The sequence below is a fragment of the Arvicanthis niloticus genome, unplaced genomic scaffold (genome assembly GCF_011762505.2).
Source record: "Arvicanthis niloticus isolate mArvNil1 unplaced genomic scaffold, mArvNil1.pat.X pat_scaffold_78_arrow_ctg1, whole genome shotgun sequence".
Taxonomy (NCBI): domain Eukaryota; kingdom Metazoa; phylum Chordata; class Mammalia; order Rodentia; family Muridae; genus Arvicanthis; species Arvicanthis niloticus.
This window is the reverse complement of record NW_023046387.1, coordinates 1-72,089: the sequence shown is the minus strand read 5'-3', so window position 1 is coordinate 72,089 and position 72,089 is coordinate 1. Positions and strand designations below refer to the sequence as shown.

The window sequence follows — 72,089 nt, the reverse complement described above, 5'->3', positions numbered from 1 at the left end:
CCACTGTCTTTGGGAAGTTCATGCAGAACTAATCTTGAACTTGGTACTTCATTCAGATGCTCCACAAGAAGCATTGACTCTGTGAATATTCTTGAGAGGATATTTCCATCAAACCTACTCCCACTAGTATCCTGACAATGACAAAGGTAATGGGATGCTGGACCTCTATTGCAGGAATTTCCAACTTTGAAGGTCAGTATGAAGTGAATCTGGTTTATTTTTTTAATTCTTTCTAAAAATTGGATATTTTGTTTGCATTTCAAATGTTTTCTATTTCTAGGCCTCCCCTTAGAAACCCCCCTATCCCATCCCACTCTCCCTGCCTCTATGAGGGTGCTCCATGAACCATCCGCTCCTCCCGTCTTCCCCCCAGCCATGGTATACCCCTACACTGGACACTGAACACCCCCCCTGAGTTACATTCCAGGCCTGTAACTTCATTCATCTGCGACAACAGCTACAAGACAAGGGGCAAATGAGACTCAGTAGTCAGTTTGGCTGCTACAAGGTTGGTCCTTGAGAATGGTTTACAGAATGCTTTCAAGACTAGGGATGTCTATCTGAAAGAGAAAGAAAAAAGGCCTTAGTCCACACTGCATACTCAGGAAAGTTTAGTAGATGAAAGAAGATGTCCAGCTATTTTTCGCCTACACAAATGGCAGTAGTGAGAGCCAGGTTAATCTGCCTGGCTGGTAGCATTCATCAAGAGTCAAGCACTGTGCTGAGGACCTACAAGTAAGTAAGCCCCAGGCTCCTTGCACAGAATGGACAGATGGACAAAAGACTTATATCATGTGATGGTGACTGTTTTTCTGTGTGTTTACAGGGGTCCCCTCTGTGTCAGCATGAGCTTAGAAAGAGTTGACCAACAGTGAGTAATTGAATCCCTTTTCTCAATACTTCTCAAGTTGCTGATTAAAAGCCATGGTTTGACAGCATCAGGTTGGGGAGGCAGGGGATTGTTTTCTTTACACATGAAGTTTCTGACTCACTGTTAGTCTCAGAAATCAGATCTGTTCCAGCGGAACTTCTCAAGACTGAAGCATCCACTGGAAGAAATACTTCCTCAATACACTCTGAAGTCTACTGTGGTTAAAGATCAACATCAACCATCGCTCGATCCCCCTTCCGAGCTTTGCACAGGCATGCCCTCCACTAGAGGCATGTGACCTCTGCTTCAGGCTCCATCCTGGCACAATAGTTTGAAGCTTCATCCCAACACTGTTCAGCTGACTTTTAAATGGTGTTTCCTTCCTCCACCTCTGCCCCTAAGAGGACCTACTTAATTGGGCATTTCATTATTAGGCATTCCATGCCTAATCTGCATGGTTATCTGGCATGAGAGGTGACAGATCTCCTCCAAACTTGACAATCTGTGATTCTAGGGCATAATCTTGAACCCACAAGAGTACTGCATGGGTGCCTGGTGACCTAAGAAAACTAGCATGCCATCTTCAGGCACCTGTACCTAAATAAAGGTCTCCAGTAACTTCTGTCTCTGGTTTGGGGTAATCTCTTTCAATGAGAAACCACACAAGTCTGGAAGGACAAAGATCGAATGTAGGGACTGGAGAGAAGTCTCTTCATTAAGAGCATTTGTCCATCCACAATAGTACCCAGAGGGCAGTTAACAATCCTATTACTCTGGCTCTAGGTGGAAGGAAATGCCCTCTTCTGGCCTTGGGAGGAATTGCATGTGTGTGGTGCACAGACATCCAGCAGAGAAAGCTACATATAAATAAAAGAAAATAAACAACAACCCTCCAAAACCAAGCAAAACCCTAAAAGCTCTGAATGTGTAGCCACACTAATATTAGATAAGAATAAAGCCAAGTCTCCACATGTCTGGGTTTTCTCAACATGAATATTTGGGACGTCTCAATCTGGGAAATCATTTCAAGTTTACAGTTATTACGGAGGCTGTATTTCAAGGAAATGAGAGGCAGATGGCTCTGGATTTCCTGGTTTCTTGTATACACCCAGAATGAATACTCCTTTCCTAAGAGGCTTTAGAACAATACAGTTGTGACTCTCATTAATTTGGTCTGCATGAGTAGTTCAGAAACATGTGAATTCCTGCACCATATTTTAGGGGTTTCTAAGTATATGACCTAAAGGATAGAGTATGGATACATTTTTCATTATTAAGTGGGTATCCACAGAGTAGGTCATGACATCCATGCCCCCTAAAAAGTACTGTGTAGAACTGGCTGGCTGGGAATTCACCATGTAGGCCATGGTGCCTGGAGCTCATAGAGATCCATCTCTGTCTGTGAATTCTGGGCCTACAGGAGTGTGACAACACACAGCGGTCAAAAAGTGAAGACTTGGAAACTGATTTTTTAATTCACAAAAATGCAGCCATTTCACTTAATAGGGGCTTAAAGGAATCTCTAATCAGCTAGATCAGTATAGTCAGTGTATATTGCCACAGCAAAATACCAAAATAATGACCAGAACAAAAGAAAGAAAAATAAATATCAAAACTACAAACCAATGGAACAAAAAGCCTAAACCCCAAACCAAACCAAACAAACCCAAACCAAAATCAATCAATCAATCAATCAAACAAACAAACAATCAAGATGAGCAGAGTTCTCTTGCTGCAGTTGCGCAGCACTGAACTAAACCATGTGGACAGCCCTGAAGACAGGGTGTAAAGGCAGTTTTAGAGGTAATAGCCTATCAGGACAATGCTTCTTAGGCTTTTTTGGGGCTTTTTAGGTGCAGCCTTCCCAAAGCTAAGGATTAAAGGTATTATAGGCTTTTGAGCAAAGACTTTTAACTTTAGTTAACTCATCTCCTCTAAAGATTATCAGATGGCAGATCAAAACAAGTATTAATTTTAACTCTTGAACTTTTTCTCCTGAATTCTGAGCCACTATGGATGTGCTTCTGCCTTCTCTGAAGTCCTGCCTGGTGCAAGCTCGGCAAGAGGGGTATCCAGCACACCTCTGTGTACAAACAGAATTCTCTTGCCTATCTGGACCCTCATGTTACCTCTGCTCAAGTAATTCTACTCCTAAGAAGACGCACTTCTTGATGTACACCAATAATTTTGTAATGTAATATATAATATAATGTACACAATATAATATAGACTATAATTTCTACCATCCTAAGGGTTCTTGATGCTTTGTTGTGGATACTCATAGCTATCCTCCTGCTTTTTCTGACACATCCAGCACACAGCAGCACTGACCTGGATATGCTATTGCTTCCTTGGCTGTGGAATGGCTGTTGAGCCTAATGCTCTTAAAGCTTTGTTCATTCCCAAGTAGGCACTTTTTACATTAATTGCAAATAGTGAGTTTCTTAAGTTCTTAGCTTGAACTATGATACAAGTTCTTACTGTTCCCACACAGGCATGTCTAATAATGTCTTGGTCCTGACCTATAACATTGAGAAATGAATAATGGCAGTTAAACAGTTGCAGCAGTAGAATTCTCTGAAATGCTATTTCACAGAAAGTTTTACAGCTACACTTTTCAGATGATCCCTCTGAAACTCTAATATGTCATCATTTACCAAGGGCGTTTTAAGAGTGGAGCAGGAATCCTAAGTTCTGTCTGTGACACTGGGTTTAACTTAATTGTGGATGATGCACTTCATATCCTGGACACATCCTTCATGACACACACAATGGACAGCATGTATCTAGAAGAGTCCACAGTACCTCATGCTCCATAAGTTTAGGAGCACCCATCTTGAAAGAGAGAATTAGTAAAAGCAATATACAGCAAGCCAGTAGCCAACATCAAACTAAATGGAGAGAAACTGGAAGCAATCCCACTAAGATCAGGGACTAGGCAAGGCTGCCCACTCTCACCTTACCTATTCAATATAGTACTGGAAGTCTTAGCTAGAGCAATTAGACAACAAAAGGAAGTCAAAGTGATACAAATAGGAAAGGAAGAAGTCAAAATTTCACTATTTGCGGATGACATGATAGTATACTTAAGTGAACCTAAAACTTCCACCAGAGAACTACTAAACCTGATAAACAACTTTAGCAATGTGGCTGGATATAAAATCAACTCAAACAAATCAGTAGCCTTCCTCTACTCAAAGGATAAACAGGCAGAGAAAGAAATCAGGGAAATGACACCCTTCACAATAGCCACGAATAAAATAAATTATCTTGGAGTGAATCTAACAAAGCAAGTGAAAGATCTGTATGACAAGAACTTCAAGTCTCTCAAGAAAGAAATTGAAGAACATCTCAGAAGATGGAAAGATCTCCCATGCTCCTGGATTGGCAAGATTAATTTAGTAAAAATGGCTATCCTGCCAAAAGCAATCTACAGATTCAATGCAATACCCATCAAAATTCCAAATCAATTCTTCATAGATATAGAAAAAGCAATTTACAAATTCATTTGGAATAACAAAAAACCTAGGATACCAAGAACTATTCTCAACAATAAAAGAACCTCTGGGGGAATCACCATTCCGGACCTCAAACTGTACTACAGAGCAGTAGTGATAAAAACTGCTTGGTATTGGTACAGAGACAGAAAGGACGATCAATGGAACAGAATTGAAGACCCAGAAATGAACCCGCATACCTATGGTCACTTGATATTTGACAAGGGAGCTAAATTCATCCAGTGGAAAAAGGACAGCATTTTCAACAAGTGGTGCTGGCTCAACTGGAGGTCAACATGTAGAAGAATGCAAATTAATCCATTCTTATCTCCTTGCACAAAGCTCAACTCCAAGTGGATAAAGGACCTTCACATAAAGCCAGGTACACTGAAAATATTAGAAGAGAAGTTGGGGAAGACCCTCGAATACCTAGGCACAGGGGAAAAGTTCCTGAACAGAACACCAATGGCTTATGCTCTAAGATCAAGAATCGACAAATGGGACCTCATCAAATTGCAAAGCTTCTGTAAGGCAAAGGACACTGTCAACAAGACAAAACGGCAACCAACAGATTGGGAAAAGATCATTACCAATCCTACATCTGATAGGGGGCTAATATCTAATATTTACAAAGAACTCAAGAAATTAGATGCCAAACAACAAAATAACCCCATTAAAAATGGGGTACAGAGCTAAACAAAGAATTCTCAACTGAGGAAACTCAAATGGCCGAGAAGCACCTTAAGAAATGCTCAACATCCTTAGTCATCAGGGAAATGCAAATCAAAACAACACTGAGATACCACCTCACACCAGTCAGAATGGCTAAGATCAAAAACTCAGGTGATAGTAGATGCTGGCGAGGATGTGAAGAAAGAGGAACACTCCTGCATTGTTGGTGGGGTTGCAAGCTGGTACAACCACTTTGGAAGTCAGTCTGGCGGTTCCTCAGAAAATTGGACATAGCACTACCTGAGGACCCAGCTATACCACTTCCTGGGTATATACCCAGAAAATGCCTCAACAAATAACAAAGACATACTGCTCCACTATGTTCATAGCAGCCCTTATTTATAATAGCCAGAAGCTAGAAAGAACCCAGATGCCCTTCAACAGAGGAATGGATACAAAAAATGTGGTACATTTACACAATGGAATATTACTTCAGCTATTAAAAATAATGAATTCGAGAAATTCTTAGGTAAATGGATGGAATCTAGAAAATATCATCCTGAGTGAGGTAACCCAATTACAAAAGAACACACATGGTATTTACTCACTGATAAGCGGTAGATTAGCCCAAAAGTTTGAAACAACAAAGATTCAACTACCAGAAGACACTGAAGCTCATGAAGAAGAAAGAACAAGTGAGGATGCCTAGGTCTTTCTTAGAAGGTAGTAACTAAATAACCAAGGGAGCAAATATGGAGACACAGTGTGGGTCAGAATCATAAGGGGGGGTTGTAGGGAGACCATTGTGTCTGGGTATTCATTCCATAGGCAGTCACCAAAAATAGACGCTGATAGGGATGTCAGGATGGGAAAGCTGACAGCAGCCTGATAAGGCTGTCTCCTTAGAGGTCTCTCAGAGTCGGACATACCCAGAGACAGATACCCACAGCTATCCATTAATCTGATCAAAGTTCCCAATGGAGGAGTTAGAGAGTAAATTGAGGGAACCGTGAACCATACGGGCTGGTGGCCCTGTGAGGAGAGCAAGAATACCAACCAGCCAGAGCTCCCCAGGGTCTAAACCACCAGCCCAGGTACACATAGGGAGAGACACATGACTCCAGCTGTATATGTAGGGGAGGATGGCCCTGTTGGGCATAGGTGGGAGACAAGATCATTGGTACCCTGAAGGCTGAGCACTGAGGGGGGAGAATCTGAGGGTGGGGAGGGAGGCTGGGGGTAGGTGGGTAACACCTTCATAGAGGCAGGAGGAGGGGGGATGGGATAAGGGGTTCCTGGGTGGTGGGGGAAATATGGTAAGGGGATAAAATTTGAAATGTAAATATTATATCCAATAAAAGAGGGGAAAAATAGAAAAGCGGTTAGAACCAACATTCTTAATAAAATGTCAGCCCTCTTTAAAAAAAAAAACTATCTCGATACTAAAATTTGTTTTGAGAATTGTATATTGCAGAATGATCAGCCTTGGTGTATCTACTCAACAAGCAAGCTGGGCAGACCTGCTCAAACCTCTGAGGTCCGTGAATTCCATCTGGAGGCAGCGAAGACACAGCATCAGAGGATTGTCAACTTGCTCTCCCCCCCCCACTCCTCTTCTAATATCTCAACGCCCATAATCAGCTTGAAGAAGCTAATGATGAGTCAGCGCCCCTATTCCCTGGGCATGGGGACTAAGGTGGCAAATGTTGGGCTGTCTCCCTAGGGAAAAGTAGTGGTTTTGTCGGAATAGAGAGGATTAGCTAGGGTTTATTGCATAGCCATAACCTATTAGTAGAAATCTGTATAATTAATATCAAGATGAAGATATAAATTCTTAAATGGCACCAATTTACTTTGTTTACAAATTTTAAGGTTTTCACTGGCATGAGCTTCTTAGTGATATAAGAGTGAGATGAATATTGTTACTCTCATAGGCATTGTACCAGTATAACACACTTAGGAATACAAAGCTTAGACCCAGTCCTTCTTTAACTTTTTTAACTGATTTGAGATGGTCAGCCTGTGAGTTAAGGGACTATAGCAAATTCATGACTTGGAGTTTATTATAAGGGTGTTCTCTATGTTTTATTTAGAAATAGCTGAGTGGAGTTAACAGGCAACAGTCCAGATTACCTTACATGGATAGCTGGTTTTCAAAACATCAGAAATCCTTAGAATTGACATGACAAACATTTCAGTATTAATGTTCATTTTCATTAGAGACCTGTCTGCTCCGGACAGCTTCCTATGTTAAATTCTAAGAAGAAATTGAGCATCCTTGGAGTTACTCCAGTTGTGGTGAGACAGCCACTAGGCAAGAATTGCCACTTTCCTTCTACAGACAAATTACTGTCCAGAAAAGGACACACTTGCAGAATAGTCGACTGATTATATCTGCCTAGACAGAGTAATCAGCCCTTAATAATTCTGCAGCACTAAGGTCTGTCAGATGATCCTGGGCCAGAAGGCAGAAGAACAGATGCTCCAACGTTTTGAAGTAGAGCGAGTGTCCAGGTGTTCAGAGGTCTCTATAAATTGGCTAAGTTTTAGAAGCTATGCTTTGTGCTTCCCACAATTATAGTCAACTCAGTCATTCTGGATTTCTGATGGGGTTGAAAACTTATAGCTATTTACTTTGAGAGAAAAGATCTGAGTGTATGGTCATCAGCTGACATTCATCCTAAAGCCAAGGAAAAAGCCAGGTTCAGAACTAAGTGTTTTAGTTAGGATAGATGACAGAGGTGCTGGTTAGTCAACAAAAGGATGGACTGGGTATTAGGACTATCTTGTACCTCACTGGTACAAATAGGCATAATTATGCTCTAATTGTATTTTGAGAGAAAAGTTTCCTTTTAACAGGAAGGGTGATGTGTAGGAGGAGCTAAGGTGGGAGGAGTACTGAGAGGAAGAAAAGGAGTAAGAAGAGGAGAAGAAGAAGGAGAGTAGAAGCTAGGTGATGAAAGAGAGATAGAGGGGGGAGACAGGGAAGCAGATGTTCATGTATCTCCACCAGTCAAAGATAGTTGATATATCTAGGTTGGGTAGTGGGTTACACCTCTGATTGAACAATACCAAACTTATAAAGCCTATGATTAACATTTCTTAAAAAAATGTATAAATGCAAAATGAAAAGGGGGCATGGGATAGGGGTTTTCTAAGGGGGGGGAATGGGGAAACAGGATGGTATCTGAAGTGTAAATGAAAGATCTAATAAAAAAAAAAAAGAAAGAAAGAGAGCATTACCTCCTCTGTTATACACTGTTAGCACACCACATAACCCCCAACTTAGACCATTTGTAGACATCCTTGTGGTTCAGATTAACCACATACTATCTATCATTATTCTCTCCAGTGGGATTCATGACTGCATGGTAAATAATTTGCAGTGTCCTTAGGTTCTTTTTTTCCACCAAGATTCAGCAAATGTTGATTAATCTGAGAAGCTGAATTTGTCTTTCACATTGATATTTTGGCCATCTGAGGCTCATACATGAATCTCATCAGCTGCAGGTACAACACTGGTTGAAAGCTCAGGTCATTCTCCCTGAAGGTCATGTTTGTTGTTGTTGTCCAGTTGTACTGTCACCTGATTCATAAGTGAATCCAATATATGATTCCTTTATTCTTAGCTGGATCTCATCAGAATTTCTGGGTCTGGGAGGTAACATCTTTGCCCTGAATGTAGTTCATCATGCTGCCTCTTGGATACTTTTGAAATGGCGCCTTCTGTGCACATGCCTTTAAGCTGGCTTCACATTTTCTAACAATACTCAACATAGTTCTTGAGTGTCAGGGAGTTACCTGAAAATTTCCAACCATGTAATTGTTACTTCCCACGGGGTTTAACATTGTGTGGTAATTCATAGAATACACTTCATTGACCTAAGGGATGCTTTTTGATAATTTATTGCTCTCTTCTGGCATAATATATAAAGCATTTGATATCTGCTCTGTGAAGAAGAATTAAGTCTAGAGCAGGCTATTCCTGTAATATGTTGACCACTGTGTGATTCTTTCAGCCAACTCTTTCATGCCTGTGTGCTAATTCAAGATTCAACAAATCCATGGGGATTATCTTCTGTCCAAAGAGGTCAAATGTACTCAAAAGTACATAGATACACACACACACATACACACACACACATGTATTCAGACCTACAGATAGACATATCCATATTCACACAGTAAATGGTTACAGCAAAGCTCCAACATGCAGGCTCTAAGTATTCCACACATATACACATACATAAGTAACACAATTGGTAAAGAGTAGAAACAATGTTCCAACCCGCTCTAACACAACTTTCACATGTACACACATGGTCGATGGATGGAAGAGACAATTCTCCAGCCACACCACACCATGCTTTATTCTTTCCTCCATTGTTTATATGTCCCAGCAAATTCTTTCAAGCTGTATACAATTACAATGTGATTGTGTTTTAGTTTCCTACCAGTAAATGATTATGATAAAAACAATGTGTTAATACATCATTAGCATTAAAGGAAATAACATTACGTATTAAGGTAAAAAACAAATTATTTTTAAAAACCTACTTACATTCATAACCAAGCAACTTATTATAGATTAACAAAGTATAAGCAAAGAAGGCAAATTTCTCAGCTAGTTTCTCTTACTGAAAGGCAGCAATTTGTTGTAATAAAAAAGAAGTAATTATTTTATTATTTATTTTAAAGTAATCTTGTAAAATTCTTAAAAGTATCACAAATGTAAACATTTATATAAAAATCAGTCATATCTACCTTAAATCCTCAAAATGTGTATCTACTCCTTAGCAATTCTTTATAAGTCCTATCAGGAAGCTGAGGGCAAAATAAGGGTATACAAAATCAATTAGCCCCCTTCCACCCTCAGTGAGAGTCCTGTAAGCCAGTGCTACCATGGTTTTGTTCTCTGAACAAAAAAGGTCCATATCTTTAAGTATGCCTTTGATCTTCATGGTGTTCTCTAAAGTTTTCATATCAGAGTCAGTAGTACCAAACATGGCTACAGACCTTCACTAAAATCTTTATTCTCCCAAAGGTTTTCTAAGGGTGGTGATCATTGTCAACAATCTACATATTTTTCAGGGTGGTGACTGAATCATGATGTGCTCCACCAGCAATGCCTGAAAGAAATCAAGCATTAATATTGTGAATGCCAGAGACACTGTCAGGTGGGGGACAGGAAGCACCCATAATGTTTTCAAATAACTCATAGATTCAGAGGGTTGTGAGGGCAAGAAGCAGAGCAGTACTTCATAACAGCACAATGTCCAATGTCATCTTAATGGCCATGCCACACCAAGGCCTACCCCTGTGGCTGTGGTAACCCATGGGCTGCATTCCATAAGTTTTAAGTTATTTGTCATTCCTCCTGCATGGCTCTTGGCCAGTCACTTCACTCAAGCTGTGAAACTGGGGAATCTCCAGTTGTTTGCCTTTGGAAGAGCAAACCACTAATACAACAGAGAGAGGAACTGTCCTCATCTCTAAACTACATTATCTTCAGCAACACTTGTGAATAATATGGGGTCTACTTCAACACAGATTGGAAGAGGTAGTATGATGCTATTGGTGTTTACTCTGTCAGGGTAGCATCATGATAGCATCACAGTATACCATGCTGGATTATCCACAACATATGGAGAGCTGAGAACCAGGCAAATGTTAAGAAACTCTAAAAGGACAAAGATATAGGGGACCCACTTGGTTTTACCCTTCCTCCCAGCCTGAGCTCTTAAGTTCTTTTGGAGGACACTCAAGTAATGCTGCAGTTTTACTGCCAATAGGTGACCAACTCCTTCTGCTTCAGCAGGTACTGCACTCTTTCCTCCAGTCTGTTATGCTCTTGTTCAGTAGATAATTGTGACTTGATGGAGGATTATAAGCATATGTGTTTGTGTTACAGTGTGATTGCACAGATACATGTACACTTGTGAACATACACAACTATATGTATGAACACAGAAAAGCACAGTGCATTACAATCATGTGTTCAGTTTCCCATTAATGCTAATGCAAGTGGCTATAACCTGCACTACTGTAGAAAAGAAAGTTAACTTTTGTCAGATGGAAAAAGATCACAATGGGAGGAAGAGATAGAGAACTCTGACAAAGTGCACAGTCAAGTGGACTCATGGGAGTCCTTTCCTTGCAACAAGGCACACTTAGCAAGTTCTCCAGGCTGTATAGGAAAGGCTTAGTTCCCCAGCAAGGACCAGCCCCTTGCTATCACACACTGCTTCCCTCTTGCTTTAAGAGAAACAGTTTTCTCCAAAAGGAGCTCTCTTAACCACAGAGCAATGAGGTCAGGAAACTAGAAAATCTTCACAAACAGGAGGCAAAGTAAAATTTTAATCCCTGTAAGGTGATTTTATCAGGGATTTGATTGGCTAACAGAAGGCTGATGATCTCATGGCCAAATGATGTATGATTTCATACCAAAATATATTTCATGGAAGGGCTGGACCACATTGTACATTTTAATTCTTTGATTGAAGAACATTGAGATAATCTCAATTTGGGGCTGCTCTAAGGAATGCTGCTAAAATCCAAATATCCCCTAGTTTCTCTGTGGACACCCACTTCTCATTCTGGAATCACTAGGTCACCTGGAAACTGCAGTTCAACTTTCTGAAGAATGGTACATGACTTCTGGCAGGGCTCTACCATGCACTGCCAACAGCAATATCTGAAGGGTCCTCATCTCCCCCAAATTTCCATGAAGTCAATTTTAACACAGTGTGAACAAGTTTGGGATAAAAGAAGGTACTGAGTGCTGCTGACACAGAGCTTTAGTGTATCAGGAGCCTAAGTGGGCTGCACTGCACTGAGACAGACCTGTTCTCACACCTCACCATGGCTATGTGAATTCCGCTTGTGTTGGAAGCACCTGCGAACACACGGCTACTCTAATCTCTCAAAGAACAAAATCCAGGCCAAGTTCTAAAGACAGGATAACTGATTCAGTGTTTGGCAAAGGTGGAAAGAAAATGCTAGCTGGCATTGAGGATTAGAAGAAAACAGGCTGTAGGGGAGAAACAGTGAACCTCTGACCATCCAGTGAGCTGTTACCATTTACCCAGGACAGAGAAGGGACACAACTTCCAAGCTACCCTTTCTGCCTCCCCAGGACCTTGATTTGCCACAGCAGCCTCCTCCTAACCTTTGTGTACCCCATTCCTTTGGTTTCCTCCAAATGATTGTATTGTAAATGAACATTTTTTGCCTCTACAAACTCCTGAGAACTTTTATATTTACAATCACAGGTTTTGTTTGTTCCAGGGTGGACATGTAAAAAGTTGGGTGGCTTCATGCAATGTTTGATACAGAGTGGTAAAAACCTGAGTGGCCATAGTACTTTCTCACCTAAGGTGGGTACAATCATTGTTAAAGATGTTCCTTCCATGAGCAAGTGAACATAAACATGTGCAGAAAACCACAAACATGTGTATGAGAAAATACATAGAAACACAGACAGACAGACAGACAGACAGACAGACAGACAGACAGAGAGACACATACTGACACATTCAAACATACAGAAGCAACCACAGCCACAAAAGCTCATACAGGCATCCGAAACCTACACATATACTCAACATGAGGACACAGATGCTCACCCATACCTGGGAAAGAATATATATGTGAATGCATGTGTGCTTATACACACATACAATATTGTATGAAGACCTTCACACATGGCCATATGTGCACACACAGATACACACATTCACAAAAACACATAGAGAGGGGCTCCCATCTGTACTCATATACCCACATGAACACCACTGGTAATGCACTAAGATCAAGAATTGAAAAATGAGACCTCATAAAATTGCAAAACTTCTGTAAGCCAAAGGAGACTGTTAATAGGGAAAAAAATTGCAACCAACAGATTGGGAAAACATCTTTACTAACTCTGCATTTGAAAGAGGGCTAATAATACAAAGAACTCAAGAAGATGGAATTGAGAATCAAATAACCATATTAATAAATGGGATACAGAGTTAAAGAAAGAATTCTCAACTGTGGAATACCAGGTGGCTGAGAAGCCCCTAAAGAAATGTTCAACATCCACTACTGGGCATATACACAAAAGATGCTCCAACATATAAGAAAGACACAGGCTCTACTATGTTCATAGTAGCCTTATTTATAAAAGCCAGAATCTGGAAAGAACCCAGATTCCTTTCAATAGATGAATGGATACAGAAAATGTGGTACATTTACACAATGGAGTACTACTCAGCTATTAAAAACAATGACTTCATGAAATTCTTAGGCAAATGGATGGAACTCGAAAATGTCATCCTGAGAGATGTAACCCAATCACAAAGAATCACATGTGGTATTCACTCACTGATCAATGGATATTATCCCCAAAGCTGGAAATACCCAAGATTTAATTTGTATACAAGATGAAGTTCAAGAAGAAGGAAGACCAAAATGTGGATACTTTGGTCCTTCTTAGAAAAGGGGACAAAATACCCATGGGAGGAGATACAGAGAAAAACTGTGGAACAGAGACTGAAGAAAAGGCCATCCAGAGACTGCCCCACCTGGAGATTCATCCCACATACAGTTACCAAACCTAGACACTATTATTGATGCTAAGATAGGGGATATAACTGTGAACAACACACTGCCTCCTGCAGACTTTCTCTGCTGAACTAACTCTATACTTAGCTACAAAAGGAAGGTCTTAGGTCTCCACCACATCTGGCTAGACTGTAGCTTCGCCTCCAGTTTAATGGAGCAGGGACCTTGAATGAGTCCTATTGTTTCTGACCATCCACTTAAGTGGAACTTAGGTCCTTTCTGATTATGGGCAGTGTGCTCTTTTCTGCATGGCTGATGGTCAATGTGATCTTGCTGGTGCTGCAGGTGCACTAAAGGTCTTGGTCCTATGGTTCTTCACCCCTGCATCACTCATACTTGTGCTCTAAGTGTGACTGTGTGGCATGGCAGTAAACAAGATGCTGGGCAAGTGTCAGTCAGTCCAGAGGTGCTGGCTGCCTAGCAGCAAACCCAAAGTCTACAGGAACTGCTGCCTGACCCAGGCAATCATTTATGTGAAGCCTCCTCCTTCATGCTCTTTTTGTGCTGGTCTAGACATGGTAGGTGCTGGCTATGGTACTGGAGTGCCAGCTGTCTTGAACACATCTCTTCTTCCACTCAAGCCACATTACCCTGTGCTTGGGGAAGTGCTGGCAGTGCTGGTTATGGATGCCTTCTGCTTGGATTTCTTCTGGCTCCAGTTTGCTGGCTTTGGCAAGTTCATGCAGAACTATCCGGGAACTTGGTGCTTCATCCAGATGGTCCACAAGGATTAATGGGATGCTTATTTGGATTAAGACTATATTTTCATCAAATCTACCCTCATTAGTATCCTGAAAGAGAAAAAGAGAATGGGACACTAGGGATCTATTCCAGGACTTACCAGCTGGGCACATAGCACCACTACAGAAGCCCACAAACATGACAAAGGTGATGACACACAGGGGTCATAAGAGCATCCTGCTCCTTTTGTAGAGTACTTCCTAGGGTCTTATCATACCCATACACCCACAGGATTGTCATAACCAGAGTCACAGGCAAGAAATAAAGAAAGACTTTCTATAATTCAATGAAAACAAAGATGCAGCATACACAAACATTTGGGACACAAGAAAAGCAGTGTTAAGGGTAAAAATCACAGTGCAGAGTGCTTTAATAAGGAATCTGAGGTTATCTTAGCCCAGCAACTTAACAACACACCTGAGGTCTCTAGGACAAAAAGAGGCAAACCTATCTAAGAGGAGTAGACAGCAGGGAATACTCAAACTCTGGGCTGAAAACAACCAAATAGAAACAAAGAGCTAGATACAAAGTGTCAACAAGAGCAAGAGCTGGTTCTTTGAGAAAATCAACAGGATAGATTAACCCTTAGCCAAACTAAGTGAAGGGCACTGAGACAGTACCCAAATTAACAAAATCTGAAATGAAAATGAAGACATAACAACAAAAACAGGAAATTTAAAATTCATTATGTCTTAGTAGAAAAGCTTATACTCAACAAATCTGGAAAATCTAGATGAAATGGATGATTTTATACACAGATACCACATACCCAAATCAAATCAAGATAAGGTAAACTATCTAAACAATCCCATGTCCCCTATAGGAGTAGAAAGAATAATTAAAATCCTCCCAATGAAAAATTCCCAGCACAAATGAGGTCATTGGTTCTCTAATCTGGAATGAGTCTGCACAAATCATCTTTGAGACTTTGAAGACAGGTGATTTTGGTTCTAACCATAGCACTTTAGGATACTTCCAAACCTTTTCATCTATAGGCACATGAAACAAAAGTTACTGCAAAGGGTGTGGAACCACACATTGTAGGCCCATGGAATCACAGTGTACTAGACTTGTCCAAGCTATTGGACCCTGTATAGTCAGGCTGGTCTACTTGTTTAAGAGCTGTGGTGGCTACCAGGATTCTAGTGAAAGAAGCAGAGAAGTTAACTCTGGGTTAGCATCTTATACTTACATTCACCCCATGCAGTTGAGACTCTTCTCAAAGGAACACCAAAACCCCAGCTGTTTAATGCATGTGTGAAACAGTAGCAGGTCCTATTTCTGAACCATCCTGGAGTCTGGTTTAAAAACCCCGCTGGCATCAATCTTGCCAGATGATGACCCACAGATGCTCATCAGTAACTGTAAGAGGAAACAAACATGATGAAAGAGATCGGTTTAGAACTACCCCCAGATTTCATGTAAGAGTTTGATGCATCACTCAGGATGGGTGGGAAATCTTCATTAAACATGGAACCAGGTACACAGGGGCTTCAGCATTTATTACAACAGAAACGATTTGGACCTAAGACTTATAGACCAAATATATGGTGAAAAAGAAGACCTGTTATCAAGTATCAGGACGCCACTATGCTTTAGTTACTGCATATGTGGATGTTATGATCTATAGGAAAGAGGGCTTATCACAGCTGGTGGGAAGGACATTAATAACAAAGAGGGATTCTTGGCTCTCCTCCAAACTATTTGCCTTCCTTTATGAGTTTCTTGCTTTCAATGCTGAGGACATAGACTTAATGACTCCTTCAGGGCCAGAGGTAACATGGAAGGGTGCTGTGTGAAGATCTATGACCTATGTACCAAGCAGCAATAGGTACGATGCATGAAGCATCAGGGACAGGTTGCCCTCATTACTAATAAACAAAGACAAGCCCATGGAACCATCCTCCACCTTATCTAGGCACTCTCCTATGTCTTATCCAGTTGTTCTGCGATAATTTACAAGACTTTTGTGGAGTTAGCCTCTTTCAAGAAACTGCATGATTGGCAAGCAACCCCTCCTACTCAATTACCAACTGCAGTTCATTAAGATAGATAAGCTAAACACACATTACACACCTACAGGCCATTATGCTAGAGGGGTTTTATTTGGGTGCCTACTTGACAGGAGCACAGAGCTTTGAGTTATATAGTCAGAGACTGTAGCTCATTTGCTTTGTAGGGTTCATATGATGTCACAGGTAGGAAGCAATTTGTTTTAGTGCCCACCAGAATTGCAAAATGAGTGGTTCTCATTGTCTTATTTTTTTTTTTTGGGGGGGGGCCAGGGCAGGGGGTTTGTATTTTTCTTTCCCTTTTCCCTGCATTGCAAAATGGTCTCTTAACCCAGTCTAGACCTTGGTTCACAGTGACAGAGCCTGAGTAGCAGCTTGTCAGTCCTGTTTCATGTCAGTGTTTCTAGGGTTCTTTCCTGGAGCTTCTATTCAGGAGCTGACTGGATGAACAGGGATGTGTGAAGAAAGGCTTCTCTCTGGCTGAGGGTTAGTGGGAGAGACGTTCGGCTTCAAGAAAAAAAATTTCTCCAACTCTCTCAACCTAGTCTGCAGAAGACTCTGCTCACTAAGCATTTTTAGTCCCTAAGGGATGGATAGCTCAGTCCTGGGTCTCACTTGAAACTTTAGCTTTTTTACATCCAATGGATCCTCCAGCATTGAGGTCTCCTTACTGTTTCCTGCTCACTTATGATTTCTGGTGTGTCTTGGGGAGGGGGATATGCATGTCTGTGCCAATATGTATATTGATGGGTGCGCTGAGAGGCCAGTTAATTACATGTGGTTTTGCAGTCTTTCTGCAACCTAAGCCCAGGTCTCTGACTGAATCTGAAACTTCCTGCTTTGGTTAAGCTATCTGACAAGCATCTTTGAATCATCTGTCACCTCTCAGCAGAGCTCCTGGTATTATTTGGTCTCAAGTCTCTGCTACAAGGGTAAGCTACTCATAGAGAGGAAGAACATGGTAGCTCTCTCCACATTTTTACAGATTTTATTGTTTTCGGTTTGCTGTTATTGTTGTAAAAAACCACTTTATTCACATGAACGAAGCCAATGCTGTCTGTTCCAGGTTCAGACACACAACTTGGCACACTGTGCTTTCTCATGAATTTCTTGTCATTAGGCTTAAATCCCTAGGGAGAGGGAGGAGGGTGTTGGTGACCCAGGATGGGTCTTATCATACAAATGTAGGCTCCACGTAAAGCACAGGTGAGTTTTCCCACCCAATAATACTTATTAAACAAACAGAACCCATATTGCCAAAACTTAAAAGTGAATAATTTCATTTTTAGCCCAGCCCACTCTTCCCAAACCTTACCATTTGACCTCAGATTCCCCTTTCCAGCCCTTCCGTCATTCATTACAACTTCCTATCCCTGGGTTGTTTGGCCCACCCATTTGCGGAACAACCAGGAAGCAAACATGGTACTCATGGAACCAGAACAGGATATGGGGCACAAAGGGGTGCTCAACAACAGCTGCACATATGAGACAAAAGTTGTCTCCAAGGATTTGATGGTCCTATTTACATGACCCTTTGGAACCTGAACACCAGCCTCTCATTCTCAAAAGGGAGTATGAGGCTCTTAGAGAGAAGAGGGCAAGAGTCCAGGAACCCCAGTGGCACATAGGATGGTTCCCTAGTCTGGTGGGAAAGCAGTGGGTTTGGTTGACTGACCACTGAGGCCATCTCACCTGGGTTCTTATAACTGGCCATCTGTTAGTCTTCAGAATCCAGTGGTCCCAGATACCAAGCTTCTTCCAGAATCTCCAAGTCTGGGTCCCTCCATGACCCAGGGACTTTCACACAGCACTCTTCCTCTCAATGCCTACCATATGGTGGCAGCAAGAGGAGCATCTGCATCTCCAACACTCAGGTCATGGGGACAGGTGCCCCGGCTGGAAGTGACCTTCCTGGCTGTTTCTGCAAGGGCCTCTCCCTCTGCTCTACCTCCCAGGCTGCCAATGCTATCCTATCACTCTAGGCAGAGGAGCTCCTGCTCCTGTGATCACCACCCCTTCCAGCTTTATGGAATGAAGAGGTGTCTAAGGATGTCACTTCCGGAATTATCTAGGACCCAGATCATCCCTCCTGCTCTATGGTGCCTCACTCAGAGAGGCTCTGGTCCAGCCTTCTCCCAGGACAGAAAGAAAGGCACCCCATTTATTGTTTTGTAATTAGAGTCTTTTATAATAAAAAGTTTTAAAATATACTTATTATAAAAATACAAAGTTAGACTTCTTTGCCTATCCTGTACTGAGATAACACCCTGGAAATTCATGGTGTGTCTTATTGGCTTCACCATGAGGATTCATGAAATCCTACAGTGCATCCCTCTGCTGACATTGTTTTGCTGAGTATTTCATGGACATGACTTTGCTTCAGGACACTTCCCCCTCACAGTTTTGTAGATTGCTGCATTTCAGAGAAATCATTGCATGCTAATTCCCTAGCTTGCTTTGAACGTCATTAGGGGTGTTTTAATATCACATGCACTGTAATGTGTTGTAAAGTTCATGGATAATAAACATGACTAACTGTCTTTTTAATGGTGCTACCAGGGTCTTCTGAGAGGGAGCCAAGGTAGGTTTAGAGAGCAGAATATGTTTCTACTTGAAGCTTCCTGGAGGATGTTCTTAAAACCCTCTTTCTTAGTATCTTGAATTGTGTGGACCAGCCTATCTGTATAGAGCTTATTAATTCTTGTAGGATCAGCAAGTATCTGCATGGGAAAAGTTCCTGAAACAGAAATAAGTACAGGCCTGACCAGCAGAGCCTGGGTTTGTCTAAGAGCCTACTACACAGCTTAGGTCCAACTTCCTTCTCAAGTGTCAGGAAATGTGCTGAAACATAGCAATCTTTGGATTGATGTGTGTGTCTCTTTGTGTCTGTGTGTGTCTATGTGTGTGTGTCTCTGTGTGTGTGTGTGTGTGTGTGCTTTTGTCCATGTGTTTGTTAGCAGTTTTATGTTGTGTATTTCTGTATTGGTAGGTCTTGTTTTAGGTGTTTGTAGTATGGTTACTTGTACATACAAGTGTGTATTTAGGTATGTCTCTGTGTGTGCATGTGTGTGTGTGCATGTACGAAGGCATGAACTGGTTTGTTTCTGAACATATGTGTACATATTCATATGTATCTATACATATATACACTTGGTCAGCAAACATCTTAAATGATAATACAGTCCAGCTTTAATGAGAAAGTACTCTATCAGTTCACTTTGCATCACAGAAACATCAAATACAGTAGCAGGTCATCATGCCTCTCCACCTAACTCAATAGAACTAAAGGAGACAGATAATGGTGTAAAGTCAGATATTCAACAGTTGGTAGAGAAAAACTATTCATCACTATTGAAACTGGTTGTAGAGCAAATCTATTTATCTATATTGAAATCATTTGTAGGAAAATAAAAGACTGTGGTACATGGAGGTGAGTAGGAGGCTGCCGTGTCAAATCCATGAGCCTGAGAGTCAACAAGGCTGGCTAAGGGTCCGTGACCCATCTCTGCTCTTCTCTATTAGCTGTGGTATCACGTCTTTCTTCATTAATATCCCTTTTACAGTTCAATGCTTTCCCTTGGGAAGATTTGTATACTGCGCACTCTTGCTGATTATAGTATCTCTTCAGTGAGCATGGATTCTGGGAGATGGATTCTCTGGGGATTCAGAGATGAAGAGGTTCACAAGAGGAACCCAGGCAGCTTCCTGCACTCTAGATATAATAACAGCCTTCACTTGAATGGTTGCTAGGCTCCCTAGAAGACCTCTGTACAGTGTTCTATTCAGACATTGTTATGCAGTTATTTTTCAATATAATATATATGGACTATTGGAGAAATGTGGTGTTTTATTTTAGCTCCAGAACAGTGTGTAGTTCACAATTAACTTGTAAGCTGTTTATTAAATCTGAGAAAAAATTTTAGGCCCAGATGCTCTGTGGCACTGCTTCTTTGGGGATACAAGGAAAGACCTTAGCTCAAAGGTCATACTGGATTGTCCTGCTGAATAAGCCTGGTGTTTGCTGGATAGCTGACATGACAGGTCCTCACCAGGCCTTTATGTCTTGCTCCCCTATGTCTGAAATACTCCAACAGAAACTCAAACAGGGCACAGAATAGGTCAAGGTATCCCGCAGACACAATTCTTCACCAGGAGCACTGATTGTGCAAAGTAAGTGAACCACCATTGCATCTCATCCCTATAACCATGGAAATCTTGGGCTGAATTTCTTCCTTTCTTTGGGTAACTATATATCATAAAGGCCTTTATTTTGTCTAGCCTCTGGTTCAGCAAGAGTGCATGTTTGGAAGCATGTCAGAGAAGTGCTGAGGGTCATTAAGATCTGCTGGTCATCCAGGAGGTGCCTTAGAATGCAAATTTTGCTTGTCCTCATGGGTCATCCTGAATAATTTCATGGAGATAAGTCAAGCGAATTTTAAGGACTTTGAGGTATTGTCTGTAACATGACTCCTACTTTGCTTTGCAAGGACTTGTCCAACAGCACCCCACCCCAATTGGGGCATAGCTACATTCATCTTGAAGACATTATTACCATTAGTCACAGTCTTTGCACTATATTTCTAAGGCCATCAACAGACGGTAGGTCTCTGTTGCAAAATATACAGCACGAGAATGCTGCTTAGCTTAAGAACTGTGTTTTGGTTTTGGTTACTTTTGATTTCCTTGAGTATATGATTTTCTTTCTTTTCATTTGAAGTTTTGTCATTTATTTGTTTTTGTTACTATAATTAATTTGCTGTTTTGTTAAGGCTATGTACTACATACTTTGACTCTCCTACTTTAAGCTTGTACTGAATAAAATTAATGTATTCTTATGAATAAAAACATAGTCTCTAATTTTTATCTCATAAGAACCTTCTGTATTCATGTGTGGTTCACAGTCTTGTAACACAAGAAGTACCAGGTAGGAATGGACCTCTTCAAGTGTAATGTGGCTTAGTCTTCATTATTTGTTCCCAGTCACAGCTACACAGAGAATTGTGCTTTTGGTGTGGATAGTGTGTCAAAATCTGTGGACCTAACTTCATGATGAAAAACATATCCATGCTGTATCTTTGTGGTCATAAATTCAGCTATGTTAAAATGCACTACTCCATGGATGCTCATGATGAACAAACAGAGGAGAAACACAAGAGTGTTTCTCTAATACATCCCAAGAAATAAAATTCACTAAGGGAATATCAAAGAAATTAGTAACCACAGAGCTGTGTGCCTTTTATTTCCTTGAATGGTAGCATCACTTATAACTGCAAAGCAGAGATCATGAATTCCAAGATCATTTGGCAGATATTAGGATTTTTGTTTGTTTGTTTGTTTTGTTTTGGTGGTGGTGTTGTTCTACTGATGATGAATTTTGTTCTCTTGGCCTGGAAAATGTATTTGATGATATTTTTTTAATTTGGTTAGGGTGTTGTTTCTGTTTTTGCATTATTTCATTTATGTGTATGGGTGTTTTTCTTGCTGTATGTCTGTACACTACATGCATACAATTCACTCGAGGGCAGAAGAGGTCAATGGATTACACCTGGAGCAGAAGTGATGGAGGATTTTTTTAAATTTTTATCTTATGTGCATTGGTGTTTTGCCTGCATGTATGTCTGTGAAAGTGCCAGATCATGTAGTTATAGATGGTTGTGGAGTTGGCATGTGTTGTATAAGTTGGCATGTGGAGGCTGGGAATTGAACCTGGGTCCTCTGGAAGAACAGTCAGTGCTCTTACCTGCTGAGCTATCTCTCCAGCACCCGAGATGGAGGATTCTTAATGCCACTCTTTAGATCTTCTAAGAAACAAAGTCTCAAATGGATAAGCCATCTATCCAGCACCTGCCTGGACTTTTGTCTTTCCTTGTGTGATGTATCAGCTGCACTGGATCACACCCAACCAAAGACAGAAGATTCTTGAGACCTCTAGGGTCACATACTTGGGGTAGGCATGCTCAGTGTTTAAACTCTGAGGCCTGCATGTAGGGCATTAGAGTGGGTTCCTGATCATGCCTCAGGATCTCTTTTTGTCAGGGTTGGAGCAGATCTCTCCTGTCTCATCCTGCATGACAATGCAGATTAGGCTTTATTAGATGAATTGCAGAATTGAAAACTGATGAAACCTTCTCTCCTGTAGAAGTTCAATTATAGGTTTAGCTAATGTCTGGTGAAAGAAGGCATGTTTTATTTAACTGGTACTTTGGTTTCTCAGTTGTGGGCACACAGTCAACAATCACCCTTACTGACATGGGTTCTTTTCCTTAGTGATGTCCCTCAGCATGGTACCATGCAGACATATGGCTGGGCATCTCTTCTGGGCCACTCTGGCCTTCCACCCACAATCTCTAGGCAGTGGCTGTCTGTCAGCATGCACCAACAACTCGCTGCAGGTCACCACCTGTCTATAAAGTGTTATCCTTTAAGATGCATGGCATTACCACACAGTTCTTGCTGGACTGTTTGCCTGTCCTGCACCAAAAGGTTTTTGAGACCAGACATTTCATTTGACTTTGTATTTGCTGTGTCTCCCATCATTGTTCAGTTTGGTTAAGAAATTAACAGTGAACACCTATATATTTATGCATCACTGTCTGCCAGCTTGAACCACCAGACTTAAAATACACTCTAAACTTAGAGTAAACTGTTTCTTATGCTTTAGTACAATGCATGCTACTCTATTCCTAGGTACCTCATGCCAAACCACTCACTTTATAATATTGGTTAAAGTCAGCAAATGGCATGGAGTAATATATCCTGAAGACAGACTGTAAGCATCTCACAGGCAGGCTTGAACTCTCATTCTCTTTCTCCTCTTTAATGCCTATGTAATAATCAGCCTTCTAAGAACTTGTTGAATGGCAGAGATTTTACCCAGAAGTCTTTCAATGGCAATGGTCAATACACAACTCAACACAAGCAATCAGTCAAACAAAAAAGAGGAAGGTATTAACTATGTAACTGAGTGAGAAGTGACCTGGCTTCCAGTGCTTAAGCTATTGTCAGCAGGATTTCTCACTGCCCTTCTTTGTTTCTTGTTTGGCTTTTCTGTGTTTGCTTTCTTGTGTTCACGGGAAGACATCTTTTGTCTTACATGGGTATCGTTTTAACTTAGCAAACATGTTAAGGGTATCACTTTATTCTCTTCCACTGGGGATGATATCAGAAGAGGACTGTAACTTATCAACTAGATTTGGCTGCCATCCCTAAGCAACTCAGTGTGATCACATGAGTTAACTCTTGATGGCCAGGCTTGTGTCATTTGCTTGTTTCTATAACCAGAGGATGGCTGTTACATGGTACAATCAAAACAGATTTGTGTATCTAACATTCCAAATCAGCACTTAGAACCACAAATATTTTGTGTGGTAGGGCTTTTTAAAATCTGTGGATTTTAATATGTAACATACAAATGTAATAATTTATATAATCAAAATAAGAGACCTTGAAGATAAAATAAAAGTTTAAACAGGAAGCTCATACAGGCTTTGCTTACACTTTATATAAATATGCTTAGCCTGAAGATAATTTAATATACATATTATGACTTACTGTCAGATGTGGTGGTACACGCTTTTAATCCCAGCACTTGGGAGGCAGAGACAAGTGGATCTGTGAGTTGGAGGTCTGCTATCCATAGCAAGTTCCAAGTCACCAAGGACTATATACTGAGAAGCTACTATAGAAATGTACAATTAGAATATATTTACTATGCCTGACATTTCTGTGCAAACCCTCATGTGAGGTCCACTTGTGTTTCCATGAAGAGACTCCCGTTTTGCACTTTGGAGCATTTTAACACTGTGAGTTTTCACGTGAGGGATGCTCAACCTATAGTCTCCTCCAGAATGTTCCAAGATAGGGAACTCTGGAATTCCCAGAGCACCTTAGTAAGAAAATACACAATACTGCTCTCAGGGAAAAAGCTGACCTTTAGAACTTGGATACATTCTAAGTATTATAATCTACTCCTGAAAATAACTTTCCACTCAATAAGGCATCACAGGTGGTCCAAAATCCCAAAGTATTTGGAATATTTTCCAAGAACCTACCTGTTTTGTGCCTAACTTGTTTTTTTTCCCCCGTTGGACAAGGTACAGATTGGAGGTATAACCTTCTAGAAGTGAATTAAAACTCATTAAAAATGATGGAGACTATTATGTCCTGTTTGTCATGCATGAGATGTGCAAAGCCAAGACTGGATCAGGCTCCATGAAGTTCTTAAGGAACAATTTTCTTGGTATAGGAAAATTTTTAACAAGTTCCTCTCCACAGGGTTGGCTGAGAAAGTGGACTTGTCAGTGACTGAACACAACTTAATACCCATCAGAAATAGGTGAGTAGCCACTTTTACCAACAGGGCTTGTCCAAAGGACACTCTGGCAGGGCAGCCTTTTGTGCCTTGAAGTAACTATTGGGATTCAGCTTCATGACTGTATCTTTTCTCTTTCCTACCTTCAGGAATGTTTCAGCATACAAAGCAGATCATTTTTGTTACAGATTCCATCATTAATGTGGAAGCCTAGGAAACATTATCTTCCTGAAGTTCTCTATCAACTTCTTCAAGCCTTGATGATAGAATCAATGCCAAAACTGAAAAATGCATTCCTAATTCCATTTATCTTTAAGGGGAACAGGCTTTTGTCTAATTGAGAACTTGGAGTAAAATCTTCCTGTAGAAAAGAGAAACAGGCAATCCTATATGTTTCATTTAAGTAACAGGTCACTCATTGAATGAATAATTGACATTAGTGAACTGGTTGAAGGCTAGTTAAATGTGTAGCTTATTCACTATTTGAATTTTAATTGTGTTTTTCTATTCTAGTTCTCAACTGAGTAAGTACTTTACATTGTTCCATCAAACAAAAGTATTGTTTTTGGACAATGGTGGTGTATGCCTTTAGTCCCAGCACTTGAGAGAGAGACACAGACATATCTCTGAAGCTGAAGCCAGCCTGGTCTACAGAGCAAGGTCCAGGATAGCCAGGGATACACAGAGAAGGGAAGCCCTGTCTCAAATACAAACCAACAACAAAACAATAGTATCATAAAGGGAACAGACTTCCATTTTCTTTCTTTAGGTGGCTAAGGCCACACTATTTTACAGCATTCAAGGGGATCAGTAAAGATATTACAAACCCAGAACAACTGTGGAAAATGAAGCCTCAGCAGAACCTGGAAGATGACAGTTACTTGGTAAAATAATGCCTATAAAAGTAATAAATGAAATCTATATACTTCAAGTGTATTCTGAATCTCCTAGTGTTGGGAAGGGCACTCCTTTCTAATCTGCTGATCTCTGTGCTCAGGTGCCTGTAGCTGAAGCTCTATAGTACAATTGAAGTGACTTGACCAATTATCAGTGCTTAGCTGTATAACCTCCATTGTTCCCTGAAAACCCTGGGTCTTGCATTTCTATGAATCAACTGGACCAGATCATCCCCAGAGCCTTTGGGTCCTTTCTAACACCTGTGCTTCTGAGTTTCAAAGCAAAAGTCATGATAGCCTGTATAATAGTAGTTTTGTAAGCATTTTTATAGGTAGATTACTAGAGAGTTCACCATGTAATCAGTGACTGACTGTTTAAACCAAATAAACTGTTTTGTGTAAAGAATCAGTTGTGTCACTTTAGATCAATAGCAATGTTTCTTGCTACATCATTTAAAAGGTGGCAGGAATTTTTGGTGCCAAACAGTTACCGTTTGAAAATATTCAATGTGCAATTCCAAAAATCACAAGCATATATGCCATAAAACAAAATTATTTTCATTTTTCCATTTAGCTCTCTTACTTGGTGTAACGTAATGTTTAGCCACAAAACTGTTCTTGCTGGTTCACTCAGGCTGTTTTAAAATGCAGAAATTACAGAGCAATTTCCTTTCTGGGTGGAGTGCTTAGAAAGATATTGGATAGAAGAATGATTTATGTCAGGTGACAAGAGAACTCATCCTTAGACACTGGCAACTGTGGGTACTGTGGGGATGATTCTGTGTGCAATGAGAAGGAGAACCCGAACATCTGACAGCAGTGGAAGCTTCTCCTCCAGCACACTTGGAGCTATGAAAAAAAAGACTTAAATAAGCAAGCAGTTCAAAAAGAACATGATAGGAAACACTCTGTGGTCTTCATTTGAGTCTTTAAAATTTTTATTTCTTGTTATTCCCTGTGGAAACAACAAATTGTTCAACACAAATTTTTTTTTGAATCGCTGTTTGGCACAAAACACGGTGGACAGAGAAGTATAATTTGTTGGAAAGCAGATCGTGTCTGCAGGAGTTCACTAGATAGTTAAATAGCTTTTTCTAAACTTTCTGATCATTAATTCATCTCTTTCAGAAATATTCAGCAAAACAGAGTATTGCTGTAGTAGGGACACATTCTGCTGTTGCCCCAAAGTGAGGGAACAGAGGTGTGCATCAAGAGCCATGGATGGCAAGAGAGTGGAGGAGCTGTTGGCCAAGGCAGAGCAAGAGGAGGTGGAGAAGCTGCAGCTCATCAAGGTGCACAAGGAGCTAGAGCTGGAATTCGACCTGGGCAACTTGCTGGCTTAGGACCACAATCCCCCCGACAGTGCTGCGCCAGGCCAGGCCTTCGCTGGAGGCTGAGCTGCGGGCCCTGGCTAAGGACAACATGCAGCTTCTCATCAACCAGCTGCTGGCAGCTGCAGACCATGGAGCACATGGAGGAGGCGGTGGTACTGCGCTTGCTGGAGCCTGCCACATGCCTGCCCTGCGAGAAGTTGCTGCCCTGGCCACTGCCCCTCACCCGCTGGCCTTAAGGGCATCCCATCAGTCCCAAAAAGAAGACCAACTTCATGTGGGATGAGGTGAGTGGACAGTGGGGGTGTCTTGGGGCTACAAGCACGCACAGGATGACACTAAGGAATGGCTCATCAAGGTGCCCAGGAGTGCTAACCCCATGGAAGACCAGTTCACCAAGAGGATTCAGGCCAACAAAGAACGCATGGCCAAGAAAGAGATGAACCTTCTGTAGAACCTGGCCTGTGAGCACAAGATGCAGATGCCCAGCTCAGCTGGGCTGCACCCTAAGGGACACCAGAGTAAGGAGGAGCTTCGTTGGGAAGCTTCCAGGAGCGCCTCCCCAAGGAGAAAGCGCCCCAAAGCTCTGGCAAGAAGAGGAAGTTTCAGCCCGCCTTTGGGGACTTCCCAGCCAAGAAAAAGCACCAGTGGGAGCTACTTCAAATCATGAGCAGTAATAAACCTCAGCTGGACGTGACAAGGGCCACCAACAGCAGATGAGGGAAGAGGTCCAAGAGGAGCCTGCCAAGAAGAGGAAGATGAGCCAGAAAGGCAAGAGAAAAGAGGGCCTGCCAGGACCTTCCTGCAAGAGAAAGGGCAGCCTGCCTGCTGGGTCAGGGAGAGAAAAGGAAAGGAGGCCTGGGAGGCAAGAAGCATTCCAGGCCACCTGAGTCAGGGGGCAAGAAGACAGGAGTGCCGCGCCAAGGTGTGAAGAGGAGGAAGTAGCGTTCTCACCTCTGGACCTGTTCTGAAAATCTAGGACTGTACTAAAGGTTAAGTTGTGCATGCTGCAGGCTGGCTCAGGAGGTGGCTGCTGTCCTCAGTGAGATTGACATTGAAGTGACAGGTTTGCCTCCCCAAGAGAGTCAGTGCTGGACTATGAACTAATGGAGACGCTGACTGGAAGTTAGTGTATTTTGGAATGTGAGAATTATAGAAATGATATGGTCAGAACCAGGAGTAAGTTAAGGCCTGCCTTTTTTATCTTGACTTTGGATAGTGGGTAAGAGTTGATCAGATTTCTGAGTTATAGTAGATTGGTTTCAACATTTTTGCATTATTTTTGTAACAAACCTTATATATTTATCAAAGCAAAGGAGGATGGGGGAAAATTACGTCCACCTGTGATTTACAAGTATTGTAAAGGTATGCTTTAACCTGATGTTGCTTTTAACTTTTACTGTTGATAGGGGTTGTATGTGAAGTCAGTAACCTGGGTACCAGTACGGAGTGTGCTTGAGAAAAACAAAGTAGTTACAATGGTTATAAAAAGACCCCTCCCTGGGCGGTGGTAGCCCATGCCTTTAATCCCAGCACTGGGAGGCAGAGGCAGGCTGATTTCTGAGTTCGAGGCCAGCCTGGTCTACAGAGTGAGTTCCAGGACAGCCAGGGCTACACAGAGAAACCCTTTCTCAGAAAAAAACCAAAAATAAATAAATAAATAAATAAATAAGTAAATAAATAAATAAATAAATAATAAATAAAAAGACCCCTTGTATTAGGAAATCTTTGCCACTAACTATTAATATTAAAAGTATAGTGGTTTTTGATGTTGGTTCAGGTTGTGCATTTGGCCAGTGAATTGCTTTAAGTGACATATTGGAACCACACTAAGTAATGGTAATTAACCTTGTAATGGTAATTAACTCCAGAAAATGGTTGTCATTTTGTTTGTAACTGATGGCTTTTGTTTAATTGGCTTGAGTTTACCAAGTGCTGGCCTGGAATTCAGTATGGAGCCAAGGCTGAGGTTAGAGAGGAGCAGCCACACCCAGCAGAAGATTTCATGTTTATTTCTGTCCTGGATGTTTTTCCTCGTTTCATTGTTTTATTTTTAGTCTTAATAAACTTATCTTTGCAAAATTAAATTATATATATATATATATATATATATATATATATATATATATATGCAAAGAGTAAGACTATACAATGAAATTCATACTTTCATTGATTGAAATCACCCTGCTATTCCTGCTGTTCTCATAAAACCACAACCACATAATGAAATTCATTTCTATACTAGGATTGACTATTATTCCAAATCCTTTTCATTTTACCTAATAAATCCCCTGCTGTTTCTCTGCAGAATTGCCACCTTTGATCATTGTCATAGTGATACTACCTGGCTGAAGGAAGTAGCCCAGGACAACACAAATAATTTGGAAAGGACTTACATGATGTTTTCACTCTTACACCTGAGAGGTTAGGTCACATTGTACCATAGATTCAGAAGGCAGAAGCCATAGATGACAGTGCCAAACACAGTCCTTCCTGAACTACTGGACACATTTAAATGGAGGTTTCACTGGATCTCAGTGAACTCTTGAGTTCTCACTGGAACTCAGAAAGGTAGATATTGGAGAAGTGATGGCTAATGGAACTACAGAGCAGCAATCCAATGTCCCTGTTGACCTTTGCTCAAGATGCCTACTATGTCTGGTTGTAATGGAGAAAGGGAGAAAGTGGGGTTTTATCTTCTGAAGAAGAGACATAAATTTTACAATTGGATATTCCCTTGGACCTGAACTCCTTCCTATATTGCCATGAACAAGGGAGTTTACATTGCAAAAATGGGATTGTGGAAACACATGTCTGAATATATTGAAACAATGTCTCCTCTCAAGGCATGTGCACAATAATTAGATATAATCCAACTTGCATACAATTAAAGGTGCAGGAGAACCATTGTTGCATTTGGGAACCAGGACACCCTGGGGAACTGGACTGTGGTACATGTATGGTGCCTAAGTGTAGATTTATCATGGAGAAGAATCTCCCTCAAGCAAGGACCCTAGACCTTTAGGTACTAACAAAGATGAGCTGCTCATGCCAAGGCCCTAACCAACTCTCCCGTCCAAAGTGCTTGCCTTGTAATGAAGCAGAGAGAAATCTCTAGCTTTGAAGGGAAAGTTGCCAAGGTGTATCCCCTGAGTCAAAAGAGAGACTCCAGGAAAGGGCACCTCAGAAACTGGTCAATGCGGGGCAAGCTGGTCAGCAGGTAGGCCATGGCAGTTTCCAGTGACATCATCAGTAGTCACTTCCCTGGACAATCTCTTGTATCCAGGAGAACCCGAGAATCTTCTGTGATGTCACCAGTGTTGTGGTAACACCAACTGCCTGTGGGGTATTCCTTCAGAGCCTCTGGGTTCACAAGCAGTCATGTTGTCCATGCTGCTCAGGCTGTTTCGTCGGGACAGTACAATACAACCAGAGACCAGACCTAGGCAGAAGGCATTCTGTAAAGCAGGAAGAAGGAGATGGCACTGGGGAAGACACAGTGAGTCCTGGGCAGTGCATGGGGAAGCTTCCTGGAGGAGGGGACCTTGAGCAGGTCCTTACTGGAGAAGGGCTTAGCATCTGGAGCCTCAACATTTCTCAATGGCAGACCCAGAGTCCAGAATTTCTGATGATTACTTTCGCAGAGATCCAGGAATTGACAAGCCTTCAGTTGCTTTCTGAGAGATATGAATTTCCTGCTGAGTGGCAAAGCATGCCAGATGAAAGTTCTCTGAGAATAACAAAGCCTTGCTCTCAGGATAGAGTGCTGAAGCATTTCATCCTCAATAGATTCCTGTAGGTTACATGAATATGTGATGCCAAGAACAGAGAGGGATAATCCCCTTGTCAAGTATCAAGGTCTCAGAGACTTTGGTCTGGAACACACAAGATGTGGGCTGAATTACAGTCTGGGATAAGTGTAGTAGTGTGTGGTATCTTATCATGCATTTAAGAAGCAAGGATAGGTGTTGGCTTGTGGGAGATGTTTCGTGCTGGTGTTTATGGTCATTTTTTTTTTTTTTGTGCTAAGCAGTACAGACTACATCTTCAGATATAAACTGACAATGCCCTCAATTTCTTCTTGACTGGGAAAGCTTAAGCACTTCAGGGTTAGTGGGACTGCAGTAGGGACTGAGCCTTATGTTTAGTGATGGTGGTTGGGAGCAGGGACATAGGTGTGGAGTCCAGCTTGAAGATAGCTTTCCTGCTCTTTCAGGAATTCACTGTGTCTCTAGAATTCCCTCTTCCTCAGGCTTCTCTGTGGGAGTAAGTATGGTTTCTCCTTTTCCTGTCGTATTTTCCCTACAAGTTTCCTTGTGTTTCTCTACCTGAAGGGTCTGTTGGGAAAGAGTCCTCCCAAGCCTACACCATCAGTGAGCAGGAGCAGAGAGTGAAGAGGTTGGAGAAGCTCAAAAGGGACCTCGAAAGAATGAGTAATGAGAGAGACGAACTCCGGGGAATCCTGGCACATTATAATGTCAAGGATTTGAACAACAGGTAATCATTATGCCCAGTTCTCAGTTGACTATCTTGGGCCCTCTCTGCTGACCCTAGATTTCCACATATCACAGGAGGCTACAACTCCAGGCTGTCCTCATGTCAAAATGCATTTTGCTATTGGATATTAAACACAGAACTTGAAGTTCAGACAGGAGTGAGATGGGGTCACAAGCTCTTTTGATTCCTCCAAAAGAAAACTATAGCCTGTGGCATGAATCATTCAGGAAATAGCAGTATTAGTGTGTGAGCTCTTATCATGCATTTTAAGATGCCTGGACTGGTATTGCTTTGTGGGAGATGCTAGCTGCTGTGTGTTTATGGTGAATCATTTTTGTACTTTTCTGGAGCTGCTTTGGGTTCATTTCGTCCTGTCAACAACTGGGAGGACCTGGTTCTATATGCTGCCCCTCAGTGTGAGTGTATTTCTCACAAGTCATCACTGCTTTTCTCAAATTCTGTTCAGTTTACACTGAGATAATGTCACATCACTGTATGTACTTGACATTGTGATAGTGTATGTGTGTATGTGTGTGTATGTATGTCTGTGTGTGTGTATTCCACTTAAGATCCAGGGAGTCTGTGTAGTGTGATGGGGCTGGAGACTTTACCTGACTGACTTTTTAGGTAATGATAGTGATGAGGCCATGGAGGGTCACTTGTAGCATCACAGCACATGATCTCTGTGTGCACCTCTGATGGGCATTAGAAAATCTGGATATAGGCAGTAAAACCTTTTCCCTGTAAATACTGAAGTGTGGAATTTATGTAGTGATAGAACCAAGGATTGAGAAAACCTTGTCTACAAGGTGAAAAAGTGTCATCACAGGATTAATTTGGACTCAAGACTGTGGCATAGGCACCTGGAAAGTTCTTGGAGACTTAATCTATTCCTTCAAGACCACTCATGGAGCCAAAGCAGGTCAGCTCCCATTTTTTAGTTCCCTAGCTCTACTGTGCCCAGATCAAGTGTAACAAGTTTAATAAGCACCAAGAGGACCCAGTACAAAGGCATTAGGTTGTGGTATATATGGGCTGAGGTAGTTCACGATTCAACTTGAATTGATGTAATCCTTGAATCCTTAGTTCAGGGATTATTTGCTCCTTGGGCCACACCCTTCCACAGGTTCAACTTTGAGATGATCATGCTGGAGATGCAACATGACCAGGTGACTCGCGATCTCAAAAACATTCCGAAGCAGATCAGTGAGGCCTTGTATAAGTGCCAGGAGTTGACTAAAAATAATCAACTTTACAGGTGAGTGACTCACACTGTTGTTTCCCCAACACTAGGCACAGAATGTGTCTGCCCATCATTTTCTTTAAAACAAAGTGAGGACTCTGGTTCTATACTGTTTGCCTCTCAACAGGAAGCTTCCTCCCTCAAAGAAAGGCTCTAGGATTGTGATCTTTTAAAATCATTTTGATCAAGTGTGATGAGTCTGTGAGCCCCTCCAATCATTTTCCTTCCCAAGTCAGTATCCTCTAAATAGAAAAGGTGTGCACCTTGATGGAGACATCAATCAACCTTGAGTCTCTGGGGCACTGAAAACACATTTACAGATCTGGTTTGCATGAGACACATAGAATGATGTGTATCTGTTCGGTCTCCTCTCTTCTCTTCTCCTAGAGCAGCTTTGCCCTGTCTCTACCTAGAGGTGGTTCTCTAATACCAAAGCCATATATGCAGTCATTGGTCCCATGTCCTCTTCTGGGAGATACATGAGTCCCTGTTGGTGTCAGGGATTTCAGAAGTACCTTCAGTCTTTTGGAATGTTGCTTTCTTCTGGATTTGACCTTCCTATATGTGAGGTCCCATGGCTACTCTGGTCTGTAGTCTGGGGCTGTCTGGGGATCAGGGCCCATGATGAGAAGAAATGGTACTTGGAGAAGTGGGAGGAAGATGGATGGTGCCTGGGAATAATCACCATTTCTTCTTTGTGGTTCAGCATCAGGAACTGTCACCTCCTGACAGAATCTCTTCGTATGAAGAGTGAAGTAAAAATGCTCTGGAATGAAAACAGGCAGCTGCTTAAGGAGCAGATTAAACTGGAAGTGTGTTCTAAGGAAACAAGGAGGCTATGTGTGGAGGCCAGCATGAAGATCTATGACAAATTTTCCAAGCATATCCAACAGGTAAGATGCATGGAGGATGCTTAGGAGCAGGTTGCCCTCATGTCTAACCATAAACAATGTCAAGCCCAGATAACCATCCTCCACCTTGTCCAGGCACTCTCCTAATTCTTATCCAGTTGTTCTGTGATCATTTACAAGACTTTCTGTGGAGTTAGGCTCTCTCAAAAACTGGATGATTGGCAAGCACACACTCCTGATCAACTACAAGCAGAAGTTCATTAAGACAGATGGGGTGAACACACATTACACACCTACATGCCATTGTACTATAGGGGTTCTATGTGGCTGCCTCCTTTGCAGTAGCACAGAACATTGAGTGATGAAGTCAGGGCCTGTAGCTAGTTTGCTTTGGACCCATGGCTCCAGCTGCATATGTAGGGGAGGATGGCCTTTTCAGACGTAGGTGGGAGAGAAGGTCCTTGGTCCCATGAAGGCTAGATGCCCCAGTGTGGGAGAATTCAAGTGCATGTAGGTGTATGGCGGGCTCAGTGGTGGTACATCCTCATTGAAGGAGGAGGAGGGGGATGGGATAGGGGGTATCTGGGTGGGGAAGATGAAGAAAGGGGATAACATCTGAAATGTAATAAAATATCTAACAAAAATTATTTAAGAAAAAAAGGTGGGGGGAGAGGTCTTGTGTCTTTTCTCTTCCTCAACCCTGCATTGCAAGACGGTCTCCTAACTGAGCCTAGACCTTGGTTCATACTGACAGAGCCTGACAGATAGCTCATCCATCAGTCCTGGTTTCTGTCATTGTTGCTAGAGTTCTTTCCTGTAGCTTGTATTCAGCAGCTGACTGGATGAACAGCGATGTTTGAAAGACTTCTCTCAGGCTGAGGGTTGGGGTGAGAGATGTGAGGCTTCAAGAAAAAGATTTCTCAAACTCTCTCAACCTAGTCTGCAGAAGTTACTAATTTTTTTTAGTCCACACGGGATGGATTACAGAGTCCTGGGTCTCACATGAAACATCAGATATTCACAGTCTACATTCAGTGGTTCTTCCTGCATTTTGGTCTCCTTACTGTTTCCTGCTAACTTATGATTTCTGGTATGTGTGTGTGGGGGGAGGGGGGAGTCATATGCATGTCTGTGACAATATGTATATAGATGTGCCTGTTGAGAGGCCAGTTAATTACATGTGGTTTTGATCAGTCTGTTTTGGTTAAGCTGTCTGACCAGCATCTTTGAATCTTCTGTCACCTCCCAGGCAGAGCTCCTCGAATTGCTTTGTCTCAAGTAACTGCTACAAGGTTACATAACTCACAGAGAGGAAGAACATGTTTATATGTTTCATTGTTTTGAGTTTTCTTGTTGCTGTTGTAAGAAAACAATTTCTTAACTTAGAAGAAGCTAATGCTGTCTGCTCCAGGTGTCAGATACACAATTGGCCCACTGTGCTTTCTTATGATCTTTCTTGTCATTCAGTTGAAATCAGCAGGGAAAGGAGGAGAGCGTTTGTTTGCCAGGATGGGTCTTACCCAAGACACCTAGGCTCCACATAACCCACAGTTGAGTTATTCAACCCTTTATCAAACAAACAGAACCCATGTTGCCAACACTTAAAAGTCAATAATTTCACATTTAGCCTAGCCCACCCTTCTGAAATCTTACCATGTGACTTCAGTTTCTACTTCCCAGTCCTTCCTTCATTCATTACAATTTCCTAGCCTGGGGTTTGGAGGCCCACCCATGTGAGGAACAACCACAAAGCAGACATGTAACTCCTGTAACCACAGCAGGATATGGGGCACAAAGGGGTGCTCAGCAACAGCTGGCTGCACACATGAGACAAAAGGTGGCCCCAAGGTGGTCCTTTTCAAAGGAAACTTATGGACCTGAACACCAGCCTCTTGTTCTAAGATGGGAGTGTGGGGCTCACCACAGTGTCAGTGTCAGTTCACTTTGCATCAAGGAAACATGAAACAGAGCAGCAGCTCATCATGCTGCTACACCTAGCTCATTAGAACAAGAGACAAATAGTGGTTTAAAGTCAGATTGTCAATCATTGGTAGTGGGAAATATATTTATCACTATTGAAACTGGTTATAGAGGGAAATCTATTTACCCATATTGAAATCATTTATAAGAAAAAAAAGCACTTTAGTACATGGAGGTGAGTAGGAGGCTGCTGTGTCAAATCCATGGGCCTGAGAGTCAACAAAGCTGCTTAAGGGTCTGTGTCCACCTCTCTGCTCTTGGTGGATAGTGACTGCCTGCTGGAAGGTCAGGTGGCTCATTGCATCTTCTCAGCATCCTAGTTTGTTTTCCTCATTACCTCCTGCCTACCATTTTTTCCAACTTTGCCTAAGCTTGACTCAGTTATCTTTGGCCTTGGAGTTTGTCCTGGGTATAACTCTGTGAAACACTGAGTTGCTTGGTGTTGCATCTGCAGCAAGAAGAAGGCCCATACCTCTGATGAGGTGCTAGAACAGGGCTGCCTCAGACAGCCCCTTAGGCTCCTGGTAGTCTAAAGCACTCACCCTGTGTTCTGCCTGTAGCACTCTGTAAAGGCTGTCATTCAAAAGTGATTTGGTTTGAGTTAAAATCATCCTCAAGGAGGGCTGGAAGAAAAGAGGAACTTCAGACATGGCTGATGATATAAAATGGGGCAGCCCTGTGAGAAGCCATGTCCAACTCTTCAGAAAATGTATAGTTTCTCTAGTCCCCATTGACCCAGCCACTCCAGAACAAGAAGTAGGTGTCCACAGAGAAATTAGGGCAAATCATGGTTGTAGTGGTACTCCACAGAGCTGCCCTGAAGTAGAAACTATCCAGATGTTCTTCAGTCAAGGAGTGAACAAGTATACTGTAGTACAGCCCTTCCATGAACTATTGCCTAGGGTGATCATACATACCACCTTTTGGTCTTGAAGTAGTCAGACGTATTTTCCACAAAATATCCCTGACAGAATCTCCTTAACTGAAAAAAGGTCTCACTTTGCATCCTGGTTACAGAGATTTCCTAGTTGTCTGGGCTCATAGCTTTGGTTACAAAGCCACACAGGCTGTGGAAAATGGAGGGCCTATTGGAAGATGCTGCTAACTTTAGAGTCCCTGAGAAACAGGGAGCCAGAGGCAGGAACTAGCTTGTCCACCCTGATCCCATGTGCCTTTGCTGGGAACCAAGCCTACTGTGCACAGCCTTGGGAACTTCCTAAGCAGGCTTTCATACCAGGGCAAAACTCCATATTTCTATCCTTTGTTTATTAGGGAAAAGCATTTATTTTATTGAGCTGTCTATAGGCTATGACTACCATGTTCATGTCCCATTCAAGGTTTTTTTTTTTTTCTTTTTTTCTTTCTTTTTTTTTTAATTAATCAGATTATGTTTGTGAGTACACTGTCTCTCTCATCAGACACACCAGAAGAGGGCATCTGATTTTACTAAGATGGTTTGTAGGCTACCTTGCGGTTTTGGGGAATTGACCTGAGGACTTGCAGAAGACAAATCAGTGCTCCTAACCGCTGAGATATGTCTCCAGGATTTTTCAATTCAAGTGTTTATTTCTTATGGCTTTATAGTGTCCTGGATGATCTCTTATATTAACAAGATCAGGGAAAGTCAAAATGTTCCTGCAACTGTATGTATGAACATGTGCTTTTGTGTGTTCAGGAATGTCTGTGTCTGTCTATGGGTGTGATTGTGTATGTGTCTATGTATGTGTTAGTGTGTGTGTGTGTGTGTGTGTGTGTGTCCATTGCTGGGCTCAAACAATGCAGGATCATTTTGCTGTCTCTGAGATATGAGGTACTAGGATGGGATAGCAGGAGCCAAGAAGATTTCCTATACCTGTATAACTGTATTTTTGGGTCTCAGGCCTTCCACATGATTCTCTGCCTCAGTCACCTAGGAGCAGCTCAGAATATTGTTCTGATCTAGTTTAAAAGAACTCCTGTCCATGATCATTCTTGTGATCCACAGAGTTTGTGTCGATTGTGTACTCTTTCTTCACTTCTGAGCTCTCTGGTATGACCTGAGCCTGTTGTCCCTTAAGTCACCCCACAAATAATACCACAGTAACTATAAACATAGCAGGGGTATCCTTTTTCCTTCATGAATATTTGTTTTAAAGTTCAAGGCTTTCCCTTGGGAAGATTTGCATGCAGCACACTCTTGCTGATTATAGTATGTCTTCAGTGAGCATGGATTTCCTGTGAGATGGTTTCTCTGGGGATTCACAGATGGAGGGGTTCACAAGTAGAACCAGGCAGGTTCCTGCACTTCAGATATAATAAGAGCCTTCACTTCAATGGTGGCTAGGTTCCCTAGAAGGCCTCTGTATAGTGTTTGATTCAGACATTGCTACACAGTTATTTTTCAGTATAATATATATGGACCATTGGAGAAATGTGGTGTTTTATTTTAACTCCAGCACAGTGTGTAGTTCACTGTTCACTTTCAAGCCATTTTTTAAATCTGAGAAAAATCCCAGGCCCAGGTGCTCTGTGTCTCTTCTCCTTTGGGGATACTGGGAATGACCTTAGCTGAAAGATCATACTGGATTGTATTGCTCAATAAAGCTGGTGGTTCCTGGATAGCTGACATGGCAAGTCCTCAACAGGCCTTTGTCTCTTCCTCCCCTAGGTCTGAAATAATCCTCCTGAAGCTCAAACAGGCAGACCAGGTCAAGATTTCCCTCAGACACAACTCTTCACAAGGAGTGCACATGTTGAAGAGATTATTACCATCGTTGGCAGACTTTGGACAATATGTCCAAGGCCAGTAACAGGCTGTAGGTCTGTTCTGTAAAATCTGCAGCTAAAGAATGCTTCTTAGTTTAATTATAATGTTTTTTTGATTTGGTTAGAATTTTGATTGCTTTGAGTATATGGTTTCTTTGTTTTGAAGTTTTGTTGTTTTTTTATTTTTTGTTGTGTTATTAATTTGTTGTTTTACTAATTTCATATACTATATATATATATATATATTGACTCCCCCACTTTAAGTTGGTATTGAATAAATTTAATGTATTTTCATGATCCATTTGTTATGTTTAGGTTCTGCTTCTGTAACAACACTGATTTGCCTGGAAGTCACTAGGAAGACTATGGTCTAAACATAGGCAGAAACATGGAGGCAGAAACTGAAATAGAACCCGTGGAGAAACATTGCTCACTGGCTTACTCCTTATGGAACCTACTTTCTTATAATATTCAGAACCAGGCCTTCAGTTGGCAACACCCACAGTGGGCTGGACCCACTCCTAACAATAATTAATCAGGAAATTGTCCAATAAAGTTGCATATAGGCCACCTTTACGGAGGCATTTTCTCAGTTGAGGGTCTCTCTTTTTCCAATTGATTTTAGCTAATGTCAAGTTGATCATAAACTAGCCAGCATATTTAACAATGATAACTATACCCTGAGAAAGAAATCAAGATAATAATTGGATTCACAACAGCCTACAAAAGCAAATGATATTTTGGAGTAAACCTAACCAAGTACATAAAAGACATCTAAAGTATAAAACACTGAAGAAATTGAAGATGACACTAGAGGGTAGAAAGATGTCACAGAACCACAGATTGGTAAGATTAATATTCTGAAAATGACCAAGCCTAATTGTCGCAGTGCATGTAGATCCGTGCCCTCACATTTGCCCACCATAGGAGATCATATAGCTAAATAGCCAGGGTAAACTTCCCTTTACCTTATAAGGTCATGTCTAGCATCACCTGGAATTCCTCCTTGTACTAATGAGGCATCTTCAGCACACTGGCCCCAGCCAATGATATACACTTAATCTGAAAGCTTTTACTCACCCTCCAAAGGTTTAAATAGCCATTGATCTCCCCTTCAATGCGCTGTCTCACTGAAGCTGCCCCCCTAGAGTCGGTTTTAACACTCTCAATGCAGCCTGACATCTCTTTTGTTCTTGCCATCTACCTTGCTTCTCATCTCTAGATCCACTAATTATGATCAGTTGTAGGCTGATCAGGACACTATGGGTAGGTAGTCAGAAACTGAATAGCAGATGTTGTCTTTGGTTGCCTCCCAGGATCTAAAGGTAAGTCCCCATTGCTGAAGATACTACAGATTTTAACATAAGACTTAAAGAATTCAAGCAAGTTCTGACCCAGAGCTTCCACTCTGAGTAGTTTTCACACAACCACTGGATGAAATGCAAGCTGTAAAGACAGGAAAGCAGTCAATACTTCTACCTACAAAGCCAGTGAACCACAACATGGCAAGTTCTCTCCAAAGTTGTAAAAGTGGTACTTCTATCTTGGTGGTAACCAACAACTGTGTAATTGAACTCAAGGAGTGCTCAACAGGAGGGAAATGACAACTGTCAACCTAGCCAACTGTTTGTGAGTAGTCAGGACATGGGTCTTGGGGAACATGCTACTGCTGCTTTCCTAAACCAGCACAAATCCAAACTATATTCTGAGTACTTATCCTTCTATCCAGGGATAAGTAAGGCTCTCACCCTTTATTAAAGAAGCTTCTTATTGCAGCAGACAAAGACCATGCTCATCAAAATGCAGGTAACCACTGACTGTAGGCTGCCCAGCACCATTTGATACATGTACAACACAATCCCTATACATTAGGCTGTGGGGCCATCTCAGAAGTGGGGGCAGAAAGGTTGTAAGAGTCTGAGGACTAGCAAGTCTTCTTTGAGACTTTGTCTTCTTGACATCACAGGGAAGCCACATCCATAACATCACAACAATATGACTGCTCAAATGAGACCTGAACAATGATGACATCTGCTGACATGCCAACATGGATGGAGTAGTCTCACATGGTTACAGATCTAAATAAAGAGCTGTGGGCAATTAACAGCAGGTGAGAGAGATAGAATTAGTGTTTCCCAGCATGAGCCCTCTTACTGGTTATCTATTACACAATAGACATCTTTAATAGAATAACAAAACATCAACAAGTAGACAACAATACATGGACTTATCAGGCTATACTTATATATTTATTCTAGTGTGTATAAAAAGTGTAATTTTAAAAAAGAGACTGTGTAGTTGATAGTGAGTAGGACACACAGGTGTAGTTGAAGTGAAGAGGAGGGAATGTTATAGATATATTTTAATTAAAAACACAATTCAGAAGGAGACAAGGAGAAAGCTAGAAAGTTAGCTGTGTGCTGGAATTCCATTTATCCCTTCTCCTAATTGGCTAAGAAATGAGCAAGCAGCTTTACATGCCTGTCATCACATCTTCCACAACATGATGACCCAATAGTGAACCAATATAAGACTTGTCCTAACTTGCTTTTTGTCAGGAATTTGGTTTCAAAAAGGAAAATGGTGACTAAAGCACAGATCTATCTGACCCTTGTAAGACCCCATCTCGCATTGTTATGTCTCTAATTTGTCTGTCCTAGATAATATTCGAGTGCTGTGCATAGCCAAGGCAGCTCTTGTGAAAGAAAGCATTTCATCTAGGGCTCAATTACAGTTTCAGGAGTTTAGGACATTATCCTCTTGGTGGATAGTTTGTCAATATGTTGCCAGACACTGGAGCACTGGGAGAGAGCTACATTCTGAGCTGTAGGCGTAGAGGCAGGTATAAAACTGGGCCTAGCATGAGATTTTGAAACCTCAAAGTCCATCTTCTAGAAGGACACACCTCCTAATCCTTTTCAAATAGTGCCACTCTCCAGTGACTAATCATTCAAGCATATGAGCCTATGGTGTCCATTCTTATTCAAACCACCATACAGTCTATTACTAAACAAGGTCACAGATTTAGGAGACCGAGGCTTCAACTCTTGAATCAATCAAATCAATCTATAAGAGGGCCATAGTGTTTTCTAAGGGTACTTTTATAGGTTTGACCCTGGGATGAAATGGAAGAAGAAGAACTGGATTTTTCTGGGAAGAGTAGATTGCTGTGTAGTGTGGGGAATTAGCATGATTGCTTCAGGCAATGGAGTTCTTTTCCCTTGGGACACAATCTAGATACTAATTTTTAAAAAACAATGCTCCCAGAAATCTTGTGTTTTTCAACACTGGTAAAAGTTATTCACTGTGTTCTTCAGACCCAGTATCAAATGTCAGAGTAGGACAAATGTATCATGACTAATGAGAGGATAATTTCTCTGTTTAATGTGTTAATAAAAAGTACTTACAGAAGCTAAGGTAAGATGAAGTACAATAAGGGTCATCAAAGATAAGTTGTGACCATATGTGTATTTTCATTAAGTGTTTGCCATCATGGCAATTATATAATGGGATCATTCTTTGGGTGTTGTGATCTATACCCTTGGTTGTAAACCACAGGATCTCCAGTCTCTGAGAGACCCTTTTTAGGAAAGGAGCAGCTGAGGTTGGTCCAGTGGAAGCTCCATGTGCAGGGTAGGGAAATGCTAGGCTGCTGAGGCAGGAATGGGTGCGTGGGTGAGGCAGCACCTGCATAAAGACATAGGGAGGTGGTATAAAAGTGTGTTATGGAGGAGAAACTGTGGAGGGCGATAACATTTTGAAATGTAAATACATAAAAAAAAAAACAAGAAAACACAAGAGCAAAAGAACCCGAGACAAATCACAGATGTAGGCAACCCTGTGGATGGACAACCTACAACAGAGATCAGGAGCTAAAGATGCAAGCAACACCAACAGAATACAAGAGATAGAAACGAAAATCTCAGGCATAGGAGATACCACAGATGATATTGAGAAGTCAGTCAAAGAAAATACAAAGTGTAAAATACCTGTAACCCAAAACATTCAGGAAATTCAGGACACAATGAAAAGATCAAAAATATTAGAATAATAGAAATAGAAGAGGGTGAAGATTACAAGTTCAATGGCACAGAAAACATATTCAACAAAATCATAGAATTTTGGGTTTCTGCTCAAAGACCATCTGTTGGACTCTAAAGATACAAAACCAGGGAATATGCTCCCCCAGAGACACTCAAGGACAGGATTCCTTGCAATAACATGAGGTTTATTAATCATGAGATGACCAGATGACAACCAGGATACTAGGGTTCTGTTGTATGCAGGCAAGAAGAACCCCAAATTAAAGCTAAGGGCAGCTTATATACTATTTTTATAAAATTTATGAGGGTAGTTATACAATTACTTCTTAACAATAACCATAAAGGCCAAACTCCAACAGCCATTCCCAGGCCTGGTTTCTGTTCCCAGGCCTGGTTTCTAAGTAACTCAAATTTACACCTTATCTTTTTTACAACAAAGAAGGTCAGCTTAAGTAGCTTCTGTTTACCGAGGTTTACTTGTTACTGGCTCATAGACTCCTATCTTGGGTCTTTTTTTCCTGGAATGTTTGTTTGAGTCTTTGGAATGTGCTCTTCCTGGGATGTGCCTCTGGGGCAGCTAATATTTGACTCAAACTTAAGAATCTTTTAATTTTAAGTTCAAGCTGAGACCTGAAATTACATTCTTACACATCCTTGTGCTGTGCAAGGCTTTACCTCACTTTTCTTCACTACCTGCCTTGCTTGTTCACTTTTCCTTCCATCTTGAATGCCTCTCTCATTGTGTTCCCATCCTTGAGTCTGTTAGTCCACTGCTGCCCCAACTACCTCCTTTCTCTTTCCCAAACCATTTTAGATTACTGGAAGAACATGGTGAAGACTCCCTCTGCCTTTTCCCCAGTTCTTCCTCAGTGCACAGCCTCAGCAGGGCTTTCCATCAAGGTAAGGGAAGAAAAGATAGAGAAGCAGATTTGTCTCCATTTCCTCTTCTCTGTAACAAAAGTCTGTCCTGTGTTTAACCATAGCTCCAAGTCATGCATTTATTTCCCCATATGTTTATAGACACTTACACACAGACAGTCATTGGGTACTGTCTCTACGGGATGCAGAAGGCTTTGCATCAGTATGCTGAATATATACCCACATTTCAAACGCTTTCAAAGCAGCAAAATGAAGCTGATAGAAAGTTCAAACTTGGAGTGAAATTAAACATAGCTTCCCCATTTCCTTCTTTCCATTTTTTGCACTTTGATTACAGATACTTATCTTCCAAGAACAATGTCTTTGCAGGACTCTAAGTAACGGGGTTGGATTTACGGGTTTTAACACAACACTGCATATAACACAGTGTTCTTTAACTATTTGTTCTCTCATAGATTATTAGATCCTGACCACAGTTGCCCCTGCTTCCTCTCCTTCCTGATCCTCCCCTTATCTCTGCTTCTGGTGCACCTACTCCTCCTTCTTTTCACTTTAGAAAAAGGGAAGCCTCTCAGGCATATCAAACAAATATGGCACATCAAGTTGCACCAAGATTAGGCACCTCCCCTCATATCAAGGCTGGAACTACACAACCCAGTAGGAGTCAAATTGTCCTTAAAAAAGGCAAAAGAAAGAGATAGAGACATCCTCCTCTCCTGCTCTTAGGATTACCACAAGGTGATCAAAGTAAACACAACCATATCATATGCAGAATTGCCTAGGGCAGATCCATGCTGGCTCCCTGGTTGTCAGTTCAGTCTCTGTGAGCTTCTATGACCCCACATTAGTTGATTCTGTAGGTTTTCTTGTAACACAGTGTTCTTAGTAAGTACTTATTAATAGACTGAAGGAATATATAGGGGTTTTATCCGGTACTGCTATGTATTCAAACGGTAAATACTGACCCCCAAGATCTGGCTACTACCCCACTGTAGTTCCCAAATACTTGTTGTTGAAAATTTTCTGGGTTCTTGATGCTGCAGCAGTCTGGCATCCTGGAGAGGCATCACAGTCTGACACCTGCTGCTGGTCCATCAGGACTAAAGGAGACCTCCTGTTTTCTTTGTCTCCTTCTCCTTCTCCTCCTCTTCCTCCTCTGCCTTTTTTCTATCTGTATCTTTATACTATCTCCTCCTATCTCAATCCTCTCTTCTCCTTGTGGTCCCTACCTGTGACCCACACCCCACCCCCACAGCCTGATAACTCACACTTTACCTCACTCTTTTCCCCCCAGTAATTGGCTTTTGCCAGTTTTATTTAACCAATAGTTTTAAATTGGGGAGCAAGGTTTACACAAGAAAGGCTGGTGTACATGAAGATCCTTTTATCTTGGAGCAACCAGGTCTTGGGGTTCAGAACTTAGCATTTCAATTACACCTAAGCAAACCCTTAAAAATATGCATATTAGCACTTAGGTAGTTTTGTGTTTAAAATAAAACAAGAAATAGGGAGCTAAGGTGCTATGAGAACTCAGAAAAGCTGCTGAGAAGAGGTCTGTGTTGCTGTGTGTAAGCGATCTATCCTCTCTTAGGAATGTGAAGGCCCTGAGCAAGCAGAAATGCATGGAAATGAACAGATGCTACCCGAAGTAGAATGAAGGCCAAACATGACTATTGCCAGGACGTCATCAGCAATGAGAGAAAGCAGATCCTGATCAGACTCCTTAGTGCCTGCATGTTCTGGATCAGTAGTTCTGCATGAAGTCTTTGGCTCACATCCCCAGAAAAAAGAACAGAAAGAAAGGAAAGGAGGGGAAAGAAGGAGGGGGAGAGATGAAAGAAGGGGAGATGGGGGAGGAAGAGATGTGTTATTACAGCTAGGGTGGTTTTTCAGTTATGGTAAAGCATTTAACTACTTCTCTGTGATTAAAAACAAAATCAGATTGTGTCAGGGTTTGGAGACCTGTTTCGGAGCTAAGCAGTACCCCAACTAGCTATTTTTAATTTTAATTCTTTAGCCACACTAACATATCTCAATGGGCTCCATGTGATATTCAGCCCATGATACAAAATGTAACAATCACGTTCAGCCTCTCTTTTTCTGGGCCCTCCCATTATAATCAGTCTCTGTAGTGTCTTCTCTCCTTTTGCTTTCATACCACGTTACTCCATTTACCTCTAAAATGGCATCCCACACTCTATAGGAGTCCAGAAATTATTCTTCAAATGCACATAGATTCATCAAGTTGGGAAGCCCTTGACCTAGAACACATAGAAAACAATACTCGGTTGGAGACACAAGCTCAGATGGTGAATTGCAAATGTTTCCTATCACCTTGGGTGGAGTTAAAGTTTCTGGAGTCTGAGTTGAATCTGCAGAACTGCATGGTGAGAGGAAAGAAGTCTCTGGAGTTGGAGCTACAGGTTTATTTTGAGGTCCTCTCAACCCTTCCTTCTTGTGACCACAACACCGAGTGATCATCAGACCTCCACATGAGTACAGTGACATTCATCCACATGCCTACAATAAATAAATAAATAAATGTGATAAAAGTATTTGAGTGCAGTTTAGGTGTGCAGACTTATTTGTAGGAGCTAATTTATTTAACCTTCTGGTGTATCAACTTTATTATAAAGATTCTAGCCAGCGACGGGGACACTGAAGGACAAGCTGGGTGCTCAGAACTGGACCCTTTTCCCTGTGGTTGTGTGGCTTATCCCACTCACTAGCAGTTTCTCTAACCCTCCATTTAATGATTTTTCTTCCATCCTTAGAAATAGAAGCTGCAAGAGTCGATTTTACCACAAGGTGTCAGCCCAGGGTAACATAATCTTCAAAGGTCTTTTAAGCTCTGATGAAAGTCAGGGAATTCAAAAATTATATAAGAAACATTAAAATATGCAGAACAGTGAAGTGCAGAAAATCTGTTTGATCCCAGCACTCAGGAGGCAGAAGCAGACTGATATCAGAAAGAGGGGCAGTTTGGGAACCAGGGTCACATTAAAAACAAGACCCAGACCTACCTTGGGAGTTACAGTGTTGAATCTGAGTTGAGTCTTCAGAACTCTGTAAAAGGGTCCGTGAAGTCAGAGCTACAGGTTTATTTTGAAATCCTCTCCACCCTTGCTTCATGTGACTGCCACACTGAGTTATCATCTGACCACCACGTGGGTATCATAATATTTTTCATGTACCTCCAATAAATAAATCATAAATAAATATAAATAAATAAGAGAAGATCTAAGCTAATCAAAGCTCATGATGACCCTGTCTCAAAAAAATAAAATGATATAAAATTAAATAGTTAAAAAACACCATTTGGCACTGTGTGGCAAAAACAAGGATAATCATGGAAAATGTTGACAGGCATTTATTTTTCTTTACATTTCCTAATCAGGCCTAGTCTGGGAATGCTGTGCATGAAATTCCTGAGATGCTGTTATTGAGATCTCAGTCAGTAATTTCCTGAGGACGGCTTCATTTCAGAGGAGTAGATTACCCACTGACACTTTCTCTACTTCCTCCTTCTGAAATTTTCACCTGTATTGACAGAAACATTTTATTTTATTTTTACTTTTTGGTTCCGTAATACTTGAGTGCTCTGGGAAGCTGTCCTTAATAGAAGAGATTGGAAGGTGAGATGGGAAGGAGTAAATCTGGTGTAAAAGTCACTCACTAACTCAGATTCATTCTTTGACTGTGCTAACAGTTCTCTGGGAGACTGCTACATGTCTGGACACCAAGCACATGTTAGCTGCAGAGCAGTTGGTCTCCAAGTGTGATCTAGGATTAGTACAGTATCACCTGGCAACCTGTGAAATGCACAACTGCAGATTTCTTCCAGACCTGATCCTGGAATGGAACATGTCCCAGGAGTCAGTAGGTTTCCAGGGATCCCTCCAGTTAATTCTGGGTTGCCCTGTCTTGAGATGGATCACTACTGGGGACCCCTGCTGGCAGAAGCCAGCAGTTGGCATTGTGCACATAGAGGCTGAGGGTCGGGGTCTGCGGAGCAGGCTATGCTCTGCAGTGAGAATCAGGCTCCACATGGGACTGTTAGTCAGGATACCAAGTGCCTTGCCTTGTGATCCCACGGAGAAGTGGGTGAGTCCCAAGTCTCTTTCGCAGGCCCCATGCAACCTGCCTTTATAGGCCTTGGGAATCTGCTTAGGGCCTAGGAGGGGTGAGGCTGGTCTCAGGAGTGGGCAAGCATGCAGAGGTACTCAAGGCAGCCCAGCTCTGAACGCCCCTTCAGCCCCTACAGGCCTCGGGAGGAATTGCATGCATGTGGTGCACAGACATCCAGCAGGGAAAGATACATATAAATAAAAGAAAACAAACAACAACCCTCCAAAACCAAACAACACCACAAAAGCTCCAAATGTGTCGCCACACTAATATTACCTAAAAGTAAAGCCACATCTCAACATGTGTGGGAATTCTCAACATGGAAATTTGGGAAGTCTTTATCTGGGAAGTCATTATTTCAACTTTATAGTTATCCCCGAGGATGTATTTCAAGGAAATGAGAGGCAAATAGCTCTGGATTTCTAAAAAAAAAAAAAAAAAAAAACCTCTGAATGAATATTCCTTTACTAAGAGGCTTTAGAACAATACAGTCGTGGCTCTCATTAATTTTGTTTGCATTACTATTTCAGGACCATGTGAAGGCCTGCACCATATTTTAGGGGTATCTAAACATATGACCTAAAGGGTACGGTATGGATACATTTTTCATCATTAAGTGGGTATTCACAGAGTAGACCATGATATCCATGCCCCCTAAAAACTACTGTGTAGAACTGGAAGCTGGCTGGGAATTTACAATGTAGCCTGAAGCTCATAGAGATCCATCTCTGTCTGTGAATTCTGGGATACAGCAGTGTGACAACACACATGGTGACAAGAGCTGTCAAAGTGTGAAGGCTTTGAAAATTATTCTAATTCACAAAAAATGCAGCCATTTCTCTAATCAGCTAGATCAGTATAGCCAATGCATATAGCCACAGCAAAATACCAAAATAATGACCAGAACAAAAAAAGAAAAATAAATATCAAAACCTCAGACCAGTGGAACAAAAAGCCTAAACCTCAAACCAAACAAAACCCAAACCAAAATCAAACAAACAAGCAAATAAACACAAATCACTATGAGCAATGTTCTCTTGCTGCAGTTTAGCAGTGGTGAACTAAACCATGTGCCCAGCCTTGAAGGCAGGGTATAAAGGCAGTTTCAGAGGTAATAGGCTATGGAGATATTCATTGCTATGTCTTTAGGGGCTTTTAAGGTGAAGCCTTCCCAAGGCTAAGGATGAAATGTATTATAGGCTTTTGCTCAAAGACTTTTAACCTTAGTTAACTCACCTCCTTTAAACATTATTGCAGACAGATCAAAACTAGTATTAATATTTACTCTTGAACTTTTTCTCCTGAATGCTGAGCAGCTATGGATGTGCTTCTGCTCTGTCTGAAGCCCTGCCTGCTGCAAGCACAGCAAGAGGGGTATCCTGCACACCTCTGTGTAGAAACACACTTGCCCTGCCAATCTGGAACCTCTGCTCAAATATTTCTACTCCTAAGAAGATGAACATCTTCTTGATGTACAGCAATAATTTTGTAACACATTGTATAATATAATATACACCATATAACATAGACTATAACTTTTAGCATCCTAAGTATCCTTCATGCTTTGTCCTGCTTACCCATAGCTCCCCTCCTGTTTTTCTGACACATACTGCACACAGCAGCACTGACTTGGATATGATATTTCTTCCTTGGCTGTGAAATGGCTGCTGAACCTAATGAATTACAGCTTTGTTCATTCCCAAGTAGGCACTTTTTACATTAGTTAGAAATATTGAATTTTCTTAGGTTCTCGGCTTGAAGTATGATAGCAGCTCTTACTTTCCCCACACAGGTATGTCTAATAATGTCTTGGTCCTGACCCATAACATTGAGAAATGAATAATGGCAGTTAAACAGTTGCAGCAGTAGAATTTTCTGAAATGCTATTTCACAGAAAGTTTTACAGTTACACTTTTCAGATGATCCCTCTGAAACTCTAATATGTCATCATTTATCAAAGGTGTTTTAAGAGTGGAGCAGGAATCCTAAGTTCTGTCTGTGACACTGGGTTTAACTTAATTGTGGATGATGCACTTCATATCCTGGACACATCCTTCATGCCACATACAATGGACAGCAAGTATGTAGAAGAGTCCACAGTATGTCATGCTCCATAAGTTTAGGAGCACCCATCTTGAAAGAGAGCATAACCTCCTCTGTTATACACTTTATTAGCACACCACATCACCCCCAACTTAGACCATTTGCAGACATCCTTGTGGTTCAGATTAACCACATACTACTGATCATTATTCTCTCCAGTGGGATTCATGACTGCATGGTCAATAATTTGTAGTGTCCTTAGGTTCTGTTTCCAACAAGATTCAGCAATATTGATTAATCTGAGAAGTTGAATTTGTCTTTCACATTGATATTTTGGCCATCTGAGGCTCATGTATGAATCTCATCAGCTGCAGGTACAACACTGGTTGAAAGCTCAGGTCATTCTCCCTGAAGGTCATGTTTGTTGTTTTTAACCGGTTGTACTGTCATGAGATTCACAAGTGAATCCCATATATGATTCCTTTATTCTTAGCTGGATCTCATCAGAATTTCTGGGTCTGGGAGGCACCAACTTTGCCCTGAATGTAGTACATCATGCTGCTTCTGGATACTTTTGGAATGGTGCCTGCTGTGCACATGCCTTTAAGCTGATTTCACATTTTCTCACAATACTCAACATAGTCCTTGAGTGTCAGGGAGTTACCTGAAATTTCCCAGCCAAATAATTGTTTGTTCCTACAGGGTTTATCATTGAATATACTTTATTGACCTAAGGGATGCTTTTTGATAATTTATTGATAATATATTTCTTCTGGCATAATATATAAAGCATTTGCTAGCTGCTCTGTGAGGAAGGATTATATCTTCAGCAGGGTATTCCTGTAAATATGTTGACCATTGTGTGATTTTTCAATCAATACTTTCATGCTTGTGTGCTAATTCAAGATTCAAAATTTCCATGGGATTACCTTCTGTCCAAAGAGGTCAAATGTGAGTCTGAAGTACTCTCTAAATACTTTCCAGGACCAGTCAATGCCAATGACTCTAGCTTTAGCATCCTAATAATGGGTAAATAGAAACAGGCAGCCATTAGCTTAAATGACAGAGCTGCTTATTGGGGTAGCTTCAGATACTAATGGGGTCTGCTGCCAAAGGCAACCAGTGATTAAACATGTTACTCAACAGACTTTTTTCCTGAGGTCAGAAAATCTAATTTACTGGTAATAACACGCTGTGGCCAGTGCATAATCTATGATGTTTTTTAACTCCTTGGGGCAAGTGAAAAAAGGAAATAGAGAAAATTCTCATATATGCACAAATACACACACACTCGCGCACACACACACTCAATGAATGAATTAATGAATGAAGCAAAGGGCAGAATCTAATAAGTTAATACATACAGTTATACATGCATGGATACCCATGCACACACACACACACACACACACACACACACACACACACACACACATGTATACAGACCTACAGATAGACATGTCTATATTCACACACTGAAACATTAGAGCAAAGCTCCAAAAGCAGGTTCCAAGTATTCCACACATATATACATATATCAGTAAACACAATTGGTGGAGAGTAGGAACAATGTTCTAATCCCCTTTAACACAACCTTTACATGGACACACATAGTCGATGGATGTAAGACACAGTTCTCCAGCCACACCACACCATGCTTTATTCTTTCATCCATCATTTATATATCCCAGCAAACTCTTTCAAGCAGTATACAATTAAATGCGAATATGTTTCAGTTTCCTTCCAATAAATGATTATGATAAAAAACAATGTGTTAATACATCATTAGCATTAAAGGAAATAACATTATGTATTAAGGTTAAAAAACGAAGCTATTCTTATAAATCCATGTACATCCATAACCAAGCAACTTATTATAGATTAACAAAATGTAAGCAAGAACAGTGAGTTTCTCAGCTAGTTTCCCTTACTGGAAGGGAGCAATTGGCATTTATAAAGAAAGAAGTAATTGTTTTATTATTTGTCTTTAAAAGTAATCTTGTAAAATTCTTAAAAGAATCACAAATCTAAACATTTATATAATAATAAGTCATATCTACCTTAAATCCTCAAAATGCATATCTACCCATTAGCATTCTTAGTAAACCCATATCAGGAAGCTGAAGTCAAAATAAGGGTATAAGTAATCAATTAGCCACTTTCCACCCTCAGTGAGGGACCTGTAAGCCAGTGCTACCATGGTTTTGTTCTCTGAACACAAAAAGGTCCAGAGCTTTAACTAATAACAGTACGGCTTTGTGATCTTCATAGTGTTCCCTAAGGTTTTTTACATTAGAGTCAGTAGTAAAAAACATGGCTACAGACCTTCACTAAAAACTTTATTGTTCCAAAGGTTTTTAAGTGTGGTGGTCATTGTTGACAATCTACATTTTCTTTAGGGTGGGGACTGAATCATGATGTGCTCCACCAGCAATGTCTGATAGAAATCAACCATTAATATTGTGAATGCCAGAGATACTATCAGGTGGGGGACAGGAAATACCCCTAATGTTTACAAATAACTCATAGATTAAGAGGGAATGTAAGGGCAGGAAGCAGAGCAGTACTTCATAACAGCATACTGTCCTCAGGACACAGAGTCTTCATGGCCATGCCACACCAATCCTACCCCTGTGGCTGTGGTAACCCATGGGCTGCATTCCATAAGTTTTAAGTCTTTCGTCCTTCCTCCTGCATGGTTCTTGGCAAGTCACTTCACACAAGCTGTGAAACTAGAGAATCTCCAGTTGTTTGCCTTTGGAAGAGCAAACGACTAATACAACGAGAGAGGAACTGTCCTCACCTCTAACCTACATTATCTTCAGCAACACTTGTGAATAATATAATAATGATAATATAATAATATGGGAACCACTTCAACACAGATCAGAAGAGATAATATGATGCTATTGGTGTTTACTCTGTCAGGGTAGCATCATGATAGCATCACAGTATACCATGCTGGATTATCCACAACAGATGCACAGCTGAGAACCATGCAAATGATAAGAAACCCCAAAAGTTCAAAAATACAGGGGACCTAATTGGTTTTACCCCCCTCCTCCCAGCTCCTGAGCTCTTAAGTTCATTTGGAAGACATTGAAGGGATGCTGCAGTTCTACTGCCAAGTCTTTTGAGTAGGTGACTAACTCCTTCAGCTTCAGCAAGAACTACAAGCATTCCTCAAGTCTTTCCTGCTCTTGTTCAATAGATAATTGTGATTTGGTGGAGGGTTATAAGCATTTGTGTGTTTTTTATGTGCGCACACATACATGTGCACAGATACATACACACTCGTGAACATACACAAGTACATGTGTGAACACATGCAAGCACACTGTCACCTGTTTAGTTTCCCAATTAATGCAAATGCAAGTGGCAATAACCTGTACTACTGTAGAAAAGAAAGTTAACTTCTGTTTCATGGAGAAAGAACATAGTGTGTAGAGGAGATAAAGAACTCTGGCAAAGTGCACAGACAAGGTGACGCTTGGAAGTCCTTGTCCTTGTAGCAAAGCCCACTTAGTAAGTTCTCCAGGCTGTATAGAAAAGGCTTGGTTCCCCAGAAAGCCCCAGCCCCTTGCTCTCACCCACTGCTTCCCTGTTGCTTCAAGATAAACATTTTTCTCCAAAAGGAGCTCTATTAACCATAGAATGCCTTACTTAATGCACAAAGCAATGATGTCAGGAAACTAGAAAATCTTCATACAAAATCTTTAATTCCTATAAGGTGATTGTATCAGGGATTTGATTGGCTAACAGAAGGCTGATGATCTCATGGCCAAATGATGTATGATTTCATACCACAATATATTACATGGAAGGGCTGGACCACACTGTACATTTTCATTCTTTGACTGATGAACATTTAGATAGTCTCAGTTTGGGGCTGCTCTAAGGAATACTACTAAAACCCAAATGTCCCCTAGTTTTTCTGTGGACAGCCAATTCTCATTCTGGAATCACTGGGTAACCCAGAGACTGCAGTTCAACTTTCTGAAGAATTGTACATGACTTCTGCCAGGGCTCTATCATGCACTGCCAACAGCAATATCTGAAGGGTCCTCATCTCCCCCAAATTTCCAGGAAGTCAATTTTAACACAGTGTGAACAAGTTTGGGATAAAAGGAGCTACTGAGTGCTGCAGGAACAGAGCTGTAGTGTATCATGAGCATAAGTGGGCTACACTGCACTGAGACAGACCTGTTCTCACACCTCACCATGGCTGTGGGAATTCTGCTTCTGTCAGAAGCAGCTGCAAACACACTGCTTTTCAGAATGTCTCAAAGAGCAAAATCCAGGCCAAGATCCACAACCAAGGATAACTGAGCCAGTGTTAGGCAGAGGTGGAAAGAAAATGCTAGCTAGCATTGAGGATGAGAAGAAAACAGGCTGTAGGGGAGAAACAGTAAACCCCTGACCTTCCAGTGAGCTGTTACCATTCACCTAGGACAGAGAAGGGACACAACTGCCCAGCCAGCCTTTCTGTCTCCCTGGCACCTTGATTTGCCACAGCAGCCTACTAACTTTCATGTACCCCATTCCTTTGGTTTCCACCACATGATTTTATTGTGGATGAATAGTTTTTGCCACTATAAACTCCTGAGAACTTTTCTATTTACAACTACAGACTTTTTGCTCCTTTGTTCCAAGGTGGACATGCAAAAAGTTGGGAGGCTTCATGCAATGTTCGATGGATACAGAGTGGTAAGAACCTGAGAGACCATAGCACTTTCTCATCTAAGTTGGGTGCAATCTTTGTTAAAGATGTTCCTTCCATGATCAAGCGACCATACACACATATGCAGGAAAACACAAACATGTTTATGAGAACACAGATACAAACACAGACAAACAGACAACCAGGCAGCCAGCCAGACACACATACACACACATTCATACATACAAGCAACCACACCATCAAAAGCCCATACAGGCAACCACCCCTTCACATATGCTCAGCATGACTACACAGATGTTCAACCATACCTGGGTAAGCACATATATATGAATGTATGTGTGCTCATAAACACAGACAATATTGTACAAAGATCTACACACATGGCCATATGTGCACATGCAGATATACACATACATTTACAAACATACAGACACACATACTGAGAGGCTCACATCCATACTCATACACCCACATGAATACATAAAATCACACCACAAATAGAAGCACAAACAACACACACACATACAAAAAAACACTTGCACGCTCACACAGAAACACAGAAACACACGCAAACACACACACACACAAATGCACACACACACACATCCCTTCATTACCCAGAGAGGCAAAAGAGAAGACTGGTTTCTTTCAGCAATCTTTCAGCTTCAGGAAGAGTTACTGGGTTTTCCATGCTGTCTACAAGGTTCTTAGATTCAGCCAGGCTCTCCTGCCCTGGCTTACACATTATTTTCCCCTGCAAAACTTTTTGATCCTGAGATATGTAATTCTAAATGGAAGTTACAATCTCTGCACAGCAAAGCTGGACCATGCAACAGCAATCATTCATGAACGTCTCCTAACAAAACCTCTAGCTAACTTCAAGTTGATCCATCATAGTCTGCTCACAAAACCTGCCACAGATGAGTTTGATTTGAACAGAAAAAAAGAAATGTGACCCACAGTCATTATCGAGAAACTTTGAATGGATTGCATTGTAAAAAAAAAATATGAAAAGAGCACCCAGGTCAGTCAGTAGGTGGCTAGGAAGTCCGAAAACAGTGATCAAATTCTACTACAAAATCCTGTAATCAACAACACTGGAAAATATGGATGGGATGGACCTAAACCACACAAAGATCCAACCAAGAAAGAGAACTTCAGACCAATTTCACTTATGAATATCCATGCAAACATATTCAATAAAATTCTTGCAAGCCAAATCCAAAAACTCATCAAAACAACCTGATACATCAAGATCAATAGGCTTCATACCAGAGATGCAGGGATGGTTCAATATATGGAAATCCATCAATATAATCCTCTTTAAACAAACTCAAAGAATAAAAATCACATGATCATTTCATTAGATGCTGAGAAAGCATGTGACAAAGCCAAAACTCCTTCATGATAAAAGTCTTGGAAAAATCAGGAATCAAGGCCCATACCTAAACCGACTAAAAGCACTATACAGCAAACCAGTAGCCAACATTAAGCTACATGAAGAGAACCTTGAAGCAATCCCACTAAAATCAGAGACTTGACAAAGCTGCCCTCTCTCCCTACCTATTCAATATAATACACAAGTCCTGAACAGAACACCACTGGTAATGCACTAAGATCAAGAATTGAAAAATGAGACCTCATAAAATTGCAAAACTTCTGTAAGCCAAAGGACACTGTTAATAGGAAAAAAATGCAACCAATTGATGGGGAAAATATCTTTGCTAACTCTACATTTGAAAAGATGGCTAATATCCAATAAATACAAAGAACTCAAGAAGCTAGAATCAAGAAACAAATAATCATGTTAATAAATGGGGTACAGAGTTAAACAAAGAATTCTCAATTGAAGAATACCAGCTGACTGAGAACCACAAAAGAATGTCAAATGTCCTTAGTCCTCAGGGAATTGCTTATCAAAACAACCCTTGGATTCCACCTCAAAACCAAAATGGCTAAGATCAAAAACTAAGGTGATAGCAGATGCTGGCAAGGATGTAGAGAAAGAGGAACACTCCTCCATTTTTGGTGAGTTTATAAGCTGCTACAACAACCCTGGAAATCAGAGTGGCAGTTCCTCGGAAAATTGGACATAGTAGTACCTGAGGATCCATCTTTACCACTCTTGGGCATATACCAAAAAGATGCTCCAACACAGAAGAAGGACACAGGCTCCACTGTGTTCATAGCAGCGTTATTTATAAAATCCAGAATCTGGAAAGAACCCAGATGCCCTTCAAAGAGGAATGGATAATGAAAATGTGGTACATTGATACAATGAAATACTACTCAGCTATTAAAAACAATGACTTCATGAAATTCTTAGGCAAATGGATGGAACTAGAAAATGTCATCCTGAGCAAGTGACCCAGTCACAAAGGAACACATGTGGTATTCACACACTGATCAATGGATATTATCCCCAAAGCTCAGAACACCCAAGAATAATTCGAATACCAGATGAAGCTCAAGAAGAAGGAAAACCAAAATGTGGATATTTTGGTCCTTCTTAAAAGGGGGAAAAATACTCATGAAGGAGAGACAGAGAAATATTGTGGAGCAGAGACTGAAGAAAAGGCCATCCAGGAACTGCCCCACCTGAGGATTCATCCCACATACAGTTCCCCACCCAGACACTATTGTTGATGCCAAGAACACTTTCTGACAGGAGTCTGATATAGCTGTCTCCTGAGAGGATCTGCCAGAGCCTGACAAATACAGAGGAGGATACTTGCAGCCAACCATTGCACTGAGAATGGGGTCACAAATGGAGGTGTTAGGGAAAGTACTCTGGGAGCTGAAGGGGTTTGCAGCCCCATTGGAGAGGCAAAAATATGAACCAACCAGAAGCCATAGCTCCCAGACACTAAACCACAAACCTGTGTACACATGGAGGGAGCATGACTCCAGCTGCATATGTAGCAGAGGATGGCCTTGTGGAACACCAATGAGCAGAGGCCCTTGGTCCTGTGAAAGCTCAATGCCCCAGTGGAGGGGAATCACAGGATGGTAAGTAGAAACGAGTGGGTGGGTGGGTGGAGGGGACACACACTTAAAAGCAAGGGTTGGGAAAATGGTATAGGGGGTTTCTGAGGGGAATCCAGAAAAAGGATAGCATGTGAAATGTAAATAAATATCAAATTAAAAAAAAACAGAAGAGAAGACATCATTGATGTCTGTTACAGAAACTTGTGGCACAGACTCATGGAAACTTCTTAAAGAACTATTCTGTTCTGTGAGGTCCACTGTGAGATCACTTGAATGTCAGCTACCTCCATCTGTTCCCCATCTGTTCTCTGCTGTTCCTTGCCCAGCATTATAAGTTTAATATGGAGCAAGAGAACCCAGTTCCAAGTAGCAAGGGTATGCCATATACCAGGCTGGGGTAGTCCAGGATACAGCCTGAACTCATGTAATTCTTGAATCCTTAGTTCATAGAGATATTTTCTCCTTGGTCCAAACCCTATGACAGGCTGAATATTAAATTCAGGATGCTTCATTTACAACATGAGAAGACAACGATGAACATGCAGAAAATGACCAGCAGGATGTGTGATGCCATGGAGAATTGCAAGAAGCTGATTGAAGAGAACAATTCCTACAGGTGAGTCACTGACACAGTTGAGACCACACCACTAGGCAGGGGATGTTCTGCCCTTCTAAGACTTTAAACAAATGTCAGGGCTCTGATTCTATACTGTCTGCCTTTAACAGGAGGCCTGCCTCTAGGCAAGGGTCTTGGATTTGTACCCTTTGAACTCAGTTGTCCTAGGTTTGAACAGTGTCTCAGACAATCCAATCATTATTCTTCCCAACTCAGGATTCTGTAGATAGAAAAGATTTGCACCATGATGGGAATATTAATCAAACCTCAGCCTCTAGAGCTCAGACAGGAAATGTATAGTTCTGGGATCCATGAGACACATGGAAAGTTTGCATATATTTGAAACTCCTATCCACTCTCAGAGGGGATTTGTCCTCTAACTGCTGATGGTTTTCTAATACCACAGACATATAAGCACCCATGTGGACGATGGTCTCTTCCTTGAAGTACTTTGAGCCTTGTGGAATGGGCCTGGTCTCTGGATGTGATGACAGCTTTTATTTGGTGTCCACGAGTAAACTGTGTCCCCTAGTCTGCAGCTGTCTGTGGATCAGGGTCCTTGCAAGGAGGATGGTACATGAAGGAGTGTTGGGCAAATTGAAGTTGGCAGGAAATCATGGTTTTCGGTTGTTTGTTCAGCAGCAGGCACTGCCGTCTCCTGAGTGAGTGTACTCAGCTGAAGCACAAAGTAAAGATGTAGTGGAAAAACAGAAAGCTACTGGGGGAGCAGACTGAACAGCAAGTGTGCTGTGAGGAACAGTGCAGCTCTGTGCGAGGCCACAAGAAGATCTATGATCTTCTGCCAAGCAGCAGCAGGTAGGGTGTGACATCAGGGTCCGATTGCCCTCATGTCTAACCATAAACATGGACAAACCCATGTATCTGTCCACAGACTTATCCTGCTACTCACCTATGTCTCATTTAATTCTTCATTTAATCATTTACATTCTATTCAAGTGGCCTCTTTCATGAGGTTTGGTAAGCAAATGCTCCTGCTCTGCATGAATCTGCAGTTCATGAGGGAGATAGACTGATCACACTTCAAGCACCTACATGCCACTAAGTTACAGGAATGCCATGCGGTATATTCTCTTTACAGTAGCATGGATCTTACAAGGAGGAAATAAAGGGCCATTGCTCACTTGCTTTATGGGAATCTCAGGCAGGAAGCAATTTTCAAGGTTGAGAGACAAGGGAAATGCCAAATGAATAGTTCTAATTATTGTCTTTGGGGGTCGTTGGTTCTTTCTCCTTTTCCTTGTATCCCAAGATGGTCAGTCACTTCTACACTATGTAGGTCTAGGGACACAATGACAGAGCCTGAATAGCAGCTTGTCAGTCATGTTTTTTGTGAGTGCTGCTGGAGAGTTCATTCCTGGCTCTTGAATTCTGAAGCTGGCTGCATGAATTGGAGTTTAGTGCTGTGAGCTGAAACCCTGACCAAGGTAATTCGTTCAAGGACATTTAATTGGGGGCTAGCTTAAAGGTTAGAGTCTTAGTATTTTATCATCAAGGCTGGGCATGGAAGCATCAAGGGAGGCATGATGTGGGAGTAGCTGACAGTTCTACATCGGCATCTGAAGGCTGCAATTCAAATATTGACTTTCAGGTAGCTAAGAGGAGGGTCTTAAAGCCCACAACCACAGTGACACAGCTACTCCATCAGGGCCACACCTTGTAATAGTGCAACTCCCTAGGAATATCATACAAAAGCCATCACACCGGGATATGGGAAAGGGTTTTCACAAGCTGAGGGTTGCTGTGAGAGATTTGATGCTACAAGAGAAAAAAAATTACTCCAATCATATCAACCAAATCTGAACAAGAATTGTGCTTTCTAATCCTTCCTAAGTCACCAGGAAGGATGACTGAGAGGGTGGTGGTCTCACTTGGCACATTTGCATTGGATAGCCTAAATTCAATTGCTCCCCCTGCATGATGAATTCCACATTGCTTTCTGAAGGATTGTTATAACCAGCATCACTGTGAAGAAATAAAGAAAATCTTTCTATAATTCAATGAAAACAAAGACGCAGCATACCCAAAATTTTGGGACACAAGAAAAGCAGTGTTAAGGGGAAAATTCACAGCACTGTGTGCTTTCATAATCAGTCCGGTGTCATCATCTCCCAGCAACTTAACAGCACACCTGAGGTCTCTAGGACAAAAAGAGGCAAACCTATCTAAGAGGAGTAGATAGCAGGAAATACTCAAACTCAGAGCTGAAATCAACCACATAGAAACAAAGAGCTAGATACAAAGTGTCAACAAGAGCAAGAGCTGGTTCTTGAGAAAATCAACAGGATAGATTAACCCTTAGCCACACTAAGTAAGGGCACTGAGACATACCCAAATTAACAAAATCTGAAATGAAATGGAGACATAACAACAAAAACAAAAAATTAAAATTCATCATGTCTTACTAGAAAAGCTTATACTCAACACATCTGGAAAATCTAGATGAATGGATGATTTTATAAACAGATACCACATACCCAATTAAATCAAGATAAGTAAACTATCTAAACAGTCCAATAACCCCTATAGAAATAGAAGGAATCATAAACGACCTCCTAACAAAACTTCCCAGCACAAATGAGGCCATTGGTTCTCTAATCTGGAATGAGTCTGCACAGATCATCTTTGAGGCTTTGAAGACAGGTGATTTTGGTTCCAACACTAGCACTTCCAGATACCTCCAAACCTTTTCATCTACAGGCCCATGAAACAAAAGCTACTGCAAAGGGTGTGGAACCCCACATTTTAGGCCATGGAATCACAGTGTACTACACCTGTCCAAGCATTGGACCATGTACTATCTGGCTTGTCCACTTGTCTAAGAGCTGTGGTGGCTACCAGTATTCTAGTGAAAGAAGCAGAGAAGTTAACTCTGGGTTAGCATCTTATACTTACATTCACCCCATGCAGTTGAGGCTCTTCTCAAAGGAACACGGGAACCCCTGCTGTTTGATGCACATGTGAAAAAGTAGCAGTAGCAATTTTGATTGGCAGTTCATTAAGATAGACAGGCTGAACACACATTACATACCCACATGCCATTATGCTACAGGGGTTCCTTTTGTGTGCGTCCTTGACTGGAGCACAGAGCTTTGAGTGATGTAGTCAGGGACTGCAGCTCATTTGCTTTGTAGCGGGTCATGTGAGGTCACAGGTAGGAAGCATTTGTAATTCTTGGAGACCAGTGAAATTGCAAAATGAGTGGTTCTCATTGTCTTTTGGGGGTTGTGCGTTTTGTATATTTTCTCTCCCTTTTCCCCTGCATTGCAAAATGGTCTCTTAACCCAGTCTAGACCTTGGTTCACATTGACAGAGCCTGAGAAGCAGCTTGTCAGTCCTGTTTCATGTCAGTGTTCCTAGGGTTCTCTCCTGGAGCTTCCATTCAGGAGCTGACTGGATGAACAGGGATGTGTGAAGAAAGGCTTCTCTCTGGCTCAGGTTAGGGTGAAAGATGTTAGGCTTCAAGAGAAAAATTTCTCCACTCTCTCAACCTAGTCTGCAGAAGAAGTTGCTCACTAAGCATTTTTAGTCCCCAGGGATGGATAGCACAGTCCTGGTCTCACTTGAAACATCAGCTTTTCTACATTCATGGTTTCTCCAGTCTTGAGGTCTCCTTATTGTTTCCTGCTCACTTATGATTTCTGGTGTGTCTTTGGGAAGGGGGATATGCATGTCTGTGCCAATATGTATATTGGTGGGTGTGCTGAGAGGGTAGTTAACTACATGTGGTTTTGCAGTCCTTCTGTGACACAGTTTCTTAATCCCAGGTCTCTCACTGAATCTGAAACTTCCTGTTTTGGTTAAGCTGTCTGACCAGCATCTTTGAATCTTTTGTCACCTCCCAGCAGAGCTCCTGGTATTGTCTGATCTCAAGTCACTGCTACAAGGGTAAGTAACTCATAGAGAGGAAGAACATGGTGGCTGTCTCCACAGTTTTTACATATTTTATTGTTTTTGTGTTTTGTTACTGTTGTAAAAAACCAGTTTATTTAACATGGATGAAGGCAATGCTGTCTGTTCCAGGTGTCAGACACACACACTCGGCCCACTGTACTTTCTCATGAGCTTTCTTGTCATTAGGCTGAAATCTCTAGGGAGAGGGAGGAGGGTGTTGGTGGCCCAGGATGGGTCTTATCCTACAAACCTAGGCTCCACGTAACCCACATGTGAGTTTTCCAACCCAATAAACCTTTATTAAACAAACAGAACCCATGTTGCCCAACACTTAAAACTGAATAATTCATATTTAGCCCAGCCCACCCTTCCAAATCTTGCCATGTGACCTCAGATTCCCTTTCCCAGTCCTTCCCTTGTTCATTACAACTTCCTATCCTGGGTTTAGAGGCCCACCCATGTGCAGAACAACCAGGAAGCAGACATGGTACTCTTGGAACCAGAGTGAGATATGGGCACAATGGGGTGCTCAACAACAGCTAGCTGCACACATGACCAACGTTGTCTCCAAGGATCTGGTGTCCTATTTAAAAGACCCTTAGAAACTGAACACCACCCTCTCATTCTCAAAAGGGTGTATGAGGCTCTAGAGGGAAGAGGCAACAGTCCAGTCACCCCAGAATCACATAGGATGGTTTCCCTGGTCAGGTGGGAAAGCAGTGGTTTGGTTGACTGACCACTGAGGCCATCTCACCTGGGTTCTTATAACTGGCCATCTGCTGGTCTTCAGAATCCAGTGGCCTCAGAGAGCAAGCTTCTTCCAGAATCTCCAGTCTGGGTCCCTCCATGGCTCAGGGACTTTCACACAGCACTCTTCCTCTCAATGCCTACCATATGGTGCAGCAGGAGGAGCAGCTGCATCTCAAACCCTCAGGTCAGGGGGACAGGCACCCAGGCTGGAAGTGACTTTCCTGGCTGCTTCTTCAAGGGCCTTCCCTCTGCTCTACCTCCCAGGCCATCAATGCTACCCTATCACTGTAGGCAGAGGAGCTCCTGGTCCTGGGACCACCACCTTCCAGCTCTATGGTATGGAGAGGTGTGTCTAAGGATGCCACTTTTGGAATTATCTCAGACACAGGTCCCCCCCTGCTGCGATGGTGCCTTGCTCAGAGAGGCTAAGATCCAGCCCTCTCACAGGACAGAAAGCAAGGCTTCCATTTTACTGTTTGTAATTAGAGTCTTTCATAATAAAGACTAGAGATTGACATCATTAATCTGTAGAAATCCCTCGTTTTGCTGTCTGAAGTGATCCTCCAAAAATGCAAAGGACATTATTGGACTTGATTTTCTCTTTTACAATAGAAAGACTGTGTACAGGTCTAGACTGTGTACAGCCCTTAAAGACGAATGTTTGCTTTTACATAGATGGAAGACAGGGATGGTTTTAAAGAGAACATGAGGGACAAAGATGAGAGCTGGTACAAGAATTAATTTTCAACCCCTCCATGACTGTTAACCATACTTCTTTTCATTTTAGACCATTAGTTGGGATATTTTTACTTGTTCCTTTTGATTTCTGGCCTTACATAGGCTGATAACTTTGCGAAAAATAACAGGTAGATAATTTGATAGCCAAACCATTCAGATACATTATCATACGTTAGCTCATGGAAGACCATGAGACACAGAGGACGAGGGTTGTTTGCACTATCCCAGGGTATTCTCTACTCAACCTAAAAGAGGGGACTCCCAACCCTAGACCAAGCAGAGAGGGGCCACCCAGACCCCCTCTGACCTGTGATCTAAATTCTTGAATAGTCCTGCGAGGCTAAGCACTGCAAGGAATATAAATAAAAATTAAAAATATTTTCTTTTCTGGGTTCCCTGAGGGACAAGCCTGATTGCATAGGGTTTAAATTTCAAAATTATCCCCTTCTCCAGGAAAAAGACATCGGGATGGGTCTGGCCCTCATGCCTCACTGGACAATGACAGGAGGATCAGAGCCATTACAGGGTCCCCCCATTATTAGTGGAGGCCAGGCCTCTATCCCTGCCTTTGCAACATTGGAATTGCCATGGTCTTTCTATACTTGGAGAAGGGAGGAGATGTCAGGGGCAGCCTTGCTTATACACCGAATGTCTAAAATCAGCCATAGGTCTAAGTTAGCCTGCTAACACAAAGTCCTGGTTTCTGTGGACAACACTGAACAGATGGCTATAAGATCTTGTAAACAAGTAGTCTTGGTGGAAATTTCCAGCCTAGATAGTCATAGACATTGTGGATAGGTAGCCTGTTATATAGTACCAACTTAGATAAGGACAAGTGAATATAGACAGTCATAGTGGCCTGTTTCCTGAACCTTCACCCAGCTGATACCCTGTACGCCCCCTGAAAACTACAGTCCTGCGCCTTCCCCTTTCCCACATTCTGCCTTTATGTGTTTATAACCACTGCTGTGAAAAAAAGTAAAAATTAGGATTTGATCAGACTATAGGAATATCTTCCTTTGCATTTGCTGTTTTTCCTCCCATTCTCTCTTTCAGGTTATCTCCTGGACCCTGTTTACTGCCCTGCAGGACAAGCCAATAACAAGAAGTAGGGGTCCACAGTCTCCCCACAAATATACTAGAGAAGCTATAAATATAGTGGTATCGTTTCTTTTTTCATTAATATCTCTTTTACATTTCAATGCTTTCCCTTGGGCAGATTTGTATACCGCACACACTTGCTGATTATAGTATCTCTTCAGTGAGCATGGATTTCCTGGGGGATGGATTCTCTGGGATTCACAGTTGAGGTTCTCCCAAGAGAAACACAGGCAGGTTCCTGCACTCCAGATATAATAGCAGCCTTCACTTTGAATGGTGGCTAGGCTTTCTAGAAGGCTGCTATACAGTGCTCTATTCACACATTGCTACACAGTTATTTTTCAATCATTATATATGGACTATTGAAGAAGTGTGTCATTTTAGTTTAACTCTAGCACAGTGTGTACTTCACATTCACTTTCAGCCATTTATTAAAACTGAGAAAAACTTCCAGCCCAGGTGCTCTCTGGCCCTTCAATTTTTTGGGAATACAGGGGATGACCTCAGCTCAAAGGTCATACTGGATTGTCCTGATGAATATACCTGGTGTTTGCTGGATAGCTGACATGGCAGGTCTTCACCAGGCCTTTGTCTCTTCCTCCCCTAGGTCTGAAATACTTCAACAGAAGCTCAAATAGGACACAGAACAGGTCAAGATCTCCCTCAGACACAACTCCTCACCAGCAGCACTGGGTGTGCAAAGCAAGTGAACCCCATTGCATCTCATCCCTATAACCATGGCAATCTTGGGCTGCATTTCTTCTTTCTTTGGGTTCCTATATGTTACAAGGCCTTTATTTTTGTCTAGACCTATGCCCAGCAAGAGTGCATGTATGGAAGGCTTCAAAGAAGTGCTGAGGACATGAGATCTGCTGGTCATCCAGGAGGAGCCTCAAAATGTAAATTTTCACTTGTCCTCATGAGTCATCAGCAATAATTTCAGAGAGATCAGTCAAGCAAATGTTAAAGACTTTGAGGTATTGTCTGTAAATGACACATGCTTTCCTTGGAAGAAATTGTCCAACAGCAAACCCCCACCCAATGGGGCACACCTACATTCATCTTGAAGAGATTGTTACCATTGCTGACTGCCTTTGTACTATATTTCCAAGGCCAGCAACAGCTATAGGTTAGTGCAGCAAATTCTACAGCAAGGAATGCTGCTTAGCTTAATTATTGTGTTTTGGTTTTAATTAGAGTTTTGATTGCCTTGAGTACATGATTTTCTTTCTTTCATTTGAAGTTTTGTTATTTATTATTTTTTTGTTACTGTAATTTGCTGTTTTGCTAAGACTGTATAATGTATACTTTGACTCCTCCACTTTAAGCTGGTATTGAATAAAATTAATATATTTAATGAATTAAAGGCAATCTCTAATTTTTATCTCATAATAATCGTCTGTATTCATGTGTGGTTCACAGTCTTTTAACAGTAGAAGTATCAGGTAGGAATGGACATCTTCAAATGTAAAGTGTCTTAGGCTTTGTTATTAGTTCCCACCAGTCAGAGCTACAAAAGGAATTGTGCTTATGATGTGGATAGTGTGACACACTTTATGGATCCCAAATTCCTGCTGAAAACCACATCAATGCTGTATCTTTGTGGTCATAAATTCAGCTATGTTAAAATGGACTACTCCTTGGATGCTCATGATGAACACAAGTGATGTGGGCTGATCACAGTCTGGGGTAAGTGACTAGTGGTATGATCTCTCATCATGCATCTAAGAGGCATGGAGAGGTGTTGGCTTGTGGGAGATGTTGGTTCTGGTTTTATGGTCAATATGTTTGGGCTAAGCAGTACAGACTCCATGTCAATAGAAGCTGAAATGTCCTCAATTTCTTCTTGACTGGGAAAGCTTAAGCATTTCAGGGTTAGTGGGACTGCAGTAGGGGACTGAGCCATATGTTTAGTGATGGTTGTTGGGAGCAGGGACATAGGTGTGGAGTCCAGAGCTTTCCTGCTCTTTCAGGGATTCACTGTGTCCTCTAGAATTCCCTCTTCAGGTTTCTGTGTGGGACTCAGCATGGTTTCTTTTTTCCCTGTCCTATTTTCCCTACAAGTTTACTTTTGTTTATCTACCTGAAGGGTCTGTTGGGAAAGAGTCCTCCCAAGCCTTCACCATCAGTGAGCAGGAGCAGAGAGTGAAGAGGTTGGAGAAGCTCAAAAATGACTTTGAGAAGATGAAGAATGAGAGAGACGAACTCTGGGGTATCCTGGCACATTATACTGACAAGGATTTGAAAAACAGGTAGTCATTATGCCCAGTTCTCAGCTGACTATCTTGAGCCTTCTCTGTTGAGCCCAGATTTCCACATATCATAGGAGGCTACAACTTCAGGTTGTTCTCATGTCCAAATTCATTTTGCTGATTGGATATTCGACACAGAACTTGAAGTTCAGATAAGAATGAGATGGGGTCATGGGCCATTTTAGTTCCTCCAATGTAAATCAGAGCCCTTGGCATGAATCACAGTCTCAATTAAAGGTAGTACTGGGTGAGCTCTCATCAGTCATTTTGAGAGCCTGGACTGCTGTTGCTTTGTGGGAGAGACTAGCTACTGTGTGTTTATGGTCAATCATTTTTGTAATTTCCTGGAGGTGCTTGGGGTCATTAAGTCTTGTCAAGAGCCTAAAGGACCTGGTTCTACATGCTGCCCCTCAGTGACTGGATTTGCTGCAAGTCATCTGTTCATAATACACTGAGATACTGCCAGATCACTGTGTTTATTTGGGATTCTGAGTGTGTGTGTGTGTGCATGTGCGTGTGCAGTGTGCGAGAGAAGAGAGAGAGAGAGAGAGAGAGAGAGAGAGAGAGAGAGAGAGAGAGTGTTTTGTGTATTCATTTAAGATCCAAGGAGTCTGTGTAATGTGATGGGGCCTGAGGATTTACCTGACTCACTTTTCAGGTAATGATAGTGAGGAGACCTTGGAGCTTCACTTTTAGCAGCAGAGCACGTGACCTCTCTGCTCACTTCTAATGGTCATTGGAAACTCCTGATATATGTCATAATACCTATTTCCCGGTAAATTCTGAATATGTTCTCTGGTATTAATGTAGCAATAGACACAAGGATTTAAAAATTCTTGTCAATAAACAGAAAAAGAGTTATTATGGCTTTAAGTTGGACCCAGGCCCGTGGCACAGGCTCTTGGAAAGTTCTTGGAGACCTAATCTATTTCTTCAAGCCCCCTCAGGGAGCTAAAGCAGGTCAGCTTTGTTCTTTTATTTCCTAGCTCTACTGGGCCCAAACCAAGTTTGACAAGTTTAATAAGCACCAAGAGGACCCAGTACAAAGGAGCCAGGATGTGGCATATGTGAGCTGGGGTTGTCCACGATTCAACTTGAATTGATATAATCCTTGAATCCTTAGTTCAGGTCTTATTTGCTCCATGGAGCATGCCCTCCCACAGGTTCAACTTTGAGACCATGATGCTGGAGATGCAACACCACGAGGTGATGACCTATCTCAAGAAAATTCCTCAGCAGATCAGTGAGGCCTTGTAAAAGTGCCAATAGCTGACTAAAGAAAATCAGCTTTACTGGTGAGTGACTAACTGGTGTGTGACTAACACTGTAGTTTTGCCCAGCTGTAGACACAGAATGTGTCTGGACATCATTGTCTTTGAAACAAATCCCAAAATTAAATACACTGGTTCCATACTTTTTGCCTCTCAAACGGGAAGCTTGCCTCGCTCAAAGAAAGGCTCTAGGATTGTTACCTCTTGGACTCATTTTGATCAAGTGTGATGAGTCTGTGAGCCCCTCCAAATCATTGTCCTTCCCAACAGAGTGTCCTCTAGATAGAAAAGGTGTGCACCTTAATGGAGACATCAATCTACCTTGAGTCTCTGGGGCACTGAAAACACATTTATAGACCTGGTTTGCATGAGACACATAGAAAGATGTGACCTGTTGGGTCTGTTCTCTCCTAGAGAAGGCTTACACTGTCTCTACCTACAGGTAGTTTTCTAATACCAATGACATATATGCAGTTGTGTGGCCCATGTCCTCTTCTGGGAGATACATGAGTCCCTGTTGGTGTCAGGATTTTCAGAAGTACCTAGAGTCTTCTGGAATGTTGCTGTCTTCTGAATTTGAAATTCCTATATGTGAGGTCCCATGGCTACTCTGGTCTGTAGTCTGGGGCTGTCTGGGGATCAGGGCCCATCATGAGAAAAGACGGTACTTGGAGAAGCGGGAGGAAGATGGATGCTGCCTAGGAATCACCATTTCTTCTCTGTGCTTCAGCATCAGGAACTGTCACCTCCTTACAGAATCTCTTCTTATGAAGACTCAAGTAAAAATCCTATGGAACAAGAACAGGCAGGTGCTTAGGGAGCAGATTACACTGGATGGGTTCTAAGGAAACAAAGAGGCTGGGTGTGGAGGCCAGCATGAACATATATGACAAATACACCAAGCAGCAGCAGGTAGGATGCACTAAGGATGACCAGGGGCAGGTTTGCCCTCATGTTTCACCATAAACACAGTCAAGCTCAGAAAACCATCCTCCAACTTGTCCAGGCACTCTCCTATGTCTTATCCAGTTGTTCATTACAGGGACATTTACAAGACTTTCTGTGGAGTTAGGCTCTTTCAAGAAGCTGGAAGATTGGCAAGCAAACCCTCTGACTCAACTACAAGCTACAATTCGTTAAGATAGATAGGGTGAACACACATTACATACCAACTTGCAATTATTCTAGATGGGCTCTATGTGGCTGCCTCCTTTGTAGTGGCACAAAACATTGAGTGATGAAGTCAGCGCCTGTAGCTTGTTAGCTTTGTACCCATGGCTCCAGCTGCATATGTAGGGGAGATGGCCTTGTGAGACATAGGTGGGAGACGAGGTCTTTGTTCCAAAGGGTGCATGCCCAGTGTGAGAGAATTCAAGGGCAGCTAGATGTATTTAGGGGGCTCAGTAGAGGGTATCCCTAATTGAAGTAGGAGGAGGGGCAATGGGATAGAGGGTTTCTGGGTGGCAGCAATGAAGAAGAGGATAACATTTAAATGTAATAAAGTATCTACAAAAAATTATTTTTTAAAAAAAAGAGGTGGTTGGGGTCTTGTATCTTTCTCTCTCCCTCAACCCTTGCATTGCAGATGGTCTCTTAACCTACCGAGATCTTGGGTCCACTAACAGAGCCTGAAAGCAGCTGTCAGTCCTGGTTTCTGCCACTGTTGCTAGAGTTCTTTCCTGGAGCTTGTATTCTGGAGTTGACTGGATGAACAGGGGATGTCTGAAAGGCTTCTCTCAGGCTGAGAATTTGGGTGAGAGATGTGAGGCTTCAAGAGAAAAATTTCTCCAACTGTCTCATACTAGTCTGCATAGTTACTAAATTTTTTTTAGTCCCCAAGGATAGATTGCAGAGTCCTGGTCTCTCATGAAATATCAGCTTTTAACAGTCTACATTCAATGGTTCCTCCAGCATTGTGGTCTCCTTATTGTTTTCCTGCTCACTTAGGTGAGTGTGGGGGGAGAAGGTCATGTGCATATATATATATTATATGATATATAATATATATATATATATATATATATATTGATGGGTGTGTTGAGAGGCCAGTTAATTACATGTGGTTTGATCAGTCTTTCTGCAACATAGCCCAGACTGTCCTGAATCTAAAACTTACTATTTTGGTTAAGCAGTCTGACCAGCATCTTTAAGTTTTCTATCACCTCCAAGGAAGAGCTCCTGGAATTGTTTTTGTATCAAGTATTTGATACAAGGTTTTAATTACCAGAGAGAGGAGAACATTTTTAATATTTCATTGTTTTGGGTTTTCTTGTTGCTGTTGTAAGAAACAATTTATTAACATGAAGAGCCAGTGCTGTCTGCTCCAGGTGTCAGATACACAACTTGGCCCCTGTGCCTTCTTGTGAACTTGTTGTCATTTTGGTTGAAATCATCAGGAAAGGAGGAGGGTGTTTGTGGGTCAGGATGGGTCTTACCCAAGACACCTGGACTCCACATAACCCACAGGTCAGTTATTCAACCCTATAATATTTTATCAAACAGAACCCATGTTGCCCACACTTAAAAGTGAATAGTTTCATATTTAGCCCAGACCAGCCTTCCCAAATCTACCATGTGACCCTTAGTTTCCCCTTCCCAGTCCTTCCTTCATTCATACAACTTTCTAACCCTGGGTTTGGAGGCCACCCTGGTGAGGAACAACCACAAAGCAAACATGTAGCTCTTGTAACCACAGCAGGATATGGGGCACAAAGGGCTGCTCAGCAACAGCTGGCTGCACACATGAGACCAAATGGTGGCCCCAAGTGGTCCTATTCAAAGGAACTTTATGGACCTGAACACCAGTCTCTTGTTCTACGATAGGAGTGTGGGCTCACCACAGTGTCGGTGTCAGTTCACTTTGCATCAAGGAAACATGAAACAGAGCAGCAGGTCATCATGCTGCTACACCTAGCTCAATAGAACAAAAGAGACAAACAGTGGTGTAAGTCAGATTGTGAACCATTCATAGTGGGAAAATTCTTTATCACTATTGAAACTGGTCATAGAGGGAAATCTATTTACCCACATTGAAATCATTTGTAGAAAACCAAGACTGTGGTACTGGAGGTGATAGGAGGCTGCTGTGTCAAATGCATGGGCCTGAGAGTCACAAGGCTGGCTAAGAGTCTGTGTGCCCTCTCTGCTCTTGGTGGATAGTGACTGCCTGCTGGAAGGTCAGGTGGCTCATTGCATCTTCTCAGCATCCTAGTTTGGTTTTCCTCATTACCTCCTACCCTTTTCTTTCCAACTTTGCCTAAGCTTGACTCAGTTATCTTTGGTTCTGTAGTTTGTCCTGCGTATTACTCTCTGAAAACTGAGTTGCTTGGTGTTGCATCTGCTCTAGCAGAAAGGCCCATAAGTATGGGAGGTGCTAGAACAGGGCTACCTCAGACAGCTCCTTGGTCTCTTGTATCCAAAGCACTCACTCTGTGTTCTGTCTTTAGCACTCGGTAAAGCTGTCATTCAAAATGATTTGCTTTAATTAAAATCATCCTCTAGGAGGGTTGGAGAAGTGAAGAATTTCAGACATGCTGATGGATAAATGGGTCAGCCCTGTGAGAAGCCATATAACATCTTTCAGAAAGATATACTGTACTCCCCATAAACCCAGCAATTCCAGAACAAAAAGTAGTTTCCACAGAGAAGTTTAGGGCAAATCATGTTTGTAGTGTACTCCACAGAGCTGACATCCTGAGTAGGACCTACCAGATGTCCATTAGTCAAGTACAGTGTAATCCAGACCTTCCATGGTCTAGGGTGATAATACATGCCACCATTTGGTCTTGATCTAGTCAAGACTCATTTTCCTCCAAAATAAACCTTGACAGAATCCCCTTATTGGAGAAAAGTCCACGTTGTATCCTGGTTATAGAGATTTCCTACATTGCCTGCCCTCATAGCTTGTTACAAAGCCCCACAGAAGGCTGTGGAAAATGAGGGCCTATTGGAAGATGCTGCTAACTTGGAGTCCCCTGCGAAGCAGTGAGGGCAGAGCCCAGGATCCTGCTTGTCCACTCCAATCCCCATGATCCTATTTGCTTTGCTGTGAACCAGCCTACTGTGCACACTTGTGGAACTTGCTAAGCAGGCTTGGATGACCAGCCCTAGCCCATATTTCCATCCTTTTTTATTAGGGGAAAGCATTTATTTTATTGACCTGTCTATAGCTATGCCTACTATTTTCTTATCCCATTCATGCGATTTTTTCTTTCTTTTTGAAAAATTTATGCAGTTATGTATGTGAGTACACTAGCTCTCTCTTCAGATACACCAGAGTAGTGCAATCTGATTTTACTAAAGATGATTTATATCTACATGAGGTTTTGGGATTTGAACTCAGGACTTCCAGAAGACAAGTCGTGCACCTAGAGCGGCCATCTCTCCCGGCTTTTGTTCTTCAAGTGTTTTTATTTCTTATGCCTTTATACTATCCT

General features: G+C 41.7%; 1 protein-coding gene and 1 pseudogene across 1 annotated transcript; both read left to right on the top strand.

Annotated features, from left to right (window-relative positions):
- The first annotated feature begins 30,316 nt into the window (after positions 1 to 30,316).
- On the top strand, positions 30,317 to 58,084 carry LOC143433971 (disks large homolog 5-like). The gene is made up of 6 exons (XM_076928198.1): positions 30,317 to 30,434; positions 31,270 to 31,432; positions 32,559 to 32,690; positions 33,382 to 33,568; positions 57,457 to 57,629; positions 58,036 to 58,084. The coding sequence occupies exons 1-6, from the start codon at positions 30,317 to 30,319 to the stop codon at positions 58,082 to 58,084; spliced, it is 822 nt and encodes a 273-aa protein (XP_076784313.1).
- A 4,478-nt stretch (positions 58,085 to 62,562) lies between these two features.
- On the top strand, positions 62,563 to 68,565 carry LOC143433958 (disks large homolog 5-like; annotated as a pseudogene).
- The last annotated feature ends 3,524 nt before the right edge of the window (positions 68,566 to 72,089 follow it).

Bases quoted from the DNA above. Each gene is read 5' to 3' on its own strand.
- LOC143433971 (XM_076928198.1), top strand. From the start codon at position 30,317: ATGTTGTCCATGCTGCTCAGGCTGTTTCGTCGGGACAGTACAATACAA. The intron at 31,433-32,558 runs GTAATCATTATG...ACCCTTCCACAG, and splicing joins GTCAAGGATTTGAACAACAG to GTTCAACTTTGAGATGATCA. The intron at 57,630-58,035 runs GTGAGTCACTGA...CTAATACCACAG, and splicing joins GAAGAGAACAATTCCTACAG to ACATATAAGCACCCATGTGG.